At 54.9% G+C, this 58,696-nt stretch overlaps 5 protein-coding genes across 5 annotated transcripts; all 5 read left to right on the forward strand.

Annotated features, from left to right (window-relative positions):
• The first annotated feature begins 548 nt into the window (after positions 1-548).
• On the forward strand, positions 549-3,356 carry CSUI_000727 (egf family domain-containing protein). The gene has a single exon (XM_068060958.1). It carries the CDS (start codon positions 1,256-1,258, stop codon positions 2,285-2,287), a length of 1,032 nt encoding a protein of 343 aa, XP_067927062.1. The 5' UTR covers positions 549-1,255; the 3' UTR covers positions 2,288-3,356.
• Positions 3,357-4,867: 1,511 nt separating this feature from the next.
• CSUI_000728 (swi2 snf2-containing protein) lies at positions 4,868-23,376 on the forward strand. Its single transcript, XM_068060959.1, has 11 exons — positions 4,868-7,307; positions 8,386-10,083; positions 10,403-10,597; positions 11,072-12,371; positions 12,894-14,393; positions 14,722-15,083; positions 15,292-20,019; positions 20,571-20,708; positions 21,394-21,530; positions 21,706-21,770; positions 22,367-23,376. The coding sequence occupies exons 3-11, from the start codon at positions 10,526-10,528 to the stop codon at positions 22,381-22,383; spliced, it is 8,319 nt and encodes a 2,772-aa protein (XP_067927063.1). The 5' UTR covers positions 4,868-7,307; positions 8,386-10,083; positions 10,403-10,525; the 3' UTR covers positions 22,384-23,376.
• A 493-nt stretch (positions 23,377-23,869) lies between these two features.
• On the forward strand, positions 23,870-29,139 carry CSUI_000729 (uncharacterized protein). The gene is made up of 4 exons (XM_068060960.1): positions 23,870-25,438; positions 26,100-26,800; positions 27,007-27,831; positions 28,329-29,139. Exons 1-3 carry the CDS (start codon positions 25,147-25,149, stop codon positions 27,829-27,831), a joined length of 1,818 nt encoding a protein of 605 aa, XP_067927064.1. The 5' UTR covers positions 23,870-25,146; the 3' UTR covers positions 28,329-29,139.
• Positions 29,140-30,913: 1,774 nt separating this feature from the next.
• On the forward strand, positions 30,914-39,687 carry CSUI_000730 (uncharacterized protein). The gene has a single exon (XM_068060961.1). It carries the CDS (start codon positions 32,979-32,981, stop codon positions 38,487-38,489), a length of 5,511 nt encoding a protein of 1,836 aa, XP_067927065.1. The 5' UTR covers positions 30,914-32,978; the 3' UTR covers positions 38,490-39,687.
• A 5,383-nt stretch (positions 39,688-45,070) lies between these two features.
• CSUI_000731 (uncharacterized protein) lies at positions 45,071-55,194 on the forward strand. Its single transcript, XM_068060962.1, has 5 exons — positions 45,071-47,204; positions 48,207-49,760; positions 49,983-50,519; positions 51,050-53,224; positions 53,848-55,194. Exons 1-5 carry the CDS (start codon positions 46,713-46,715, stop codon positions 54,550-54,552), a joined length of 5,463 nt encoding a protein of 1,820 aa, XP_067927066.1. The 5' UTR covers positions 45,071-46,712; the 3' UTR covers positions 54,553-55,194.
• The last annotated feature ends 3,502 nt before the right edge of the window (positions 55,195-58,696 follow it).

Here is a 58,696-nt window from a genome sequence, read left to right on the forward strand (position 1 = left end):
AGCAGCTCACCGGCTGACTATTCGCCGAGTGAGCACTGCAGGCTTTGGCGGGCATGTCATAGGGGTGCTGCAAAATCCGGGGAAGTTCATAACTGGCTCTCTTAGGGATTCACAACAGTACCACAGTTACTGACAAAGACGCATAGTGGCCGGCTCATCGGCAGTCGTTGTCGCCACGGCACTCGATATGCGGCACGGTACTCACTACACCGAGCGGCACACAGGGCGGCGGCACGGAGTCGCATCGCCGGCGGTACACTTACAGTGTAACCTTCTACTTGGGAGCGTACTACCAAGAAAAGCCGGATTTAGCCTGCGGAGAATGTCGGCGTCTCACTGTCAGTGTATCGACTACACGACAGACTCACAACTGACTGCCCCGTTGATTGAAAGGTCATATCCTGTTCGCGGTGCTTGCCGGTTTTTGCTGGCTGCCGGTGTATACTGTATCGACGACAGCACGTCGCATGCGGGGGGGCCGCGTTTTCCGGTGTGAGTGTGACCGGTGCCGGTGTTGACGGGCGAGATGCGTCGATCGAGATTGCTGTCGGCAACAGAGAGCAGACAAAACGTACCTTCGCTTTTGGCCTGCACGAACGCGGCACCGGACTCAGCGCGGTTTTTCCGAATCGCTTGTAGTCCACGTCGTAACTTGTTGCCTTACTGAACATCGCGTGATCCTGCTCGCCATCGGGACCGGCTAGTCAGTGGTTGAAGGTCCCTGCGGCGCCAGCCGTGACCGTGTGGTCAATTCCAGCTGGGGGCTCTAGGTTGCATGTTTCTCTCGTATGTTTTCTTTTTTTTTTGTGACCGCTGTAACCCGGTAGAATTCGGCGTTGTGAGAGCGCCGACGACTGGTCCGCCCGACTACTCTTCTTCTTTCGCTGTCACTCGGCGCCTTCTAGCGAAAACGTGGTGAGCGCTGGTTTTTAGAACGAATCTATTTGAGTGCTGCGGCGTTCGCTACCTTATAGATGTCAGGTTACGCAAACAAGCCAGCGCCGGGCCTCGGATTGGTGTGTATCTGAAGCGAGAGATCCGTGGTGAAACGCTGCGGTGTCTCTCTTTGTTGCGACAGAAGACACTAAGCAATCACGACAAGCAAACCTGGCCGCAGAATTGTCCGCGTCTTTGACTGCCTCGATCTAGTTTGGATACTCGAGTGGGCGTAGGTACCGAAGAGGCAGAACCGGTGCTTTGCGTATGCAGAGAGCAGGTGGATACTTCTGTTGCGGTAGACGAGAACGGCGTTGCTATGGCCTTCGCGAGGTTTCCTCATCCCTTCGAGATGGAGCCGTGCAGCGTCGTCACAGCTCATGCACGTGTGCACGACAGTTTCAAGTGCTCTCCTGGGTTAGAACATGCCACTAGAGCTGCCCAGTCGCCGTCTTCGGCAACCTATTGCCGCTCCAGCTCCTTTCGCAAGTGTCGTGTCTCGCACGTCCGGCTTGTGCGGCTTGTGCTTGGTCTTCCCACACTTCTCGCCGCGACGTGCACTTCGTCGGCTTCCGCAGCAATCACCTTGCCATCCCAGGCGGAGTGGGTCTGTCGCATCTCGGAGGCCGGCCAGCGCTGCGGTGACGTGTATGAGAATGCGGTCACACATCAGAAGGGAGGGATATGCAGAAAGGGTTACTGCTGCGCGAAGTTTGCTGTGGCTAATAACTTGTTCGGAGACATCTGCACCGACGACCAAACCGCGTGCAGGAGTAAAAACGAACCGTACAGCGACGGGAAGTGCAGCTTAGAAGAAAAGTGTAGTGCGTGTGCCCAAGCTGCGAAGTGCAAATACGACAACTCTTCAAATGGGGGAGTTTATTGCCACTGCGAGCCCCCGGGAGAGGGGACTGGAAAAACCTGCAAGGTCGACCCGTGCCGCGGGAGACCTTGCGTCAACGGAACGTGCAAGCCCCGGCAGGATGACCCCTCAGATTTCAAATGCTCCTGTTTGCCGGGATACGTTGCAGTGAAGGACGCCAGCGGGTACGCGAAATCCTGTGTGGACGTCTGCAGCACAGGTGTCTGCGGCGACGGCGCTCTGGCCTGCTACAACGGGGAGACTACTTACACATGCGCGTGCAAGCCCGGGTATGTCAATTTGTCAATAAACGGGAACGATTCTTGCGTGAGGCCGAACTTTTGTGACGTCCAACCATGTGGCGATTCGGAGGCTGTCAAATCGTGTAAGATGATCAGTAACACCGAGTACGAGTGCGAATGCCAGGCAGAGTTCGCCCTGACAACCGTCCTGGGGCGCAAGACTTGTACGCGAAAGCTGTCGAACTGAGGGCGGCGCGAGGGCACCTTTACTACACATATGGCTTGTCCATTACGTGAGAAATCCGGCAGTGGCGGTTGCCTGAGGAGACAGCAGGGTGACGGTCAGGCTCCAGTAGCGTTGGGGAACTCGCCAAACTGACTAAGCAGCGGATCACTCCTGGCTGTCGTTCCAGCTTGAAAGGCTCCCGTTGCCAGAGCCCACGCGTGGAGGCATGCTCTCAGCGGATCATGGGTAGGCAAGCCAGCAGTCGTGGTGTCGTGCTGAGGGAGTCTTTGCAAGGCGCGGGTGCGACAGCAGACTGTTAATGGACATCTCGGGCCAGGACAACCAATGAGAAGGTGCTCTCGTGCTCGTGATGACCCCAGCAGATCACCCCGTCTACTGAGAGCTTCGGGCTGAGCAAGGTGAAGCAGATGGCCCCGGCCAGGTGGGGCCAGGGCCTTGGCTTCGGGCCCGCGGGCGCAGAGCTCTGTTCGTTTCGGCCCTCACGCCGGTGTCTACACGATGCTTTGAGTCACGGAGGAGATGGCCAGAGAAACGAAAGTCCCCGACTTTCAGCAGCCTGTCGTGCGGGGCATCATATATGTGCGTTGCGCTTCGTCTTGCGATTTTGTGACGGGGTACAACGTGCGGAGATCCACGCGACTCGGAGCTTGAGCCCATCAGGAGTCTCGCGGACGGTGATCAGCGATCCGGCGAGCCAGACAAGTCCTATTCCGCTATACCACGCATCAAGGGACGGGTTTTGACGTTCTCCGTGCGGTGTGCATGTATATCAGTAAAACAAGAGGGTTTGATTGCACCGGCTGTTGAAGGCGGTAACGCATGGATCCGTAAACACAGTCAGCGCTCCTCCCCTCCCCTCCCCCGCCTTCGGTGTCTGCACGTCGCCACGGGAACATACATTCCACTACACTGTTTGGGCGTGTGTGACTGTTGGCCTCTCTCTGGCCCAGTGCTCTCGGGCTGACAGCAACCAGAGCAAGGACAGGGGACCGCCATTTTCGGACTCTCTCACATGTTATGACCGGGACCAAGGCTTCTCAATCCATGAGCCCATGTTCGTGTTGTCGACGCGCTATTTCTAGTGGCCGGGGGTACGCTCACACAGTTGAGGTATAGCGAGAAACGAAACGAGTTTTATTTTTGTCAAACGGAACTACAGTGCACGCACGTCTGTCTGACGGCCATGCAGTATCTCCGGCGATACCAGGCGGCCGTCGGTGCGAGCGTGCGAGCCACGCAGTCCGCGAAAGCCAACCTTCGCCGTGCAGGGTGCAAAGATACCTTCGACAGATCGGCAAACCAGCTCTCTTGCAGGGGTCTTCGTGGCGCTCTCCCACTCGCAGTGTCTGCTGGTTTTGAGAAGCTGTAGCGTTCACCCAAAAACGCCGCGGTTGGGCGCTAGCGGCTCATCGCGTGTGACGTCGATCACAGAGATTACAGCGATTTTGAGGTGGGTGCCCGGAAAGGTACCATAAATATTGGTGCAGATTACGTGCACCAATATTTATCGTAATCTGCACCAATATTGCTTGGGGAGTAACGTGTACAGAAACTCAGTCTGGTTCGAAGTCTTCACGATGGAAAGACAAAATCTATTGTTAGATCAATATTCACTGTGCGGTGTCGGACCACGTATCCCTGCAAGAGCGCACCGATCAAAACCTCCGGTGTTCTCTATGAATGCCGTGCTAAGCCCTCGATCACGCTGTAACGAACCCTAGCTGATTTTAAGGAGGCGATGCGTCCGGATAGGAGAGCCGGACACACACGCGTGTGCAGTCGAAGCGATTTTAGACTCACGGCTGAGCCAGGTGCGCAGCCTGGACGAAGAGGGGGAATCTCTAGTGAAACGGGGTAAGTCAGCCAGACAGGGGAGAAGGGTAGCTTGCGAACTGATGTGCGGACACCTGAGTATTTTTGACTCCTAAAGGAAGCGAACACTGGGAAGGACGCAGCGCTTGGGAGAGGGGTATAGTGTGAAGTCCGGGACGTGACTACGAGTGACAGCGCGCATACGCTCTGGTTAGCGCCGTGCTTTGTTGATTTGGCAACGTGCGCACCTTGCCGGGCGTCGTTCTCCGGAGTGCCCGCCATGCTGGGTCACTTGCACGCCGCACGCGGTCGCAGCGGTGGCCAAACAGTTCCACAACCCACAATGTACCTTATCTACTGCCCTGTCACTGTCAACGGCTGAATGAGGTCCGCTGGTCCGGCAAGGTTTTTTGCTCTGGCTGCTGCAGCGGCACCGCGCGCAGCTATGGGCGAGATCGATGCTCTTCCCCGTGGACAGAGTGCGCCCGTGCGACCCCCCGAAAGGAGTCTGCTCTTTACAGGAATGTCCGACGTGCGTGCTTGCCAAAGCTCCGGATGCCATCCGCGCGCAATAGTAGCTTTTTGGAGGCGTATTAGTTGCTTTCGCGGTTGTTCGGCGGCTCAGCTACTTCGCGGCTGGACATTATGCAAATCCACAGTGATAAAAGAAGAAAGTCGCAAGTGGAAGGAATGTCCGAACGGATGCTATGGAGTGCCACTGTCGCCGCCAAAACTTCCGAAGTAAATATGTGGTTCTTACACGCACAACACGTAATGCAGTTACAGCAGCGCAATGTAGCGGGCTCGTCGGCTACTTGCCGACGAGCCCGCGTACACTCGCTACTCAGCGGGGCACACACTACGACGGTGCGGCTTCGCACCGCAGCATCACACAGGCCGGCCACCGGAAAGCAACAGCTTCTTACGCTTTTCAACCGCATTGGAGACACAGCGTCTCCGTTGGTCTTGCCTGCTGGCTCGCATGTGCTCGTATAAACTGAAATTGTTGCCCCTTAATCAGCCGGACACAGCTGATCTTCACTGTAGGTGAGAGTACGTTTGACTTTTTTGTTGTAGCTTCCTCTGGAGTTGCCAAAAGCTGACTTTTTGAGGTGACTGTGCGCTGAACCGAGCTAGCGCCTGGTGCATGGGATGCAGCCCGCCTGTTAGCATCAGGATTACCTCTTCCTTCTCTTTTCTTTCTCTCTCCACAAACACGACCCGGAAAAGGATGAGCTCCGTCCGGCCCGACTGATACGGAGACCACAGCTGTAGCAGCACTTCTGATGCGCTACTCCTCTTGTTTTTTTCTCCCGTGGACTCGCGTGTGCTGCCTCTGGTCTGCGTCACAGGCCGCGTGTCTTGTGTGCCCAGGTTTCGCTCGCAGCAAACTATCCGCGCCGGCTTCGTCTTGTACAGCGCGGCGGGTCCCCGGAGGGGTTTCTGGAGGCAGGGCGCAGGTGACGTTCCGCGTCCCTACACCGTGGCTGCTTGTAAACCGGCCCCGTCCCCAGAGACGGCCCTTGACACTCTCGAGGTAATCCGTGGCGACTTGCAATGCACTGATGAGTCGGGCAACACTGGGACAGAAACTACGTAATGTCGGGCTCGGCGTGGCTCTCCGGACACGACTTACAGGACACAGTACGAGAAAATGATACTCGAAGACGTCACGTGTGTCCTCAGAAACATACGGCTAACAGCTCCCTTGTGGTTGACCGGAAGCCGTCCGGTGGGTGACATGCCGAACAGAAGTTTACTTAGGCAAAGCCCCCTGCAGGGCGTATCTTGTCTTTCCAAGGACGACGAAGGTGGTAGGAGATTCCAGGCTACTCGCAGGAGACAAGCAGAGCGTCACCTGTGTAGCCCAGTGGGCAGGCTCTCTTGGTGGATGAAGGCACCAAGCGGTCAGGGCTAAGGTCACCTTGTTGTTTCGGGTTGTGAAAGATGGCGAAGACAACCAAGAACCAGGCGACCATGGGGAGAGAGGAAAAGATGAGCAAGGAACAGGGACGCGCGAACAAGCGCAAGACGATGGGGGAGAGTACACCATGTCGGTGGCCGGTGAACAGGGACGTGGCTCTCACTGGGGCACGACAGACAAAGAAGATGAAAATCTCGGGTCAGGGGGACTCAAGAACTAGGGACCGAGAGTGTGGGAAGGATACTGCTTGGAAGAAGAGGTATCTGCGGCAGACTAAAGGACTGACAAAAGGCTGGCGCCCTCGGGCTTTGCAGAGCTGGAGAGAACACCTTCTGATATCTCAACAGGTAGATGTACAAAGGAAAGAGACAGGCGACGGACGGACAAAGGAAACAGAAGCGGAAATATCCTCAGAGCATCTAGTACGAGAGCAACCTCGGCAGGATTCCCGCTCGTTTCCTTTGTCCTGTCCAGCTCCAGCTTTTTCGTCGGATTCACCTTCTTTCTCTGCCACTCCTGGCTTCTCAAGTCCTCAGTCTCCGTTTGCCGCTTTCACATACTCAGGGGCCAGTTTTTCACCAAGCCGTACGCGTACTCCCGTAAAGGCCTCTCAGCAGCGGTCCGCTCTCGACGTCAGGGTGCATTATGCTCGTGACCAGCAGCCTGCGGGGTATTGTCCGCAAAGAAACTGGCAGGAATCCTCCTTAGTCTGCCACTCTCCAGGGCTCTCTGCCACAGCTGTAGCTACGATCCGGGCTGCGGCTGCCATCTCAGATCTCCTGAGCCAAGAAAGACTTTCTGGCAGCACAGGTCCGTTTCCGAGTACTCCTCCGGCACCGAAATGTTGGGGACTCCAAGGAGTCAGGACCTCGCGGAATGAGTGCGGATCAGAGGAAGGCAAAGAAGAGGAGAACGGCGGCGGGGACACAAGGGTTGAAAGCGAAGGCGCCCCTGGTGTGCTTGGGGCGGATACCGCATGTCCAGGCACTCCGCGCTCAGTTAGTGAAACAAACTCTCGCATGTCACGTCCAGGAAACTGGACACTGTATACTCATGGAGAAGGCTTTTCATCCGGGGACACGTGCAGGGTGGCGGACGAAGCAGGACAGAGGAGGTTCGGGGGCGAGCACGCCATTCTGGCGGAACGGAAAGACAATCACTCAGTTCTTGCCCTCTGGGAGGAGATTGAGCGACGCAGAGGCCTTCACCCCGACGAGGTGGCCGCTGCCTTCAATTGTCCATGTTGTGGCTCAGTAGGCATGCGGTTCGTCAATGCTCGATACGGTACAGATACAAGAAGTCTCACCTGTCCATCTTTATATAGGCGCTTAACTGTGCAGATATCATGCGTCGCCCCCCACCTTGTCAAGCCCCTTGTGAAGCTGCGTGGATGCGTGTTGTGAAGAAGTTTTGGCAGGCGTCAGTAGATCAGAATTTCACAGAGGACAGGAGAAGGAAGTTGGTCACAGGGGACGAGACACGATGCGGCGAACGCGCTTGATCGGGAGCACGTCATCAGGGTACACGTGGTTGGCCTGCAATGCTGCTCCCCCGCTTGCGCTCCCAGCCTGCGTATGATTGCTTAACCGTCTCTTTGTGTACCTCGCTCAAGCGTCGGAATCCAGCCCAGGCCAGTCACACCGCTAAACCCGTTTGTCACTTTCTTGGCGCGGCCTCCGGCAGGCTTCGCCGCCCGTAGTGTCAGGCCCGTGCTTTTCGAGTTGCGTGTCCCTGTGACTTCCGCAGACCCTCTAGCTACAGGGGCGGCACGCCGGTTCCTCGCTTGTAGCTCGGGTCCACTCGAGAAAGCATCAGGGGGCCGCATGTTCTGGTGTCCCTCGAGCTGTTGCATTGCTCCTGTCTCAGAACATTACTGGGGCGCACGGCCTAGTGCCTTCCCCTGGCGTTTCTGCTATCTATCGCGGTGCGCCGAGGCCAGCTCTCCGTACCCGTAGCTCGGATCACTTCTGTAGATCTGTTCCTCCTCTCACATCGTCTTCGACTTGTTCCGGCGTCAATTCGCGTTTTGGACAGTATCTGTGTTGTGCCCCGGAGTCACTCTCATATGGCTCTAGCCGGAAACAGGCTTGCCTTTCTGTCATGCTTGAGACGTCCGTTTTGTCTTTTCCATGAGATGACGCGGAATTTTTTGGCCGCGGAAGTTTAGCAACGTACATGTGTATATTTCGAGGTCCGAGCAAGTATATCGGTCAAGGCTTGTAAAGCATACACTCTCTACGTTTCTGTCGCCGCAGTAGGTGTCGGGCGTCTTACCCCGGTTCTTTTGCAAGTTTCGTGCTGCCACGGCATGGGGATTTGTGTGGAGAGACGAGCTTTGGCCTTTCGTATATCTGTGCCTCAGGTGCTTTTCTTGGCTGTCGGCTCTTCCCATCTTGTCGGGGCAAACGGTCTGGCCGTGAAGTGGAGCTCTGGCGGGCAGGCGTCGTTCAGACAGGCAAGTCGGGTAGGAGGGGCGAAGCTCGGAAGCTAACACTGATGTGTGAAGTAGAGACACCCAAGTCGTTCCGGGTGCATGCACAGGGCGACCCAGAGGTGGGGGAACTTCTCCGATTGGCACTTCCGAGAGTGATCTTGCGGGCTGCCCGCGCGTGGCGTTACAAGCGACGAGTGATGTCGTCGCGGTCTGATGCCTCTTTTCGCGGTTCGTTCTCGTCTGCTTCGGCTCTTGTAGCGGACATATCTCCCGCGTCGGCGGGACAGAACTCCGTGTCACCGGTGGGCGAGACTACTGCGGCCCCTTTTTCGTCGTCGTCAGATTCGACACCAAGTAGTTCTCGGGAAGGACAGGAAGAAAGTGACACGGAGCCAGTGGGTTTCGCAAGCGCATCTTTCCCGGATGGTGTTTCTTCGTCGCCCACTCTCCACACGGCGAGGGAGATGCTCGGCGGCAAGCCTGATAATGTCACACCAGTCGAGACTGAAGATCAGGAACAGGTTCCAATTATGCTTCGTCCCCTCTCGTGGCTGCCGCGGTTGGATCGACTGAAAACTGGTCGAGATCCGTGGAGGCATTTCATCCCTCATATTGCTTCTTCCTTCGGGGCATGGCACGCCGAGACGAAATTCACTAAGGGGTCTTCCTTCTGCACCCGCTCGCCGGAGGCGTACACCCAAAGTAAATCACCGTCGTCTAGGAAAGACGGAAAAATCGATCCGAGGGAGCTCGGAAACGTCGAATCACTACTGTGCAGCTCTGGTGACGACACCCGGCACGGGGGAGTTCCGGACCCCCATGGTCTCTTGTCCCGTCTCGCAGATCAGGGACCTCCCATCCCGTGGGACTGGACAAGTGGCTGGGTAGAGGCGCCACGCACAGTGGGCAAGCCCGCTTGTAGTGTAGAGGAACCTTCACGTCATCGTGTCGGAGGAAAGGGGTCGTTGCCCGCGCCATTTAGTTTCCTTGGTAGAGGATTTTCCGACCCGGCGCTCTCCGGAGAAGACACACCAGATTCACTGCGTTACGTTGATGGTTGCGTGTTCCGTCTGGAGGTGTATGAACTGGTCATTGAAAGTCTGGTCGAGCAGACGAAAGAGTGGTGCTCTGTCGCGCCTATCCCAGGGCTGACCCTACGGTTTTTTCGCCAGTACTGCAGCGAAGACAAGAATCGTCATGATTCTTTTTTCATAAGCGACCGTCAGGTGGGTGTTGTTGCAGCTAGGTACGCACATGCGTTCGGTCGAGGCCGCCAGTCATCTGCACAGTACTGTCCTCACTTGTGGACTCCCCGTATATGTAGAGGTGTATGTATGTCTATTTTTCGAGGAGGCGACTAGTCGAGGTCGCGTTCTCATCGCCTGTCCGAAGTGGCTCCACCGAGCTGCCACCTCGTAGGCACTCGTTCCCGGTCGCTGGTGGACTTTTGCCTGGGACCCTGCTACCGTATTGTTTCCGTGCCTTCTCGTGTTTTCTTTGTATGCGGCTTGGGTGGTTTTGTCCGTGTCCAGACAGGGTTAGAGGCTGCCAGGCCAGTTCATTCCAAGTTGACTCCTCACGACTAAGAGATCAGTCACCTGACTGCCTCCAGGAGCATTCCGCGGCGTGCGTATGGAATGGTTACAACTCGCAGAGCCCCGTGGACTTCGCCTTGTCTCCTCTGCTGTGTGCACACTCTGCGGTCTTCTCGTGTAGAAACACGACCTGGTGCGCTCCTGTTGCGGTCTTTGCGGGAGTCGCTCCCTCCCTGGGTGGCGTCTCTTCAGGGGCAACCGTTCGTTCGGCTTTCGGTCTCGTTTATTGCTTGGGTCAGCGTCATCCTTTTTTCCGTGTGCAGACTGACACGGCACCGCGTTTGTGTGGTTCGGTGAGCAGATCACTTTTTCTGAGCGTGCCTGTTCCGCTGTCGTGGCTTGGTATTCAGACAGCTCTGGCCGTTGCGAATCACCGGCTGCCGCCACTTCTTCGTCAGTCGCTCTTCCCCTTTCAACTGGAAGGAGTTTTGTACACGTTGCAGCGGGGCGGGCGCGCGCTGATAGGAGACGAGATGGGCTTGGGCAAAACCCTCCAAGCACTTGCCTTGCTGAGCATCTACAGGGCGTTCCCCGTCCTCATTGTCGTAAGGTCACAGAGGACACCTGAAAAGTAGTCGCAGGCCAACTAGTGATGAGAGCGAAGTCCTGTCACCGCTAACCGTCTTTGGGCCGTCATTCGATGTCATCACGCAGAATACATAACGCATTTCTTTTCGATCTTCTTGTCAGCCTTCTGTCAGGCACAGCTGGCTACAGTTAGCTTCGCTGCGAAGGTGGTGCCACTAGGCACCACGCCCGCAGTGGCACCGTTAGGCCAGCTTTCGTGTAGTGCGTACGTACAAGGTGCAGAAGGAGTGAGTGTATGCAGTCTGACAATTCTGGGGTACGGCCTAGAGGCGGAACTGGCTGCGCTGGCTGCAGGTTTGCACGTACGTGCGCATAGGCTGGCAGACTCTATAAACTGCGTTTTGTGTCTAACATATCTGCAGTCGCTTTCCTTGTTTTTCTCTCGAATTTGTTGCGTACGTGTCTAACTGCACTGGCACGCATTTCTTCAGGTTCCGGCGTCGTTGCGTCTTGTATGGGCGGAGGCAATAGAGAGGTGGCTTCCAGAACTAAGCTGCCCTCCTTCGTCTTTGCTTGTCATCTTCGGGAGCGATGATAGACCTGCGTTACCTCTTACAACAGCCTCTGGTGTAGGCGATCTCCGCTCCAACCCTGACCGAGAGCGGTGTAAGGACAGTTCTGTCAACTTACCCGGAGACGAAGGCGCGCATGACGATAGCAGTAAAACCCCGTCGCAAGCTCGAGGAGGTCCGACTTTCGTCCCCTGGCCCACAAAATCCAGCGGTTGCCCCGCATCCCGTCTCCGGAGCTGCCCCAGCGGGACAGGGACTCAAGTGATCGCCTCCGATGCTTTTCAATGCCGCACGGGGAGTGGTTCAAATAGTGGCGTCCAGGTGTTCCCCGGGGATGACTCCTGCCATACATACCGAGGAAGCACTACGGAAGAGCCATCTCTTCTCAGAGCGACCGCCACGACCTTTAGTAATGAGGAACATCGAAAGACTGGCAGCAGGCAGGAAAACCAAAGTGCAACTAGCAGGTGCGAGATTAAGGTGGCTCGTGTCTCCACGGTTGGCGCTCGGGTGGGGGGCCCTGTACATACTGCTGCTGCCACACAACCATCTGCGTCATCGCACTGTTCCTCTCTGTCCTCTGCTGTCACGCCGTCGCCCTCGTGTTCAGCTCCTGCTTGGGCAGCCCCAAAGATTGTCTTGATTTCGTACGAGATGTGTCGGAGACTTCCGGACTTTCTCGCTCAAATGAATTTCCGAATGGTGATTGTAGATGAGAGTCACAAGTTGCGCACTCCCGCTAGTGCGGGCGTCGTATCTGAACTAGAAGCAGACACAACACGAAGAGTGCTTCAGCTGATCAAAGCAGCGACCTACGCAGTCTTACTTTCTGGCACTCCGAGTGTCAAGCACCCGTTTGACTTGTTCAGTCAGATTGATGCGTTGAGACCCCCTATGGAGCCGCACTCTTGGCGGGCGAGACAACAGAGGGTTCGGCAGGAGTGGAGTGCGTTGGTGGGGGCGACGAGGAAACACCACTTTGAAGGCGAGGAACGAACTGAAGGAGAAGAATGCCATGTCGAAGAGAAGGGGGCCGCGAACAGAACGGACACTTGGAGGTCTGTGAAGGCTGAGGAGGGAGAACTCGTGGACGATGCAGTTAGAGTTGCAGAAACCGCTGAAGTGCGGACGGGAGAGCTGCCGGACCTCCCAGATGCAAAATCACGGCTCTACGGACAGGAGGGGAACATTCTCCGTGCTGATAGGATTCAGTTTGGAGGTGAGTGCAGTTAGGCGCCTCCGCATCCGTACGTATGGCAACCGACAAATGCGCGACGGGGGGGAAGAGAATACAAGGAGGGAGAGTGTTCGTCTTTCATTGCCGTCTATGGAGAATCGCGTCTTCCGCGCAATTTTCTCTTTTCTGAAATTCGCGCCAGCAAAGCCGGATCGGCGACCCGCGGGGAACGAAAGGAGCCGGTGCTTCGAGCACGTGTTTCTCTTGTTTCCGAGCAGTTGCCGGGAGCGTTTTCCTCACTAGAGCGATTCTGCCAGTGCAGTTGCTGTAGCGCGCGAAAGAGCGGGGCCAGTTAGATGTCTCCATGTCTGGTCTCGGGCAGGCTTGGAAGCTCTAGGGTTCGGAGAGAACTCGTGACTGAGCGTCATTTTCTTCACTGACGGCCGGGGGAAAAGCGTCATATTATTCTGCGTCTCCAATTGAGCTCGGGCGCGTTTGTTCAGTTGCGGAGTATGAGCTTTGAACGTGACTCTTTCCCTTCTTTTCATGTTCTCGTGTATGCAGAAGAATACTGCACTTGTGTAACTACGTTCGGGAGTCGAAAGCGTTACGGGATTTCGCCGCGCAGCTGGGAACTGCATCTTCTGCTCAAAACTGCTGTTCTTATCCGGCGAACAAAACTGGCTCCGAGGCCATCAGGTAGCCCAAATAGTAAGGAGTGCAGCTCTACTGAAGGGGAGAGCGCTGCAGGAGCTACATCGCAGTTGGCGCCGGTAACCGGTGACGCTGTGAAGCCGCAGAACGCAGTTACACAACAGGTGCCGCGAGAAAGGATCGCCACATTGGCGGTGAAGCCACTGGAGAGGAGGGTAGCTAGCCCTGAGTGCCATGGAGGGACACAAGTGGACGTCAATAGCCAGCGCAAGTCGAGAGTTGGAGACGCCCGATACGGCGCTGAGGGCGGTGACCATGCGAAAGGCGAGCTAGCCGTTGAGCGCGCAGCCGCGCACTTCGACGGGAGGCCGAAAAGGGAAGGGGCTGGCGAGGACGAGCCCTTAGCTGAGAGGGGAGGGGGAGATGGTGCGGAAAAAGAAGGAGCATTTCTTGGGGCAGCAGGTGAGGTCGAGAGTGTAGCTGATTGCCAGGCAGTAGCTCCGCCCTGCGTCCGCATTCTACAGGGGTTGCATCTCTGTCGTGAAAACCGTGCGGTGCGTGCAATCGCTGCCGCAGCTGTACTAATGCGACCTGGTTTCGAGATGCTTCTGGACTTCGTGAAAGAAGAACACGAAAAACAGAAGGAAGAGGAAAAGGTGAGCATGCTGGAGCAGACGCGGCGAGAGCTCAAGATTCCCCTCAGGAAAGGGACCAGAGCGCGCGGAGTGAATGCACCCGGAAAGAAGAGAAAGCTACGAGAAGAAGAGAAGAGAGAAACCGGCAAAAATTCAGCACAGCATGAAAACGGGGAGACTAACGGAAGGGAGCATGAGCCGAAAGTGGAAATCAGTGAAAAGGACAATGTAGAAAATTGCATAGAGGGCCAACCCAACGCAATAGAGGGAAGACGACTCGTTGTCAACGTAGAAGAAGCTGCAGGGGGCACGACAAAAGGATGTGACGGGTCTCCGGAGGGCAAGGGTGGCGCGCCGTCGCGGAGTCGGAGGCGGCAGCGTGACTCGGATCCTGCTGGTAAGCCCTCAGCACAGGATGAAGATTTGAGAAGTTCATCTACCGTCCGGGCGACAGGGAGCGCGAGGAAGGAGACTGAGGGAGAGACACCTGGCACACCTATGTGTGCACAGGGAGAAGGCGGTAGCTGTGACATGCTGGTAGCAGATGACCGGAGTAAAGAAGAACAGGAGGGCACCTGCGGTCGGTCACAAGAGCAGCAAGAGAGATTCTCAAATGCTGTCGCCAGGCTAAGTCAAGAACTTGTTGGAGGTGTCGACCGATGGTTTGTAAAAACTGAAGCAGAGCGAGTTGGCTTATCGAAGGTACAGAGCGCCATGCAGTGGCTGGAAGAGAAATTTCTTAGAGACAGCGTGTTTGAGGGCGACGGAGAAAAAGGTACGGTCTGGCACATCGGCTGCAGATGCATCGTGCAGAGTTGTGCAATCATTTTTCGCACTTCTACTTGGTTCTGTAACCGTCGCTCCGCACCCTTGTCCCGCACCGTATGGATGCTGTCCTTTTCTGTCGGTTCGTTCTTAGTTGTACTGCTACTGAGAAAGGAATTGTTGGCGCCTTCTCCATCACAGAGTGGCTGATGAGTTTCTTCCTTGCGTACGTTATCAGTCGTACACCGAAGACGTAGATGGACTCGTCTTACCTGTCACAGTCAGACACTTATGAAGGGTGCGCGGAGGTTCTCTTGGTGTCGTTATTTCTGTCTCAGAATCTTCCTACACCAAGATTGTCGTTTTTGCTCATCACCGGCGTGTTCTTGATAGCGCGGAAGTGGAGCTTCGTCGAATTCAAAGGAAAATGTCAAGACTCCGCATACACTTTCCGGCAGGACACAGTACGAAAACCCGGTCTGCCAAGGGAGGTAGAAACGAAGAAGCCGACCGTTCTTCAGAAGCTAGACAGGGAGACCAAGGAGATTTAAGTACTCAGCAGGGCGCTCGATTTGCTTTCGAGTTCGTCCGCATTGACGGGAGCTCAGCCGAGGACGAGAAACTACGGCGTCGGGAACGTTTTGCCAGAAACCCGAGCTGCAAAGTCGCTCTTCTCTCTGTTACTGCCTCAAGCCACGGCGTAAGTATTCTTGCACTGTGCGCCGTGTGCTACAGAGTCCGCTTCTAGCAGTCACTCTGCACCCGATGGTGTGTTGTAGGCATGTCTGCGGAGTGCGGTGCACCACCCTCCCTCTTTGTAAGCGGTTGCCGGGGCATTTCACTTTCTTCCCATAGAGGCAAAAGCTGAGGAGGCGCAGCAGTTGCTTGTGAATTTCTTTCTTTACCAGGTCGATTTGTCGAACGCGAATGTGTGCGTCTTCCTCGAACTTCTTCCCGATCAACACGAGCTGCTGCAGGCAGAGGGCCGTCTTCACCGTCGAGGGCAGTGTCGTCAGGTGGTCACGTTCTTTCTTATCAACAAGCTAATCGGACCTCTCGGGGGCCCCCTTGAAGCCCGGTGCGACCCAGCAAGAGGGGAGGACGAGGAAGAACGACAGACCGAAGGACAACAGTGTAAAGAGCGTGACCAAGGAGGGGACGAAGGAAGTCGGGGAGCAAAAGGAAAGGGGAGACAGAACCGGCGGTGCGCAGGTAATCCGGTAGCCTCCCGCGGAGCAAACGGGAAGGCGGATGCGATGAACAAGGTGTGTGATGGGGACGAATGGGTGTCACAGTGTTCTGATAGTTCCGAAGATATTCCGTCTCCTCCCCTTTTGTGTGAGTCCGGCACTCTCCTCCCGGGGACGGGGAAGTCTGGTTCCTCTTCTTCGTGTTGTCCTCTCTCTGTTCTCCGGCGATTTCGCAAAGCAGTACGGCGAGAGACAGCTCGCTTGTTCGCCGAATGTGAGCGTGCAGATCTTTGTGCGTGGCAGCGGTATTCCACTTGTGCTGCCGCCGTTCACCACGTCGTTGACGGGCCGGTGCGGGCCGCCGAAGGAGATGCATTTCCTCTTCGGATTGACTCGCAGGCCGAGTGGACAGGGAAGCCGGGGGACAGGGAACAAGGTAACCAGGGAGACGTATCAACAAGAAGCGGTGCGGTCGCGAGAGAGATGGTGTCAAGTTCAGGAGACGGCGAGCATTCACGAGAAACGGAGAACTTATGTGTGAGTCCGACAGATTTTGGGGAAGAAGCGGCTGCCGCGCTTGCTTCGAGGACAGCAGAAAGTGGTGGTCTGAGAAATGGCGAAGACAGGCCTTTTATGCAGGCGCACGAGTCTCCGGGTGCAACCAGCATGGAGCTCAATGAAAATTCAAGAGTTTCTTCAGGGACCATTGAAGAGGTGCTCGCGATGGAGGACAAGCAAGCAGAAAATCGCCAGGATTTGAGGGGGATTTCGTTTACAGCGGGACACCGGGAGTCGGGAAAGTTCACACCAGAGACACCTTCGGCGGAAACAGGAGTGGTTCCAGGCGACCGCAAGCACGTTGCTAGTGCACGTGTGTGTACAGTGGTCAACGTTAAGTCGTCACGTTGTGGGAGCCCCACAGGTCTCTTCCATCCGGAGGACCTCCGTTTCATTGTCTCTTCTTACACAAAGCGCCTTCACCTGCTGCGAGTAATTAGGTGCCGAAGGGAGTTTCATACAGGTGCTGCTGCTTCCGAGGTTTTCCAGGGAGCTACCGCTTCTAGTTTTCATCCGACTGCTAAACCATTCTGCCCTATGTTTACTTCCGACGGTACACACTTCCTTGGCGACAGCAAGCCACATCTGTCTGATGTTAGGGCAGAAGACAGTAGCACCCCGCTTTCAGCAGAGTCCCTAACCGTGAAGCCCATTGGTGTGTCCTTCCCCGCGGAGGAGCTCATTTCTTTTGCCGCGGAGTCCAGCCTGTTCGATAGCGGGGCAGACCCGTTGTCACCAGGCATCTTTGGCTCGTACGCTTGCCTGGAGCATCAGGAGCAGAACAGTGAGAAGATTCCAAGTATGAATTGTTTAGGCCAAGGGGCGAGAGGTATTCCGACCACGCCAGCAGACGAAGGGGAGGACGGGGAAGCGGTGAGCGTTCCTCAGTGCAGTAGAACCAAGGATTTCATGTTCTCTGTTGAGAGAGCAAACAAAAGCAATAGAAGTGAGGAAACTGCTAGCGAGACGCAGAAGTCAGGAGACAGCCACCATCTGTATTGTGGGTGGGACTTGCAGTCCGTTGCACAACAGAGGACAGCTAAGGAGAACCAAGGCTGCACTCCGTCACTGCGTCAATGGGCAGCCGTGTTCTACCGTGAGTATCTTTCTTTGACGTCTTATCAGCGTCGACGAATCAGGCGGAGTTATGCTCCTCTCGGCCTACGTGCGTGGCTAGCCACTGCTCCGGAGTTTTGCTCTCCACCTGGCCGAGGAAGTGCGCAGACTCTTTCTTCGTCGATCCTGTTATCTTCACCGTCGTTTCTCGAGTGTGGAAGACCAGCCTGCCCTTCCCTCCAATTTTCCCCTTCACCAGCGTTTTGTTCTTTTGGATCTAGCGAGCAGAGAGGTAACAATGACGACGAAGACACTCGGGGACAGGCGTGCGGTGGAAACATAGCGCCTCGCGATCGTATCCAGTGGCCTCGGACAGATTCAGCGCAAGTGCCGTTGAGCGAGCCTCCCAGTTCAGCACCATCGCTGCCTAGTACAACTTTGAAAGCACCTCGATTTCTTCGTGATTTACCGGAAAAAGCTTTAGCGGGGGGCTGGGGAGGCGTCGCGGACTTTCTTTGTGTCGGAGCATCTCAATCCTCCAGACAGGAGACGTCTCCGGAGAGAAAGCCAGTTGTCTCGAAGTACTATGCAGCTAATCTACCAAAACCACCTGGCCGGGGGGGTCGAAAAAGACACGCATCCGAGATTGCAGCTTCGCGGAAGACGGAAGACGAAGGGAAGCCAAGTGAATCTCTCGTGGGAGGGACGAATTTTGCGGCCTGTGTTGGTGGCCGTACAAGTTTCCGTGCCACTCCCGATACTGGTGAAAGGGGCCAGGCGCAGGAGACACAGAAGCAGAACGTTTCTCGGGCGGCTCTCTTGTCAGTTGATGAGCCTGTCGCTGTGGTCCGTGGGGTTGCAGGAGCGAAGAAACGAAGGACACAGCGTGCTACCAGGACTTGCAGCAGAAAGCAGGGCAAGAAAAGAGACGAAGCTCCGGCGGCTGCAGTGACGAGCGGGGAACTTCCGGCACCTCCGCGTCAGCAACCGAAAAAACCGAAGAAACCATACGCGAGAACGCGAAGAGAAGCCTCAGAGGTCACTCTGTGCCTCAGGTGGGATGAAGACGAAGAAGAGCCACACGAACTTGCCGATTTTTGCCGATGCTTGTTGAAGGAAGCTCATTCAGGAGGTTTTCATTCGGGGGAAGTGGTTTGCGCGACTAGTGATCTGCCTTTGGTGGATGCTGGTCCCGACTGTGGTGCATCTCGCAAGGAGTGTCTGCTACAAAAGCGGAATTACAGATGGAGTTCAAACTTCGGAATGGTCGCCTCCCGGTGGTGGAGTAAAATCACTACGGAACAGGAGAGGAGCACGTATTTGTCGGCCGAACAAGTCGGGGCGGTTCAGCACGGTGACCGAAATCTAAGAGAACACAGCCCACGGAGTCGTGCTTCCCCGTTCACTGCTAGCACTGATAAGATGCAAGAGAAGAAACGAACTGGTTGCTTATCCTTTTTTCCAGATAGAGATGAAGTACGACATGTGGAAAGTCGGAATGGTCCCGTTGTGGGGACTGGGTGTCGTGTGAATACGCATGGTTCGGAGACAGGACACAACACCGCCAGTGTGTCGCTCTCTGGATACCACTCGACTGACTTCCACAGCCCCAGCTCTCTGAGTATGTCCGGCGATTCGTTAACACATTCCTTGACGCTTTCCGGAGACGCACAGGGCGTGCGTGTATTATCTCAGTCAACAGCTCCCACATGTGTCGGGGAAACCACAGACACGTCCGTGGGGGAAGCGCTTTCCTGTTCTCTTCCGCCACCGCCTTTGGGTTGTCTAGCGGCTACGACGTTCAATGCTCCTCAGTTCCCTGTTTCTGCTTCCTCTGCTTCCTCATCCCCCTGTCCAATTCCGAGTCTCCCAGTCCTGCAGCAGGCGTCTACTGCACCCACGGTCTCGCCCTGCAGCATCGGGTCGCGGTTCGACGGGGGTGTTACCGCGGTGTTGCAAAAGCATGAGGGAGCGGAGAGAGATAGTCACAAAATCTTCTTTGTTCGGGCTCTCGTTTCGTACAATCGCCTGGGAGCGAGTCCTGTCACCTACTACCAACCTATGTCTTACCGTTCCGACATGCCACACGAGGTTTCTGCACTACCGAAGGATGCCGTTAGTGCCCCACGTTCCTGTCCATTCCAGCCCCTGTGTATGATGTGTTACCGGCCGCTGCTAGCGGTCAGCACGACACGAAGGTGGCTGAACATCTCTACAGAAAGCGCCAGCGGAGGACAGGTGTGTCTTGGAATGTCTGAAGACCCTTCCGTCTGCGGAGGTCGAAAGCGGAGAAATCGATCAAGATCAAGGGCGAGCGACTCCACTCGAAGTGGCGAACCGGTCGCGTCGGCAGACTCGGGCGAGTCTGGCAACGGAAAAGAAAATAAAGGACGACAAAGACAGCGCCGCACACCTGTTGTTTCAAAATGTGTAGCAGGCGAATTCTCCTCGGGTTGCCGTGAAGGTCCGGCTTTCGACCTACCGTCAGCGGTTGAGATATGTCGGCAAAGTGAAAGAGCAGCTTTGAGCGGAGAAGTCGTTGTTCAAAACGAGTCTGTGCGATCAAGAACGCGAGGGCAGCGCCGACATGGTGCGAGTGAAAGTAGAGAAAAACTCGTGGGCGCCGTGCAAAGACAATGTACGGTGATAAAAGCAAGTGGAGAACCGGGGCAAACAAAGCCTGGCCTTGGACCCGGAGAGGGAAGGGAAGCGCGTTCAAACGTGAGAGCTGAAGAATGGGAGGTTCGTTGCACGGATAACGACCTATTCTGCAGCGGCGATTGCCGGGCGTCTTTCTTTGCTCTCAAAAACCACGACAGCCTCCGACGGCAGGTCAGTTGGTCTCATCCGGGACGCCCCCCCTACGAACAGAGCATCGCGAGCCCGTGCTCCTGAACTCAGCACGTGACCTGCAGTTTCTCCTGCTGGGAGATGGAACGTCGTCTTGCGGCGTTTTTTTCCCGTGAGCAGGCAGCTAACACTAAATCTGCAACTCACTGCATCAGGCCAAGCAATTAGCCGAGACGTCTGGCCTACGTTTCGCAACCCTGAAGTAGAAGCGAAAGACTTCTGGGTCTAAATTCACCTGAACTCCAACACAGTGGACGAAGTAATATTTTTAGGTTAGAGATTTACTCGTCTCCCAGTTGGAGCTGAGCAAGGGTCTCCCAAGGATCAGGCGACCCTCAACAGATAACCGATCTGCGCTTCGAACCATGCTCCTAGGAGCGACGTCTCTGCAGGGACTGCGTAGCTGTTTGGGGAATCTCCAGCGCCCCGTGGTTGTCGGGACCGCAGCAGTTTGTATGGGGACAATGCGCTCAAGTTCTTCAGTTTGCCTTCCTCGGAAGTGTATCGTCTCGTGCACCTGTTTTGCTTTCCAGATATTCCGCTCGGATCGGGGGGTCTGCAGCAGCTGTGGGGTCGACTGCATTGCCCTGTTAGAAGGCGTTCGCGCCCGAAAGGAGACAAATCAACGCGTGTCGGCCATCGCGGCTTTCATCTGCTCCTTCGCACCGACAGTAAGTGATGGCGTAGGCGATGCAGCGGTAGGAACCGCGACACGTGGCTTTTAGTGAAGGTCCGCTTCGCCGACCCGAATGCCAGTGTTACCTGGGTCCGGGTCTTTGAAGCCGCCCAGAGAAGGCACCGGCGCTGTTTGCTTTTCTCAAGAGCTACTGCGTAGAGGTTCAAACTTCTGTGTACTGCGTGCGGAGTATAACGGGGCTGTCGTGGATGACGGTGATTTCGGTTTCTCGAGTCAGGATCACACGTGTTTCTGCCTCCTTAGATTTACTGCAGAGAAGGTGGAGTTAGCGAGCTGACCGTGACGCGCTCGCGACAGCTAGTGTTTTTTCACTACGTCAGCAGTGCTGCATGGCGATTTTGTGTTATCTGTGGAGTGCCCCTGCATATACCTGACAAGACGATACTGGAAGGCTGCATTACTTTAAAGCAGGGATTCGACAGCATATGGGCTCTGAGTCTTATCTCCGCTTTGTTTGTCTTGTAATCGCCTGTATGCATCCTAAATTCTCTGGTGCTCTTCTTTCCGAAGGTGCACCGCTGCCTGCTGCCTGTGCCCGTGCTGCTGGATCAGAGGCAGGCATTACTAGGCATGCGCAAGCTGATCGACATCTCTCTGGTAGATGATCGCTGTATGCACACGAAGCTCGCTCTTGTGTACGCTTGTGTCTGTGTGTGAAGTTTACGGCGTTCCCGGCGCTGTGTGCCCTCCTCATTCGAGAGCCTGTTGAAGGGAATGCGTGGCACGCCGATCACATAATCCCTGTTCATCGAGGTGGAGGTCTTTGCGGGCTAACAAATATTCAGACGTTATGCCGGTAAGTCAGCGCTGAGGCTGTTTGTACTGCCATTTCTTTTTTCCTGTAATGTGCAGCACAGCTGATGGTCGAGCTATGTAAAAAAATGGACGAGCTCGGCCCCGGCAGTGGAAGGCAGGGATCTCGTGTTCGACATATACTCATATGCCTCATTCTACGTTACTCATTCATGCAGGGCGTGTCACCAAATGAAGACAAATGAGGAGAGGAAGGCACGTCACATCATGGAAGACTCCAGTCGTAAGACACATCAGCTGTGAGGGGACATTGCTGACTATAACGTTTCGGAGCGACCGGTACGCAGCAGATTCACCGCGGTGAGCAGGAAAAGTACACTTTTTGGATGAAGTCTTCCACCACTGCTATAGTGCATCGGGTGTGCCTCGCGCGTGATCGGTGAGGATTCGAGCGCACAAGGCAGTTGCATACAGTTCTCCGTGGCGAATGTGCCAGGCTGGAGATTCTTAGTTGCCTCGATCTGAGCGAACGCACGTGGTGCAGTTCTCGTAGACTGGAAGCAGTCTGTCGGTACCGCAGCACGGAGAGCGTCTGCCGGCGAAGCAAGGGTACTTAGCGGCCTCACGCGGGCGAGCGTATAGATTCAGCGGCAGAGGTGCCGACCGCATGTCCGTTGTTCTAACGCACCGCGCAGCACCGTATCTCACAAGGTTGGAAAGGCGTGTCTCGGGTGCGTTGCGCTCGTAGTGCAGTCGGCGTGTCTGAAGTTCCCCCCCGAGAATCGATGCGAGTGTATGTCTGTTTTTTAGGACCGGTTTGCGTGGTTTTTGTTTGCTTTTCTTTTCTTAACGCTGGCCGGCTCTCATGATCGCGTTCAGCGTTGACTACTTTCTAACAGCACTCATAGTGGAGTGAAGGTGGGGAAGCCGCGCGACGGGTCTGGCTTACCGTACCTCTGAAAGGAGCTGTTGGCGAGTTGAGTGTGTCGGAGGTACAAGGAAAACCGGGCATTCGACGTTCGGGGGTGGCCCCCTGCTCGCTGAAGGCGACGCATGTATTCACGCTTCCGTTGCGCCCCCTCGTCCCGGTAGCGACCATCGTCCCCGTGAGTCCTCCAAGAGGGAGACCGGCAGCCAGCACAGTCGCAAAGAGAGCACCAGACCGACACGGCGGGCTTCCCCCGAATAAAGAGGGGAGCTTCTCTCTTATGAGGCTTGCTTTTTGTCTTCTGTGAAGCTTTCATTGGTATCTGTACACTGACGTTTCCGTCACTGGAAGTGAGGAGAGGGAGTCGTGGATGAAGATTCATTCTCGGAGTGCAGCGCAATGATAGCCACGCTGCGACCAAGAGGCATGTTCCACGTACAGTACAGGATGGCTCCGGCTGTTTGGGAGGGTAGCTTACAGTACCATAGTCCGCGTCAGTCTGCACATGGCGCGATGAGCGGGACGCAAGATGCAGAAATCTAGCGCTGAGCTAAGCTCTCCGCGGGTTTGCTACTGTAGACGACCCCAATACTGCCCCAGGTAACTGCGGGCCCGAAGTGTGCATCCACGCCCTGACCGCGACGCCAGCGACAAGACTCCAGGGGCGGGTCGGTGCGGGAGCCGTGTTATTTGTAATGCCCACAGGCCTCCTCCGTGTCAGTTTATGATTGGCTACCGCTGGGACGCGTCAGTGAGCGAGTCCCCCAATGCTTCTGCGTGTCCATCGTGTTGAGAGCATCATCAGGCTAGTGGGTGCGTTCGAGAGCCTGGGCTAACCTCCAGGTTGAAAAGAACCACCAGGCGGGGTGGCGGTGGACGGCGTGTTCGCCACGCCTTTCTCTTTGTGCTTGTCGCACTTTGTTGAAAGACCAAGACACTAGATGAAGCGTTACGCGGGCTTACAAGCCGGACGGACAATGCCGAACCTGAGGGAACGTAACACAGATTCAGAGAGGGTACCCTTCTAAGCTCTTCGACGACCACTCGAGAATTCATTTTGCTGCGTTGTCACGAACGCACTTCACAGTGCGTTGCTTGCGGAGAAGCATGGTCAACGAAGCACGTGGAGAGGGATTCACCGACCTGCTGCGAAACTGCTGCCGCCCGAATTCTTGGTGAATGTTGGCTTGCCCAGTGGGCACCGTGTCCCCGAGGGACTGTCTGTATAGCGGCTGAGACACAAACTTCAGAAGTTTTTCTCTCTTCGCTTGGCACCGACGAGTCACACGCCCGACTGCACTAGAGACGCAGCAGAACAGACGACGGAACGCAGAGCAATACACCACTCACGCCACAGCTCCTCAGCGGCACGACACGTCGCGCGGAAGAGCGCCTCCGGCGTTACACTGCCCCGCCGTCTAAGGTGCTGCGCCGTCGCCAGCACCAACTGCAGCAACTTGAGGTCCTCCGGCGTAGCAATGTCAGCAATTTTCCCATGGTTTTTCCACTTCTTCCCAAGTTCCGGATAGAATCTCCGAGGAGCAGTAAACCTGTCATTCCCGGAGCGATGGAGCGGGGCACTGGCTGGCCGCTCCTGCTGTTGACATGTCGTCTCGAGCGCTCCCACGCGTGTCTCGTTGGGTTCCATCTCTCCAGCTAACGAGAAGGCCTCCGGCGCTCTTGAGGCCGGTGTTTGCATGTTTCGGTTCATTTGTTGGCGGTTCAGAGGGGGTCGGGCTCCCATCTTTTCCCTGCCGACCTAGTGCCCGGACTAGGTGATTAGAAGACATGTGAAACGCGTGGTACAACGGGCCGGGACTCAGGTTGCGTGAGGAGCAAACTACAACTTTTTGCCTCGGCCGCTTTTTCTTACAGTGCTCTTGTCTGTCGCCCCCTTGTTGAATGTGGTGTCCGTTCTCAGGTTACGTGGAATCTGTTGTCCGGGGGCGCGTCGTGCCGCTGGTTGCAGTCGTGCGTGTCGCAGTCCCCGTACCTAGCACAACGGCGAGCTCGGCCTGACCGTTGAGCTTCTGACATTATCTTCACTCGTTCTAGCTTTGAATCTGTATCGAAAATGAATGTAGAATGAATGCGTGCATTCAGGTATGTAAGGCGGCTTTTGATGACTTTGATTCCAGGCACTGCCACGCCTTTCCGAGAAGCGCGTGGTTGTGTACTCAACTGCGTGTTCGGGTGTGCAAGAAAGAGGCAGCAAGCAACCTGTCCCGTGTGCGAGTGACTCCGGCGACTCACGCCACTCTTCTCAACCTGCACGGGCAAAGCGGAGAGAAGGGTGTGTGTAAGTCGGGGGCCGCTCCGTGTCTGGCCGTCCCCCGGGAGCTGGAAGGAGGTGGAGCGTCAGAAGGGGGGGTGCTGAGCCTCCTTTCTGATAGCGAGCCCGTGTGTGTGCCTGGTGCTGCCGTGCCTTTTCGTTTTGATGCCGTGCCTCTTGTGCGCGAAGCGTACGGGGCCCGTTGATCTGGAGCGGTGCGAGGAGGAGTGCCAGCGGCCTGGCAAAAAGGTGGTCGAAGTGTCCGCAGGATGGTCGAGGGTCTGTTGGAGAGAGGTGCTGGTTTGTAGTTGGTAGCTGTCTTCTGCCCGCTAACGCTTGCTTCTCTAGGTTTTTGAACGACCCATACCTGCGGCTTTACAGCGACAGAGGAACTGCTTGGGGGGGGGGGCGAACCTCGTCTCTGAACGGCAGGATCGCGCCGTCAAAGAAGATTCCGTGATGCAGTCGAACTGCGTAGAAATTGTTTTGCCGCTGCTGTCGCTGCCTCTGGCGTACGTTAAGTGCAGCTTGCGATGTATTTTGCATACTCTATTGTTTTGCCGTCAAAAAGGTGCTGCTACTTTTCTACCGCATGCCAGGCTCGGAGAATGGACTTCTTCTCACAGTCTCGTGCCGCCAGGTCTCTGTACAGCGGAGCCTGTCATGGCCGAACCCCTGAGTGTCGCCTACTTCCCTTGCACGGAAGAGCAGACCCAGTGCCACGTGGAGACGAAGGTTCTTGCCTTTGCTAGTAAGCGCCGTCCCTTCAGCCGCGGATGTCTATTTTGCCGGCTCGTTGGAAAGCAGTTTTAGATGGAGACCACCGCTGCATTGTTCCGCGGCGGTCAGAGCCTCCGACGCGATCCCTCCTCTGGATTTCGCAAGCGTACTCGCAGCAGAGGCTAGTCGACATACGTGGGAAGCCAGGCCAGAATCGCCTCGTATCTGTCCCAGAGAATAGTCAAGACGCTTGGCGTTCGCAGCATTATTGACGGCAGAAGAGAGATACGAAGCTTCGGCTTTACCATCTTCGTTCAGAAATGGTTTCCAGCGGGCCCTCCATTCAAGCGTATGTTAGGGGAGGCTCGGTGCAGCTATTTTGGAAGCTGCAGCTTGCCACGGCATACTCTCGTTGCGGGGTGCAGTGGCGCGAGTTTGACTTTCCAGTCATGTTAACCAAACGTGTAGCCGTTACCATCGTGGTTGCAGTAGCCGGTTAATGGTTACCTGCCGCGCGTTCAGAGCTCACCTTTATAATGGTCACACCCTACGGATTGCTGGCGGTAGTTTCTCCAGCTTGGTCACAACAAGTCTCAATCTAAGCCATTTTGAGCAAATTGCCCATCTGGTCTACACACTGTCAGTACGTTGGCGGTTGTTCACTTGTCCTCTGTTTTGCTGGCTCGGCTCAGAAATGCTGGAAAGAGGACCTTGCAGCAGCGCTCATCTGTCTCTCTCCTTCTACCACGTCCGCTCTCGGGAGAAGGTTTGGGGTCTCTTCAAGCCGCCGGACGAAAAAGTCTTTTTTGAGCGCTGGGTGATTTCTGTTCAGCTGATACAGCCGTACGGGAGTGGGTGTCCCTCTTCTACCTCAGCTGGCTTTGCCCCGTCGCTACCAGCTGTTAACCGAAGGCAGTTGGAGACGCGCAGGCGTGACTGGTTGTCTCGAGATGTCTCAGCGGAGCAGGGCACTCGCTCGCTCGAGGGAAGACGGCCGGGTGATGCAGCTGTATGCGTGCCGTCTCCAGATCTGCCGTATGGGGATATGCACGTGCAGCGGCTGAAGACGAGAAGTGTCGCGAACGAACAGAAGTTGCAGCCTTTCACGGTCTCCTCGCGTGTCAAGAGCGACGCCGATCTTCTCGCATGTCGTGTACATCAACCGCGGCATCTGGCTCGATCCCGAGCGGAGCCAGTTTCTTCTGGAGAGGGAGGAATGAGAATGCAGCCGGCGCGTCCTCAACTCGAGCTTATCAGAGACATCTCAACTTACAGAGGCCTCCCCCCGACTTCGCGCCTTGTACTGGAAAGCGAAGCTTTGGTTGCGAGCGTACAGTCGGCAGGGGCCGCGGTCACTACCGTTGACTCCAGACACCGTAGCAAGAATTTTCAGGTAAAATCCCGACTTCCTGGTGCAGCCGGACTCTGTGGTGGAAGGTTGTTGTTTAATGCGGGCCTGCAGCTTTGGCGGCTTTTTGAACGTAACAATCAGCGTCATGAAGCTGCAGTCTCGCACCACCATTCATCAAGAACAGCAGGTGATGTGCGACTGCCACGCGGTTCTGGTTGTGTCGTTTTGACGCTGACCGCTGTTCGCAGGCGGCGCGGGAGAAGGCACTCTGTGCCGGAGACTGGGAAAACACAGACGTGTCGAGAGGCAGCAACGCTGGAATGAGCCGTTTCAATGCAGGGGAGTCCGAGCGCTCTCTCTCGCCTGCCCGTGACGTCTGTCGAGGGTCTTCACCAGACCGGGTACTGCAGGGCAAAGCAGCAGGGAGGCACGACAGGAGCTCTTACGCAGGTAGGGTGAGGCAAAGCGACACCCACCAAGAGCGAGGTGACGCAACTGTTTCTTTGTTAGAATACTCACCGCGCGGTTTGCCAGGAACCGCAGTGGATTGGAGATCGCTCAGTTCTGGACCTCCGGTCAGCAGGGGCGGAAGTCGGCAGTCGGTCCTCGTTGCTCGGCAGGGTTCCTCCGGTCAGAGGATGGGCAGCAGGGAGAGGAGATATTCTGACCCCGCTTCGGAAGAGAGTGGGAAAATCGAAGGAGACGTACGCATATGCAGGCGTAAGAAGCTCCACAGAGACCTGAACCTCCATGAACGTGCTGCTCACGCCCAGACTCGCAACCCGGCTAGTGCGAACCGAAGTCATCCTCCTGAGGACCGCGTGGACAGAGAGGGCAGCCCAACACGCAGAGAAGACCGATCCGCGTGTGACAAGCGTGAGGCCAGTGGTGACGACCAAGAACGGCCGTCTGCCTCTTCATGGCTTCTGCAAGAAGAAAGGGCCGCGCAGCGTCGAGTTGAGCATGCCGTGAGGCTTGCCATGCTGAAGGTTATACAGCTAAGCGCCGAAAGACAATGGCACCTACCACCGCCCTCTCCCGGAAACCCAATGGATAGCTGTATGTACAGGTGAGTAGCTCATGCGGGCGCCATGTACGCTGGTATCGGAACCGTTGTTGCGCTGCCCTTTAGCAAAATGCAGCATTGTTTTGAGGTGCATTCCGCTCAGTTGCTGTCATGAGTTTCGTGGTGCCGCTCCGGCGGCTGCCGCGAACTGGAGAAGAGAGAGAATGCGGTATTCCCAACGCCTCCCGGGCGGACTCCTGCTTTTCATTCCAGAGACGCAGATTCCTTCAGTACACCCGACTAATCTCTGTTACTAGTGTCCATTCTTGCGGCGAATTTCGCTCCCCCTGGTTGACACCGCGCACTCAGTTACGCGAGTCTAACTGAAGATCTCGGTCTTCTTCCACCGACTGGAGAAGGTGCGTTCGTAGGACGCTCCTGCTGACAGGCGTAGTTCTACTTCAGTTATATCTCGTACGGTCACAACTTGCGGCGTGTGTACTGGAAGAGGGGCTCACTTCGTACCGAATACACGTTCGGAATATACGCTGTTTGTTTTCTCAGTTTCGAAATCAACTTCAGCGGCCCCTCAACACTCGCTGCCAACCGCGGTTGGCATTTGCCGGCCACTCTGCGCAATGCCTACAGTCGTCACATGCCGTACTTGACCTGACTGCGACTTGCCAGCGGACGCGCATCCTGAGGCCCTCGTTCGGCGCCGTATGATTCTGGAGGAATCAGTGAACATAGTCCGTTTGCCCTTCTCCTACAGATGCTTAGTCCTTGTGTTCGCGGTCTGTCCTGCTGCCCGCAGGATGTACCAGGTTGATTGTTGAAACAGGTTTTCGTGTGCAGTGCTTTTCTTCGCCGTTCCCGTATATTTGACCGGTTGGAGAGGAAGGTGGTACTCCCGCGCCGCCGTGACAGCCACGGCTTCTGCTCACACTGCGCATGTGGTGATGGCCTTCATATTGACTGTGCGTCGTTGTTCACCAAATTGTGAGGCGATAGCTGAAGACACCATAGAGACACCTCTTTCTTTGTAGCATTCTTACCAGCTGGGGGCAAACTCATCTCGTCGTTGCCCGAGAGCTGTACGCCGGAGAGACTGTTTGAGTGTGTCCGGAATTTTTTTCCCGGCAGCTACAAGGTTACTCCGTGTCAGGGAATCGCTTTGTGAAAGCTTGTCAAGCGTCCAGTGCGCATTCCCGTTGCACAGTGTTGAAGTTCGACCCTGCCTAGTACGGCGTAGTGAGACTGCATCGGACCCCGGCGGCCCCGAGCGCGATTACGAAAGTCTCATGATTCACTGGCGACGCTCAAGCCGCATGCAGGGACAGTAGTGCTACCCGGAGCGGCCGACGTATTTTCTGTAAGCCAGCTGCCTCCCTGGTGAGGACGGGAAGCGCTTCCCGAGCCCCGGCACTGGGGCGGATGTACGGGGCACAAATCTGACGGACGCCGCTGCTGAAATGTGGGTTTTGGCGCTCTTCTGAATGAAGGACAACCGGGGTGTGTTGCTTCATCACAGCCGGGGTGACACGGACTAGCCGAAAGAGTTTCTTTTAGAGGAAGAGACCGGGTGTGGGCAGGTTTTGTGCCAGTGGGTGTGCCAGGTGTAGGCACCAGCTGACCACGTTTTGTCGACCAGGTCCTCAGAAAAGCAAGCGTTGTTGCAGAACCCCATCGTAAGGGTCTGCCGTGTGTGAAGGGGGTACGACCCGAAAGGGAACTGTCCGTCTCGTGAGTTGACACATTGCTCCCGTGTACACGGCTCGCCAGTTAGTTCGGGAGCTGTCTTGCATCTAGCTAGACAAGCGTTCAGCCGGAGCTGGAGTGGAGTGTCCTGGGTGCACGCCTGTTGTCGGGCTGGTTAACATGTTGAGTAGGAGCTCCATCCACGTCGACTGACGGATCTCCCAGAGCAGGGGGGAGAACAAAGTGGGCGACAATGTCAAAACTCTTCAAAGAAAACAAGCCGGAGTAGACAGCTCTGACTTAAGGGCAGCGACCGCAGTTATCTTCCCCGACAGCCGTAACAGAAGGCCCTCCTTACACTGGTTGTCATCCGCAACACGGGAGCGCATGCTTGGAAGTTGGAGGATTGACGGGTGAGGTCTGTTTCATGGCTACAGAATACATAAGACCGTCATGCTTTTATTCCAGGGACGGACGCGGCTAATGTGCAGGCATGGAGACCCGAGAGAGGAGGGCGGCTTCCCGGTAATAGTAATATGGAGCGATAGTAACGTGACTTCATCTAGAACCGCGGAGTCGCCCCGCAGTAGCCGCACTCCGCTTAAGGTAACAGCACAGGATATAGCTCCAGTCGAGAGAAGGGACCCCGTAGAATCCGGAGCAAAAAACACGTGCGCAACTCCTGCGGAGAAAAGAAAATTGTAGACTGGGGAAGGCGCACGTGCTTTTCGAATTTCTAACAGAGAGGCAATAACGGTTTTCACACGGAGCACTGCTCTTCACACAAATATAGTCGGTGTTGTGATTCAGACACTGCAAGCGGAAGCGCCCGCAGGACATATCGGACGGTGTTCATCCCTTCAACAGAGACGCGTGCACATTCAATGCTTTTGAGGGAGTTCATTTCAACCATAGGTCATACTGTCTGAGTAGAGCGTCCAGTGAAGATAAAAATGCCTGTTTCGCGTAAGTCGTAAACTCGGAGCTGACTGCCCACTCCCCGACCATTGTCCCAGGTCTTTCCCGGCCGATCCCGATCCTAAGCTCTGTCTGGACTTCTATTACTGCTGGAGGTCCGTGACAGGTGATGCGCCTTAATCCCTAAGAGGTTGTCTGGGGCAACACCTGCATTACTATGTCGCAGAGTTCGTTCGGCACTAGGCTCTCCGAGTATGCCGCACTCAAAGCTCTGAGGCCAAAACGTTCGAAGGTCGTCACACTTCCGATGGATCGCAGCTCCGGGTATATACGCGACGTAAGCTGTGTAGGGGATACGAGCATGGCACTTCAGGCTTTCGACGCTCTCCTGATTCGACCGCCGTGCCCTCCCGGGTACGTCTGATGCCGAAGAGTAAACCGAACTGCAGGGGTTTCAGCCTGACCGTAGTGGTCGATGTTGGACGGTGGAACGGTCGGTCGCATGTGTTGGGCACGCAGTCGAATGTCTTGTGAAGAGATTCAGGCAGTCGGCATGTCTGGGCACAGGGAGGTTGTCTTCCGTCGGCGTGTTTTTGAGTGCTGTGGACACGCCTAGTTTTATATCCGTAATGCGGCGAGTGGACCGCAGCTGGATTTTTTTTTTCTCTGCTGGGGGTTGCGGCCTGTTTGCTTCCGGCTCCGGCGCATTTGAAATTGTCTTGTGCACGAAGGATTCTTCGCTTGTCACGGCAAGAGTCTCTTCGCCCATCGCACCCGCATCTCAGCAAGGGCCCCTGCGTCACTTCTGTCGGGTTGCGTCTTAAGGATCGGAACTTCTTATTTGTCTCCTGTTTGCGAGGGATGTGGCTTCGACAGCTCAGGGTCATTATCGGCGAAGTCCGCGTTGACACCCGGCTGCTGCCGTTTCCCGGCTGAATCAATTCCGACGTATTCCTCGTACTACCGGATCTATAAGCAAGGGGTACGCGGGGATCCATAGTGGCTAACCTGAAACAGGCGGTCTGGATTGCCCACTCGGGGTCTCCGGAACTTGCCTTCCTTCCTTGGTTTTCCGTTTGCCCTTCGTCACTCCTTGTTTTGTGGTCCATGAGGCCATTGTCTCTTCGTTTGTCAATTCCAGTTCTTGTACTCTTCGCCTCCGAGTCAAGAATCGCCGAACGATGACGCAGGAGCAGAAGCACACTTCAGGCGGCGCTGCTTTGTAGAGCGAGAACGCAGCCACCGCTAGAGTTTGACTTTTTCTTGTCATGTTGGGGCAGTCTCCGACTCGTTCTGGACATTCTGGTATTGTAATCCAGTAGTGCGGACCAGTCGATGGTGCAAACTTGAATCAGGCCTCACTCTGAAGGTTTTTAATGCGAAGGCGGATAAGAAAGCGCGAAGCTGGGTGGTCCGGAGGCTTTATCCAGCCTCCTCTAGCGTCAAGTGAGTCTCAGTCATAGCCTTCCTGACGTATGCGCTATACGACACAAAGCACCAAGCGCCGGTTGCCGGCTCCGGTTGAAGCCCCTTGCCGTCCTGTGACCGACGTTGTGACACAGTGCACGCCAGAGAAGAAGAAAGGAAGTCGAAGTAACGAAGAAGGAAGCATGTGGATTTCCCATCAGGTGGCCCGATTGCTTCACAAAGGTGGCTTCCGAAGGCGTCTGTCTTGAAATCCCCGTACAAAACTGAGTTTAGCGTCAAGGCTCTTCGAAGTTTTTTTAGATGCTGATCTGCTCGAAGTGGCCAACCGACGATGAAACAGCCCAGCAATGGGGGGAAGCAAAATAGCTTGAAGACAACGTGTCCGCTGCTGGCAGTACAGTTAGAGCAAGGACAGGATTCGTGCCACGGAAAGCAAACACAGAGCCGGTACGTGAATCACAACATCGCAGCCGTCGTGTGTACAAAGAGAAGCGCCTTTTGTCAACTGCACATGGGAGCAAAGCCCGGGGCCAAGCACCTCCACATTCCTTTCTTGTAGCAACACACGGACAGACAGTCCACCGAAGGTCATCAAATGCTTGAGGCTCTTCCCCCGACTTCGATGAATAACTGGCAAAAACCGAGCGTCAGCGAGCTAAAGGGTGTATAGAGGTTTCTCAAGACGAGTGCAACATCCAGCTTCCGTCTTTCTCTTTTCCGTGTTTTGCTCGCTTCCTGTTGGCTCTTTCTATTTTCTTCTGCAGCTCTTTTTCCTTTTGTATGTGACCTGACTGCACCATCTGAAAATCGGGTAGGCGCGTCGCCGCCGCAGCCATTCCCGTGAGTAATGTTGTTCGCAGTGTGCGCCACTCGGTAGTATGTATATCACACATTTTGTCTCGGTTCCGTTCCGACATTTCCCCTGTCTCTTCCTCGTCTCCATCTCGTGAAAAAGTCCTCGCCCCCTGTGTATTACTAGGTTTTTTCACGCTTTTCCTTTCTGGTCATCCTGCGAGACTGTCTATCCTGGTCTCCATTCTTTCCCATCCAAAATTTCCACTCCCCCAGGAGGCATGAGGTCCAGAGTGGACATCAGCGAAAGCGCGCTGAGCACAGACAACGGAGGTGGTAGGCGAAAGGAGCTCGCGAATCCGTTAGTAGCAGGTGCATATGTCTCATCGGTCCTTCGAAGCTATGGCACAACTGGAAGGACAGCGGAAACTACTTCTGTCAGAACACTGCGGATTTTCTCTTCTCGCTTTGTCCGGATGGGTTCACCAGCCCTCTCCGTGTTGCGCAGCGGCAGCAGTAGCAGGTGTATGGAATGCTTTACATAACTTTCCGGCTCGCAGGTCCGCCCCTGATTCGCAAGGCGAAGGCATCCTTTCGTCTTTCGTTAGCAATGCAGCTGAAGGTGCAGTTCTTAAACCGTTCTGTCCTGTGCCACACTGTCAGAATCACTTCAGCGAGGCTAGCGACGCGGGGCATTTTTGTCGCCGCCCGCGGTCCGGCTCGGGCGTACCTGAAACCCAGGAACCTCCGCTCGAAACTCGACGATCTGATTCCACTTATGACGGGGCACCGGGATATCAAACTACCCGAGACGGCTGCGGGGCAGTTTCCGGCTGGCCGGCATCGTTTGCCCACGTCGATGACGGAGAGTCCAGTCTCTCCCAGAGATCTAGTTGTCAAATGCATCTTCGAGCTGTGAGCACACACCAGGCTTCACATGACAGACGCCAGGTTCACACATACAGTCTGCCCTCTGGCGCCAGCATGGTCCATGAATCGTCGCTCCTTTGCCAGCAGGCCACTCTTCCTTGTGAGTCCCGGGCGCCTGGAGGTCTGCGTCCAGTCGGTGTCCCTCCGGAAGTCCGCGATGTTGGATATCTTTGTCGTGGAGGGCTGGGACCTACGGCGGTTGACTCGCCCGGCCCGAATTCACTTGTTTTCGATCCCTGTGCTTTTCCTCACGCAGTGTCACCTGAGGAAGCTTGCGACGTTGAAGATGGCCTCTTTCATCTGTACGTCAACGCAGTCTCTATGCGGGATGCATCCAGAGAAGCTTTGCTTTTTCTGCTTCTCAGCCCAACAGAGGCTGCGGAGGAGAGTACGAGGACCTCGGCAGCTGAAGAGCTCCTGAGCGTGGAAGAGGAAATAGTGGACAGTTTACTGGAAGCGGAGGGGCAGCTGAAGAGTGATGAAGCGCGAAAACTCCGGGACCCAAGACCCCACGAATGTCAAGGGGAGGCAGGAAGTGAAGGGGCGGTGTTAAAGAAGGAAGGGGCGCAAAGGAGTCGAGAGAGCAGAGAAAGATGCGGCAACCGGAGGAAACGGACGGACGATGGGCTAAGTGGTCTCAAACAGGAGCAGGATTCCGCGGGACAGAAGGGACAGCATAAGAACAAAAGTGAAGAGGACAGGAGGCAACAGTCAAGAGAGGAACCAAGAAACGGCACTGGGAGAACAAAGCACCTTGCAGATGAGACAGCCAGAAAGCAAGACGAATGCGGGGTCCACAAAAAGCGAATAGAGGGCGATGAAAAAGGGCAAGACAAGGGAGAAGGGCTAGACGACGTGAAGACCGGAAGACAGGGAGAGAAGGAAGGGAGGGACTGCGACAGGAATCCAGTTGGGATCTTCGGAAGACTGGCAGAATCAGAACCACGGGGCTGGGCGACCCCGCGAGGAGTTTTTCAGGGCCTCTTGGCCGCAGATGGAGAACGGGGGGGAAGAGACAGAAACGGAGACACGGGAGTTGCGGAGGATGTAGAGACACAAGTTTCTGACCGGGAAGCAAAGGCTAGAGTCCAGTTGTCGGCAGGCGATGCTTGCCCCGACAGCCAAGCATCAGAAGACCTTGTTGCACAACTCACTTGCATTCACTCCTTGGACGCCAAACCAGATTCAGAAACCAGAGGCACTCCCGCGAACGAGGTCTTGGACCAGAAATCGCTCGCAGTGCCACCGCCGCAAAGGATCAACCGAAAACAACAATCCAGTCTTTCACTGCTGAGAGAGATTATTGTGCGGACTCTCGCCCCTTATAAAGCATCACCCGAAGCGGTCTGCTTTCTGCGCTCTCGCGGCATCGGCAGCGGTTGCAGGGACGAGACAGTTGACTTGAAATCAAGAGAGGATCTACCTGCGGCAGCTGGGGTGGCGTCCCCGAACTCTTCTCCGACACACGAAAATCTTCCTTCTAATACAGGGACAGGACCGACTGCGAAAAAGCGAGGACGACTCCTGGCAAACCTTGTGCCTGAGGACGACTACGGGACAAGGGAGGATGGAGACTGTACCATCCGCAGTGATCAGAGCTATCTGGAGGGAACGACTAAAGATATCTATGCACCGAACGGCGGTGCTGAATGTGTCGGCTTAACCTCTGTTCAGAAAGAAAAGACAGCAACTGGAGAAAAGGCAAAATGTGAGTGCGGCAAGTTCACAGGTGGTGTCCTGATAAAAATGACGAACCAAGGTAATGCCGTCTGCATCCGAGCGCGACTAGCATCTCTGATAAAGGTGAAGGGGGAATCTCTGGTAAAGCACACCCCATCGGAATCGCAGCGGGATCACAATGAGGTCATAGACGGTCTACAAAAGTTCAACATTGATGGAGGGTTTGTCGAAAGTCTACACTGCCACGATGGGAGTGACAAGGAAGCCGATTCACTTGGTACCTCACAATATCAAAGTCGAAGAAAGCTGTCCTTTGATGAAGCTGAGAAGGGCGAAGAGGATGGGGGACTCCCACGGGAAAGCGCGCCGCATACCAAGGAGTATATTCCAGCCTGCGCTAGCGTTGTACACCCGTTGTATCTCAAGAGCCAGTCCCCCGCGGAAGCGCCAAACGTGAACGGAGGGGGACAAAAAGCGTCCAGCAACCATCTCCTTGAAAGTGAAGGGGACCCCCCACGAGAGCCAAAGAGCATATCTATCGGGGAGAGCCACTTGAGAACATATAAACGTCTGGAGAAGCACGCAGAATGTCTCGAGGCGCTGCTCCAAAGACGGACGAGAGGGGGGCGCCAAGAGAAGGGTCTTGAGCAGAGACACGAGGAGAGAAGTACGACTGCACCGGAAGGAGAAGCTTCGAACAAGAGTGTGGAAAGACAGTATCACGGCCGTTCGATGAGTCGCCCTGTCTGCCCTTATAGCCGCTACGCGACTGGTGCCAGCGGGGTAGAGACCAATGTCTGTGGTGAAGAAAAAAGCTCTGGTCGAAAAAAGCCTTTGGAAAATAGCGCGAAGAGCAGAAAAAGCCACTGCAAATGGGCATCCGGTAGGTCAGGCGAGAGGAGAAGTTATCTAGAAGGTGCGAGGGAAGAAACTGGAAAGAGGGCACACATTGGTCAAAGATGCGACGCAGGACTGACGAAGGCCTTGGCAATTGAGCAAAGGGGCCCAGATGTACGGCGCGCACGGAGGTCGGCCAAGTCTGTTAGGACACAGGCAAAGACAGGGAGGGAGAAGCATGAAAGCCGGGTGCCCTCTGAACTCCGTTCCGCGCCGTCTCCGGTTTTGTTCTCCATCTCGCCTTCTTTCCTCTTTCCCTTACTGCCTCACTCCTCCACACTCTGTTCCGCCTTTTCGTACTCTTTTCCTCTTCTCCCGACATTCTCTCCTGACAATCGTGCTGCCTCGTGCAGAGCTGGCCGCGTTGCAGTGTCGTTTCAGGGCAACAGTGGTGGCGACTTTATTCCTGGAGAAGCTACATGTCGCTTGGGGGTTTGCAGGCATGGCTTTGCGCAGACCTTCTCGTCTCCAAATTCAGAGACGGAGGCAAGAGAGACAGCGGTCGGACCCGAAGAGCAGCAGGAGGGTGACGCAGCTCAGAGTTCGAAAACGTGTAGCTTTTTTGTTCCGCTGGGGGGGCCGAAGAAGAAGAACAAGAGGATAAAGAAAAGCACCGAGGGAAACGAATCAGTGAGAAGGAGACGACCGAAGGCGGCACGCGAAGCGGAAGAAGAGGCAGGAGGAGCGGATCCACTGTGGTGTTTTGAAGAGCAAGAGGAGACTCCCGGAGGCGAGAAGCAGCTGCGCGACAAACGCATTTCGCTGCGAGTTCACCCGCTGTTCGCTGATGGGAAAGTGGGAAGAGCGCTGGATTCTCTCATGCAGAGAACCCAAGCAGTTCGGCGGCTGGCCTTAGCCAGACCAAGCACGCGACACGTCGGGAACAGGCAACTGATTGAGGCTGTCATAGACCTAGAACGGAGAAGACATCGGTGCTTCTCGAACGGGCCGGTAGGAGGGGCTAAATTGGGAGACGGCACTAGAGAGGCGCAGGGCGATGAAGTGCAGCACGCAGGCGAACATGTCGACAAGAGTGGGACACGGGGGAAGGCAGAAGAGGGCAAGAGCCGACAGGCCACGAGCTCACCAGATGCACATAGAGAAAAAGACCGAGCGGGTGAACACACAGAGACTAGAGAAGGAGCAGGACAACACGAGAAAGACGGAGAAAAAGACAAAAGGAACCGGGGGTTCACGGAAATCCAGTCTTCCAGTTCTGTCAAGTCTGCTGAACCGTGGTCCGTGGAGGCTGCGCTTGAGAGGAATTCGGGAGGATCTTGCGTGGGACAGGAGCGGCACGGGAGAGGAGAGCGGCGTAGGAAAGTGGACAAAGGCGCGGACGGGACAGTGGCACCGGAAGACAAAACAGAGGGGGAATCTTCCGGAGTGGCCAAGTCGCCAGGTCAGCTGGTGCTGCCCAGCAGCCGCCTTAGAGCTTCCTGGGTTTGCAGCGCATGCGGAGGCGGAGTGCAGGGAATCTCTCTGATGGGCGGAAAAGGAACGCGGAGCAGGTGGATCGTGAGAGTGGGAAAGCAAATGAGAAAGGGAGAAACGGCCAGGCAGTGGCTAGCCCTGACCTCGGCTATTGAAGAGGAGCGGAGTGTGCTCGTACTGCATCTTCAAAACCACTACGCCCTCATCTTTGGGTGGAGGGAGCGACCCCTACGACCATGGAGAGGCGAAAAAGATAACACCATGGAGAACCAGGCTGTCGAAGGAGAGCGACAAGGCGTGGACACAGAGACTGACTACAGCAAGAGCAAAGCAGAGGAGGGAAGAGACAAACAGGAAGGGCAAGAAATAAAAGGACCTGAGAGTAACCAAGGCGATACAGTCTCAAGCAAAGAGTGCTCGCACGACCAAAGCAACACCAAGAGCACATGCCTCCAGTATATGGTTCCCTGGACGACGGAGGCTGGCGACTGCAGAAGCCAAGGGAGGGCTGTTGCTGACACTGTAAAGAGGATCAGTCGTGAGCCTTCAACCAGTCTGGCTGGGGAGATGCTGCTTATCCAGGGGAGAAGTGAGCATGAAAGAAAGAATGAGCGAGACGAGAGCACGGCACGGTGCAAAAAGGCCGGGGACCAGTCCAAGGAAAAAACGGAAGAGCGGGAGTTCGGAAACGTAGACTGGAGTAAGGAAAGCATCGCAGACAACATCTGCCCGAGTGATGTGAAACCCACCGGCAGCATGCCTCTGGAATGCGATGTGAGGGAAAACCAATCGAGCAATGAGGGATGCGCACGGGAAGTGTTAACCGCAAGGAAAGGCCAGGCCCCATCTGACTGGATCTCGTTTGAGGAGATAAGACAGCTTCTTGCTAGGTGGAGTGGCTATCGCGTGATACAGTTCAAATCAGTTAGTCAAAGGTTTGAGGGCTAGATACCTGAGTGACTGCAGTCCCAGAAGTCTATGCATCCTGAAGTGGTAGTCCTGTTCCGATTCCGCTTGGCGGCTCCGGTAGATTGGGCGGAAGGCTACGCCTCCGCGCAGTTGCTACAAGAAGTAACTTCTCGGTACAAACTGAGTAGGCGAGGAAGGACGAGTCTGACTTAATCTCCGTATGCGGCTGGGCTGCTTAGGACACACCCGGAGTGTCTTGAAGAAGCAGGCCGTTGCTGTTACCTCCGGAGTGGCAGGGCCGGCCCCGCCGCGTGGGCTTGGTCTCCGAGTACAGGCCAAGCAAGTTTACTAGGGAAGAAATTGGGAGTGCCCAGTGGACTGGAGGAGCAGTGTTTAAACCACTGCGTCTACAGCCCAAGCAAGGCGCTTGCTGAGTGACTACTGAGGCCCTGTTTACTGATGCACAGACGGTTCGGAGCAACGCAATCTTCTACATGTATATGTCAGGGAAACGGGGCGTTGCCCACGTGTCCCATGCCGGTGTTGACGCGGTGGCAACAGGCGCAGTACGTCGCGCGTCAGAAGCAGAGGTGGCCGGCGTTAGAAATGTTGGTTCCTGCAAGTTGAAGGGCAGGAGCTGGCAGATGGGACAGATTACGTGACGTTCACTACCCCACGCACTGCTGTGTGCGTGGGATTTGGGCTGCTGGAGGACATGGGTTCTTCTCGATCATCGAATGCTTTTTCAGCCACACCCCCGAGGAAAGACAGCAAATCTTGAACCTGCGAGCGTACGCAAGCATCCTTACGTATCCGCGTGTCCGCCCCCTTGTTTGTGATCTCACAAGTAGGGACAATATTTTTTTTGCCCGACAATATAAATCTGGTGTACAGTATTAAATCGGGTTGGTATCATACTCACGCATGTCGTACATATCTGCGATGGTTCACTTTCCGACGCTGGTGCTCTACAGTTGTCCCAAGACCACAGAATTTTCTGACTAGCTGAGGATCACGAAGTCGTTGTGCCATCGGGCAAGTGAGCCACAGGGGAGCCCCGCGCTCTTTCTTTAGGTGACAGGCGTGACGCAAACTTCTCCAGTAACCCCCTAGGTTACTGGAGAAAACAGTACGGGACATAGGACGTGTGGTAGTCTTTGTTACAGACTTTTCGGTGTGTGTATGGAAGTTACTCTCATTTCCAGCCCTCCAGGTGCAGTTCCTAACAAAATTGGACAAGGATTTGCCCTGCGGACAAAATGCGAGACACAAACAGCCATGCGATGTGACCGCCCAGTTTATACTTGCGTATGTTGGCACCCAGATGACTGGCAGCTTCAGAGTGCCCGTCACACATGCACGCTCGCTGAAGCCCAACCTCGAGGAGCTGCTTGTTAGTGGTCAAACGGGCGAAGCGGGTTTCTCCGGCTTCGTCATCTTTAAGAGAGGTTCGCCTGCACGCAACAACCAGACAGCAGGCACGGCGGCTCATGCGAAGTTTGTGGAGCTGTCAAGAACAACTGTGAACGACTTCTCGTCGTGCCGCAGCAGGACGCCGGTGTGAGGTGGACCCTGCGAGATGACAGCATTCAGCACCCATTTCCTGGGGAAAGCGCGGTGCCTCAGGAAACTCGGATCTGCACTTAGCGATGTCCCAGCCGCTATCCGTCTCCACGGTCAGGCACCCTCCATTGAAGAAAGTAAGATACCGCCCAGTTTCGGGAATCCAATATTAGGAGCGCACCAGTGATGGGGTTATTACAAAATCCCGAACGCAGCGCCACAAGGTATCCCCGCAAGTCACTCCTGTACTGTAAAAAAACGACAGCGGATACTAGCACGTCAAACCTGATCTCCTGGCGAAGACCGCCTGCTCGGATTGCTGAGACGGCACCTAGCGAGACATTATGGAGCCCGTGCATGATTTCCGCTACACTCGCCCGGCAAATCGTGACAACTGTTTTCCGATGGACCCGCCGATCACTCCGCGTCCCTAGCCTGGCGCGAACGGAAACGGCCCGCTCGTGGACCCTTCTGTTGGGAACAGCAGATCTGTCTGCTGGCGTGCGCTAGGCTGGGTCGGCCGCGCGGCGTGTGCGCGTGCACAACATAAAGTTCCCGAACGGGTAATAACCGCCGGGCGTTTGCTCTGTCTGTGATAGCGGCGCCGGAAAAAGCTTGTATGTCGCGTAGAAGAGCACGGTCCCGTATTCAACTACCACTGGGATTGCGTGGGCCAGCAACCCAGCGACTGGGTAACTACCGCACGTAAGCGATGCCCTAGGTAGTCTGCGCAGAAGGTAACTGTTACAATTTCAGAGAACAGTTATGTTGCCTCATTGGAGAAAAAGGTTGAAGGGCCGCAGTGAGGAGCGGGCAATCCTTTCACGCGACACAGGATCTTACTTGGGAGTATTCGTGGCGGGCTTTGAGATCGCGACCTGCTGCGTCGTCTCGATACTGCAGGCTTACAATGTTGAAAGCCTGTCTGCACAAACGATCAGAGCACTCCGCAATCTCCTCGTGCGTGGGGAAGCTCGGTTTCCGCACGGCTTTCGAGAGCTACATTGAAGCAGTCGGCTATCCTACCCCGTAAAGTTTTTCTTGGTTTTCTCGCGCAGGAACTCAACACGCCGTAGATCTTTCTGGAACAGTCAGAGGAGATCAAAATGCAGTTGTCGTAGCCCGGGTATACGTCTAGCTGCTCTCCGAAGGACTCACCGCTGTGTGCAGTCACGTATCGGCTGGAGAAGCCTCCCTGCAGTCCTGACCGAAAGACGGCCTTTCAGCTCTGATACATTCGCTGTCTCGGCTAGGTCGCAGGCACAAGACATGCGTCCCCATTGTGACACAGACACACATTGAGTACGCAGTGGCCGGAGCAGCAAATCAGGTGCCAGTAACGAAGCAGGAATCAGCGGGCGTCGCCCTTCGCAGGCAATCGTTGCCTGAGGCGCCAGGAATGACAACCCAGGCTCTGGTCATCACCTGCTTCGAGAGGACAAGTGCCTGGAAGGGACGGCTGCTTTGTAGGCGCCCCCCCACTGAGAGGGTTCACACTGAACGCGGTGTCTAATTGTTCTGCAGATCGGACTGCACTGGGTAGTCAGCCGGCCACTGGAGTAACATCTGAAGGCGGTTCTCTCCATGACTCGGTTTCTGTATTTCCAATAGACGAATCTCCACGCTTCCCAGACCGATATTTAATGCGATAGGCAATGCCCATGAATGAAGGTGCTGTGTTTTACGAGTTCAGAGTGAGAGGACCAGCCGTGCTGGCCAAATTATTTTGAAACACTGCTGCGCACGGCCAGGAACTCGGTGCTCCGTGCCCTGTACGAGTTCATGCACTTGGAACAGCTGCTGCTTTTGAAAGTGACGGGACGCCTCCACTTCCGAGCCGGAGAGGGCATCTCGCCTCACAGTTTCTGCCTCATCCTCAATCGACTTGTATCGTGTCTCCCTGAGCTGTATTTGCCGTCTGCGCGGGAAAATCAAGAAGCATCTCCGCCACCTCTCTTGATGCGAAGCACTAGTTTACCAAGAAAGAAAGGGACTGCAGCCACTGACCAGACAGCTATCTTTTGCTTCGACAGATGAACAGAAAATGGTCCAGGAAGGCGAATGGCTTCCCACTAGCGAAGTGCAATTTCTGAATGTTCATGGAGGGGCGGTGTCACTCCAGTCTGTGTTTTTGAGAGAAAGTTGTCTCGGTCCTGAGAGCTCTACACCTCCCAAAAGGCAAGATGTACTGCTTCACTCCTGGGAGCGGACCCGGGCGGCCGACCAACCGCCCGACTGGTTTCGTGCCCGGTATAGCAGCAGAACTTCCGCTACACAGTCGTGTGCTGGCAGGCCCAACCACGCAGACCTCATACACTTGAGGACAAGAAGATCCTCTGGCTGAAGCTCTTCCGCTAGCAAGTGTGAGGTTCCAGAGTAAAGGAGCTGCCTCTTCAGTTGGGACGTTGCATCCCTTTCCACAAAGTAAGGAGAAACACCTACCGACGGGCCTCGTAGAACTTCTGCCTCTGCAACGCCTTCTCCTGTTTATCTTTCTGCGCGAGACTCCGTTCCTCCGGTCTTACGTAACGATCATGATCTGTGGAACGTAAAAGGAAGAGCGCCTGCACTCTGCTGGCTCAGAACTCCGCGTGAGCCGCTGGCTGAAGAGAGATTGGCAGGAGGACGTGGCTGAAGAAGGATGTCACCTGGGCCCAAGCACTAGATGCACGCACTCCGATTTCTGCTAGGTCGTCCGAAACCCTGCGAGTTCTGAGTCGTGTGCAGGTCGCCGAAGCTTTTGTCTACACAGCTAGGTGGGCTGGCGTCGTCCTTGAGGTCACGGTGTGCGCAGCGGACTGCCGCCAAGCAGAAACCCGAAGGTCTACGGGCATGCCTTTTCTATGTACTTACCGCTCTCGAAAGAGGGCACAAGCGGAAGATCCGCAGCAGGTTGAACCGGATCTGTTACCACCTCAATCTTGGTAAACTTTTCCCGTCTCCGCTTCAGTCGGTCTTTCTCCAGAGTCTCCCGGTGAGGGAGATCTGTCCGGGGCTGGTACGGTGGCATATACATGTTTGAATACTGATCAGTTCGCGGGCTTCGGAGCGCTGCTTAGCGGAGCGGCGAAATTGGAGCAAGCCCGGAGAGAAAGAGCTGAATATGCCGACCCCTGGTCGCCTCAGTGATCATTTGAGCACAACGATGCACGCCTACGTCCGTCACACAGCAGATCGTGTGACAGGGCAGACAAACCGATTCGTCTCGGGGCGCGCGGGGAATGGAAGTAAGCGGAAGAATGGCGGAAGCCGTGAAATCAACTGTAAGATGACAGTTCTGAACTCGGTGAGGCAGACCAGGTTTAGCCGACCATCTATGTCACCAGAACAGTGACACTGAGAAACAAAAATGAATTCCAAAGCTACCGCTGCTCGAAGAGGCCGGACTTCCCCGGCATACAGAAAGCGAGATGTGATGTGCCAACCTGCCAGCCCCACGAACCGGCGGGCTACACGAACACCTTCGTTCGCCGGCCATTCGTGCGCACGTTGTCTCGAATAACGCCGCCCGCGCTGGGCAGCCCCTGAACGGAGAGGGGCCGCTAGCGAATTGCTGGCTTGCTACCAGAGAAGAGAAACGGCTCCAGAAGTTGAAGACGGCTGAAGAACCAGCAGTGGGCTTCTGAAGACAGTCCCGTGTGTATCGATGCTGATATGGGACCCCAGCCCATCTGGGAAAGTAAAGGAATCATTGACGTGCTTTCGTGCTTCTAGCCCCACGGGGAGTGCGCGCCTCCTGGCTGCTTTACTGTGCCGTCAGGAAATGTTCCGGTGTTGAGATGCGCGGGGTCTTTCGGTGGGCGGAGAGGGAGTCTGAGGCTCGTCCAGAGGCTAGGACTCGACCTGAGCGCCGCCATGGCGCCTGTAATGGAAAAACGAAGTTGTCCCTGCTGCATGCACACGAAACGCCACACCACACTTACGCTCGTCAGCCGCAACAACCAAGAATCTCCAATTAAGGAGAGGGGGGCCGCCGAAGACAATCGCCACGACCGACCGACATCTACGTGAAAAGAACGAGGGAGAGTTTCCTTATCTCCGTCAGGGAGCCGGTCAAGACTGAGAGCCACACCGCTGTGTGCCAGCTGCTCTACCGTGTCTTTTTAACGGGACAAAAAAAGTCGCTGCCACTATACCTGAAGCAAGAAGTTTGGATCGGCAGCTGCTGCCAAATACTCAGTACCACCGCCACGTCCGGCAGTGTCTTGGAAAAAGCCCAGGTTCAACCGGGCGTGCGTACGGCCCGCACCTCGAAACTCCAGACCTCCTTCTACTGCGTACGTTCTCGCAGGTAGTCGCGTGTTCCGCTTGCCGAGTGTTGGACAGGTCCGTTGTGTCTGGATGCCATGCCCGTTGTCCACCAGGTGGGCATATAGTCATCTTTCACATCAATTACAACTACGCCCTCACAATGACCGGAAGGCCGGGCACTGGCATCGAGACGTAAGACTCTGGCACTCTACGGCCGCACCTGGCTGGCACGCTCGCCACCCGGAAGGGCCCACGTGGAGCTCTTTTGTTGATGCTGGGTGCACAGTCTTTCGGGACTGCCACGCAACTGCCGTCCTTTCTCCAGTCAAGCAGAAGTAGGTGGGTCCGGCCCAGCGGCATTCCAATCGCCGACCTGATCCTGCGTCTATTACATGTGTTGTCTTAGACCCGACGAACGTGTGCTGGCGGGCAGGGGATTTGTGCAGCAGCTGGGAAACCGTTTTTGCAGTGGAGCTGGGAAGCGAGGAAGTGTAGCCCAAGTGGCAAAGCCCGTACGGGCCGAGAGAGAGAGCAACCCCAGGTGGCGCCCACAACTTCAGTGGCCGCTCCTAAGCGCACTCAACACTGTGAATATATGGCTTCGTCTGACCACGAGGCACCACACTTGGACTCAGTACTGCGTGAGGAACGTAGACACCGGAGGCCGCTCGGGGTGCGTGGCTAGCCATGCGGCAACGTCGGGGCAAGCTGTAGTTCGTTGTGCACCAATGCGTCCTTCAACTTTGCTTTACCTGCCTCATCTCGCCCCCGAAGAATGCCAAACACGCTTAGCACTGATGAGTTCAAGACAAAACGTGCATATCTATAAGCTGGGGATCACAGGAAGCGGAAATCGTTGACGTCGCGATTGGGACTCCGCGAGTATCGACACAGGTCGGGGTTAGTGACCCGATTCACTGTCATGCGAGCAGGAAGTTTCCGTTGGGCGCCTATGACGGCTTTATCCGATCGCAGGCATCATCGGCTTCACACGGTTCCTCCTCTATTAGGTTAGTCGTTCGCGCCTCTGAAGAAGCTGGCGTATTGTAGCGTGTCATAGACAAGTCCAGACGTCTGCTCCATCCTTTGTCTGGGCGGGATCCAGTTTCTTACGTCTGATTGGAGTGGAGGGCGGTGAAACTTTGACACAACTCCTCGCTTTTCTTTGAGTCATTCATCTCTTGCTTTGCAGTTCTGCCTACCTAGTTTGTCTGTCACGCCCAGCATTCGCTTGTCTCGGTGCAAGTGTCTTCTCACTGACGCAGTCCTTGACAAACATGCGCCCGCTTTTCTCCTCACTTTTCTCTTTACTCGTCGCATCCCATTCTTCTTGACTTGTGCAAACTGAAGACCATTATGGTCCTGCCGCAGTGTGATTCTTGGCAAGCCTGTCACCTACTTCGCTCACAACGACGTTGTGTCCTTCCCTCTCCTACACGGAAGCTGCGCATTTTGTCAAGCTTGGGCCTTGTATCTTGCGTGTTGGGATGACCCGTACTGTGTCTTGAGGTTTCACCCGCTGCTGTGTCCGCGTTACAAGTACAGCATTACTGACGTGATAGGCTTTTCCTGCTTTTTGAGGTATAACGCTCACCGGACGTCCTTGCAATCTGGGGCGGTATGGCTTGTTACGTCCCAACCTAGTGGCCTGAGTGAAGGCATTTTCTGTCGGTTTTCGAGCGGCCCCCACCGTCGCCGCACATCTCTTTTCCCCCCTGTAGTCCTTCGATCCTGTCACGGTCGCTTTGTGCCGGAGAATTGTCGCAGTGCAGCTCGGATATCGCGTATAACGGACTAACTCCAAAGAGAAAGATGAGTCCGCTGTCGGGTCACACCTTCAGTCTTGCCAGCAAGAAGTTTCTCCAGCCGTCCAGGATAGACGGGAGTGAACGGGACTGCTGGGGAAGCGACTGCGGTGCGTTCCGTGAGCCCGAGCGTATGATGTTAGCGCTAGAGGCTGTCTAACAGGCCGTCCAGACTTCTGGTCTGTGTCATTTCACAGGTTCCTCAGCTCCCCCCCAACAAGTCCTTGACCGTGAGCCTCCTGTTGTTTAAAGTAACTCCTCGATCCTGCTGCCGGAAACCCGGATTGACAGTCATTCAGTTACCTTTTTGAGAAGGGTTTGTTGAGGTCGATGTCTAAGCTCAGGTCGTTCCTCAGAGTCTCTTGGCAGTGTGTCTAAGGGTTTGTTTTGCCAAAAAACAAGGGTTCTGGGGACGTTTTCTCAACTTTCTAGTATAGTGGCTGTTTTCCGCTGACTTGTCTTCCCACGTTCGCCTCGCTAGCGCGCAACATCCTGACAGGATATCGGGCAGCCTTCCGACTGGCTCCCCAACCAGTGTGTTTGTCACAGTCGACGGCAAAAAGAGCTTTCACTGCTGCCGCAGTTTGGATCGTCCTCTCGTCGGGACTGCGGGCCTTAGCGGCCTTTAGCGAATATAGCCGCGATGGCAGCAGTGTCTGCAACCATTTCTCTTGGGAGGTGCGTGCGTCGAGGTGACTGTTTCTGCGGCGGCCCGAAACCCGATTGCCTTGTTTCCCCATCTGTCTCTGGAAGCGGTGAAGGCTCTTTCGGCGAACCCACCGACTATGCCCCAAGTGCTTCAACAAAACGAGAGGAATCTCAACTTGAGGGCTTGACTGAGTCGCGCAGAGATGTTTCTTATTTTGGATCCCGAGATAAACAACCACACCGCCTCTGCGAGATCGGAGAGAAAGGCTGCGGGGAGAGTGACGCCAGTCATGAGGAAACGCATGTCCGGCGCTATCCTGTCGGGTCAAAGCTCTCCGGTGTTTCTCTGCAAGAAGAAAACGAGGCTGGAGGTGGGCTGTGGGGCCTATGGATGTTGGCGAGCTTTGCTCTAGCCGCGGCTGCTTCTTTACGGGAAAGATGCGGAAACGAAAGACGGATGCGTAGGGGAGAAACAAAACGTCTCCAGGCAAGTTTCAGAAATCGTGACTGGGCTGCTAGCCACCGGAGAGCTGCAGCGGTTGCATGTGCTGTTTTCGATCGAATACATTGAATTTTGAAGAAACAATCTCGAGGGATTGTGAGATCCCCTACGCGTATCAAGTCATTTTCCTGTCCATGTGAAGAGCAACTGCGACCTCTAGATCGCCCGTCCGACATCCGTTTTTTTTGCCATATTTCCTCGTCGCTCCTCGGTGCTGCGCAAGGGACCCGACATCCTTCAGCCGCGAAGAGAAGTGCTGAAGGAGAAAGGCCGGGAAACCGGCGTTTCTCATTGTACGCATCTAGGGACATATTGTGTACGCATCATAGCAGTGTATAGTTTGGAAGGGGAACTGGGGGGATGAGGAGGCGAGGAGTCGGGCTGAAAAGGTGGGCACAGGCACTCGATCACGTATGAGAAGGCTTTACCTATAATACTACTGAAACTACTCTAGTCCCGCAGGCAGCTAGAGGGAGAAAGGAATCTGGCACACATCAATGAACTGTTGGTATCTCGTATAAATAGATAAAGGTGAGGAGGTTTGAGTTTTCATTTCTTCGCTCTTTTACGAGTGCGCAGTTTTGAACTGCAAGAAGATTACACCCGGCGTTGTTCCCGGCAGACCAGCACAACTGCTTGGGCTCTATACGATTGCATTTCGGGTGGAGTTTAGTTCTATCAGGGGATACGACAGGAGTATACTTCTCTCTATGTTATACGTCTGTTCATTAGGGGGAGCCGCCCACGAAGATGTGCATTGCCAAAGAATTCTTGGTTAGTATGGATCTGGGGAGATCGAAGCAGGAACGGCTTCCGTTATGGTGCGCCTGGATTACAAACTATTCTTTGTCTGGTAGTGGCGACGCTGTGGCCTAGGGTTGATTGGTGAGCCCTGTGTAGAGCGTTTTCAGTGCAATTAAATTTTTGGAGTAGGTACGGAATTGACGTTTTACGTGCGTTCTACTGCCCATGCCGCTTTTTCTTCAGCTCTTCAAGCTCCTTGGTCTACCCTCGTCCATTACACCTCATCCCCCTTACTGTTCGTCCTGTAGTCCTTCCCCTTGTCACTCGCCATGCCTACGGCTCTCCAGTGGCTTTGCTGGAAATGGAGATACTTTTTCAGTCGAAGACAACTCTCTTCCCTTACCTTGGCCATTGAACTGCTCCGGTTCTCGAACACTTTCCCGGGACCTGCTGCTGCTACCAAGTAGTCGTGGTTGTATTTCTCGTACCGTCCCCCTTCATTCCGAAGACTCCGCGTTTTTGCCGTGCACGCCGCGGTGTCGAGATGTGTCAACAAGTCTGTCCTCTTTGCAGGAGATCTCCAGCAACACTTTCAGTCGTAGGCTTCCAGATGCTGCGCCTTCACCACAGTGCTGCTCCTGTTACCAGTGCGGGGAGACTTCTATTTCCTACTTTCCTTCTCTTTGCTCTGGCAAGGAAGGACGGGGAGAGAAAGCGTGTGGAACACTCGCCGCGGGACAGCTGCACTGTGGAACTCGCGAAGGGAAGGCAACCAGGGAAGATCCAGAACCAACGAATAGGGTTCCGACGCTAATGTACGAGGGCTGGCTGTTAAAAGAAAGCCAGTGGCGTCGAGTGTGGCGTCCGAGGTACATCATGCTCTTCGTTGTCGAACAGGACTCGGGTTGTGGTGCGCCGTGTGATATCAGTGCCCCACAGCGATTCTCGTTCACGTCCGATGCCGACAATCCTGTTCCGACGGCTGCTACCACTGTGCCAGTAGACACAGCCTCGACTACAAGGGGGGAGGACGACCGTGCTGCATTCCCGGGTATCACTTCTGGTAAGACCCCGTCAGCCGCGGAAGGTAGTCTTTATTCGAGTGCGGAGTGCTGGGATTTTCAGGGTCCTTCCCAGCAGCCTCTTCCAGATGAAGGTAGTATTTTCCTACAAGGTCACCCTCGGTGGACAACTTCCGCTATAGTGTCTAGTGATGCTTGGGGCAACCAAAGGAAAACTCCGACATGTACCGCTGAAACTAGTGTTGTCCCTCCTCCTCCTAGAAACAGCTGGAATGTACCCGCGCCGTCTCAGGACCGCCTTCTGCATGCGTCAGGAGACAGCGAATTGGAAGGAAGCGCCACTTCGGATCGTCAAGACATTTTTCGAAACGCGATCACTTCTACGACCACCTCAAATGTTACTTGGGAGCTTCTCAGTGAAACTGAAGAAGGCCAGTCAGAGTATCAAGCTACTGGGGAGGGTTCAGAGAAATGTCAAGAGGACGGAAAGGATACCTGTTCTTCGTCACGCCAGGTGATTCTGGCTGCTTTTGAAAAAAACCCAAGATGCTTCGGAAATCGGAGAAGAGTCGAGCAGTCGTGCTCGACATTGACGTGTGGCTCAGAACCATGCCGTCGTTTGTTTTCACGTCACATCTTCACCTCAGAGCGAGAAGGGTGTACATACATCTCCTGCGAACAGAGGAGGGATGAGCGTAGGAAGACCGCTTTGGCGACCCTTTTGGGGCCGGAGGCGCCTCCACCAACAGAAGTGTTTGTCCTAGATTGTCAACAAGTGAGGTCCAGAGTAGTTGAGCTATGAGTAGCATGACACCAGGGGCAGGTACCTCATCGAGTTCTGATTACTAACCCTTCGCCCAAGGCCAAAGCTTTTAAGGAGTCTCGGGTGACTGTCTATAGTCGTGCTTGCTCACCGGGGAGTACCCCCAAGTGTGAAGTTTCAGCTCCCGGACTGTGCTGATTAGGGTGTCTCCTTTTGTGTTGTTTTTCTTCTCAGCGCGTACAGGTCTTGCCGTCCGTAATCCCAGCGTCGCGCGTGCAGAGTGGTGTGGCCTCCGTCTCCCACTCGGTGATCGGAGAGAGCTTGTCTATGTGTTCTGCTATTCAGCCTGGATGTCCTGGCTTCTTGAGCAGTGCCCCTTCGAACCCACGAGTTTGCGTGTCTCCGTCCTTCGGTCCGCACTCCGAGGCGATGAGTCCACCCGAAAATGGCACCCGGTGTCACGGCGTCGGGAAGGGACAGTTTCCTTTGTTCGAGGACATGGGTTACTCAACTGAAGGAAGAGATGCGCGAACCTCCGCGTCTTTTCCTGACGCAGATCCTCTTATTTACCCCAGGGCTGAGACCGACGGCCGCTGCGCTTTCCATAGTCGGGGGCAAATGCCTAACCACAAACAGGCTCGCACGTTCGCTCCGGGTAGCCCGGAATGCTTTCTCTGTCGCTTAAGTGGACAACAAGGACAAACGTCTGCGCAGAGGAGGGCTACGAATCCATTAACGCAAGGAACAGATGCACTTTTCTCTGAGATCCTGGTAAGTGCCACTCGTTTCAGCAACGCGTGTTGCCTCGTTACTCGTGTCTCGACTTCTGGTCCTGCAGTGCTGCTGTCTGCCACTCTCTCACCGAGTGGAGTCATTCCAGATCCAGTAGGAGGGCGCCTGCCCAAAGGTCAGGAGCCACGGACTGCGGAATCATTTGGCTTGATGACCTACCATCTTACGCCACATCGGAGAGTCCAGCACTGGGCGCCGGCATACTATTCATTCTCTATGCGGACACAATAGTCGAAGTTCCTGCCACCCTGTCTTGTTTCCCCTCCATGACAATTCGTCGCATGTATTTGACGACTCGCCCTCGCGTGGACTTTTGACTCGCTCTATGCGCGAACCTGGGCCCCAGGAAACTCACGAATCTTGTGAGGCTTCGACAATGGGAAAAAGACCTGGTGCTATAAGTTTCCACTGGACGTTTTGGTTCAGTGTCATTCTATCGTGTCCAGGCAACATGGTAATGAGGAGCTTTATGTTGGCAAGCAGTTGGACCATGCGTATTCTGCTTTCAGGTGCTCTCCGGTGCAGACGGCCGCCGTCTGCGATTAGCGCCCTGCTCGCTCCTGCGAAGAAGAGAAACGAGCTGCCCTGCTTCACCTTGCATTCCCAGAGGCGGACAGCGCTCCAGCCACACTGGCTTTCCGTCCGGTTCCGGTTTTCTTCACAGAATGCTGAACTGGTGGAAGACAGCGTCGAGGCCCGAACCAGTATCAGACAAGGCCGAGCCAGGGCAAAACTTCGTATCACTCAAGCAAGAAACGAGGCGCAATCGGAGAACGTGCAGCCCTCTTTCACAGGGGCCTACCTGCGAAAGTGGCCAGTATCGCTCGGTGTCATTTGATGCTACTGGGGGTGTTCAGTGTTTTTCAGTAGAGGGCACGCCTGATGAGGCAGCTGCAGGCTGCTCGCTACACAGTAGATCAGCTCTCTCTCGCTGCCCCTCCGTTGAAGACAATTTTCACACTGGCTCACCTGGGGGGCACGTTGGGGCGTCTGGACCGTGCGAATCTTTCTTGGTACGGTCGCCACCCGTGTCCTTGCAATGTGCTCAGAAACTTTCCAGTTGTACTTCTTCGCATGCCTGCGTCGGATACCCTTTAAATACATCTCCTGCGTCTGGTGCAATTTGTTCTGCTTCGACTTCCACGTCGCCGTCATTGTCATTTGGCTGGCCGTCTCCTCTCTCTGATGATGGCAACAGTGGTGCCGTCTCCAATGTCCAGGTCTGTAGCGATCCTTTTCCTGTCTCGTGCCCCGCCTCTTTCCGTCCTAATTCGTCTGTTTTCTCCTTCAGCTCTCGCACGGATACAACCAACAGCCACTCTCCAACACTGCCCACTTGTCACCTGCCGCTGAGTAAGGCCACACGGCCGGCGGACCCGGTTGATGTCATCGTGTCAGCTCCGAGGAGAAGTAATGCTTGGGGAGAGTGCCATTCAGAATCCAACCACGAAGACGAGAAAGACATTTCTCAGGAGGGGGTCGATCACAAGGAATCCTGCATGGTGCCGCGGTGCAATAGGTTTGCATCTGACAACGGAGGTGGTCATGTATCTCATGGGACATCGGCACTCACGGACACGTTATCCACAGGAGGAGACTTTTTGGAAGGCAAAACTGCACCTTCAGATACTGGCCTTTCATTGGGGAGTGAGCGCAAAGAGAAGTTCACAATAGGAAGGTGTGACATGAACTCAACAAAGGAAAAAGCGTCCCGAGCAGCCTTTCAATGGTCAACAGCCACAGCATCCCGACCTGTGCAGAGAAACGATAGCGGCACTTCTTCAAGGGCCAGAATCACAGAGTCCCAACTACTTCGCGGCTGGTGCAGAAGAGACGACCGAGAGACACTTTGGAAACCAGAAGAAACGGGCCCCGAGGGAGCCCCGGGTCTGTTGGAGACGGGGAAGAGACACTGGGACGGGCCCTGGCGGGAACACTTCTACTGTGCTCATGCATGTGAGGACTTTTTTGATTCGTCGGCGGACAGTGGGACACAGGAAATTCGAATGTGGGGCGCTGTCATCGGCCACCTGGTCTCTCCTCCCTGCTGCGATCTTCCGGATGCTCGTCCTTTTTCTGTTTTTTGTCGCCGGTCTTCTGTTGTTCCGAGGACGGAGTTTGCTCGATACTCGTCATGTCTTTGTAGGGAGCAGGGTAGATGGGATCCAACAGAAAGCACTTTCCCTGAGACTTCAGAGTTCCCAGCTTCTCCTCCTAGTGCCCTGCTTCTGCCGTTCCTTGCGCCGCACCTTGCAGAGAACGCACTGCCACCCCAGAGTCCTCTGCGTCTATTTCTCTCTCCCTGTCGGTTTGCCTCTCTTTCTAGACCGTCTCTCAAGACAATGCATAAGTGCCTTTTCTCATCCCTGCCGAGGCGGAGCCCCACTGCCTGTTGCTCGTACAGTGTATCTTGCCCTCGAAAGACGCTCTCCCAGTGCTGCGGACACAAGGGCTCCTGGACCAGTTTTTTTCAAACGGACACGGGGAAGCCGGGATACACAGGAAGGCCGCATCCGTGGCTTCTTCTCCGTTCAGATTGCTGCGACTGTTTTCGCGACTTCATCCGTCCTGTAAAAGCACTTACCGGCGAGGAAGCGTGGGAGGAGAGCTCGCAAGGGAAACGACATAGCACTCAACATTCCTCTGTCGCCCTCCTTTCGGAATCAGGACTGGCGTTGCCGCTGGTGAGCTCATTGAAGCGAAGAGCTTCACATACGCAGACGTCACTGATGCGTTATCATACAAGTAGTAGTCTCTCTCCTTTGCATAGGTCTGATGCTCTTGGAGTTTCGGTCCCATGCCATGTGGTCGGCCAACTGGTGCGTAGTGAGGGCATTACAGCGATTGTTCCTACCATCAACCGAGCCATAGATTCCAGCCCTCACGCAGTCGGCCTGCAGGCGCAGTAGAGTATGTAGGTGGTTTCATACTTTCCTTCCGGGCCACTAAACGCGCCTGTGTGAAAAGACGGCCCACTTCTGGTGCCGAGCTCAACGGGGTACGGGATCGGATGGTGCGCGAACTCTGATGCTAGCGTCCGGCCACGTCCCATCTGAGGAATACTATTTTTTTCAAAGTGACGGCGTAGAAGGTTTCGGAGGGGCGACAGAGCCTTTCGCGCTGAACCGGTTCGCTCGCAGGGGCATATGCCTCAGTGTATGTTGTCGTAACTGGCGGATTCGTTACCTTCCGGTTGCCCGTAGTCGCAACACTCGGGCGCGTTCACCGATGGTCTCTAAAGATGTTCAATGGTTTTTCCAAAATCTTTTGTCATTCGTTTCTAAATAGGTGTCCGTTGTCTCTGCAGGCGTCTAGGTGGCTACAAGCGGTAAGCCACGAGCGGAAGGGCTTGAGGGACGTCCTTCTTAGCAGGGCGCGAATCTGTGACGGCGGGGGAGGTCTCTCTCCTCGTAACTCTGTCAGCGAGCATGGAGAGGCTCACTTGAAGGCACAAGAGGCGACCTTGGATGATTCCTCTGAAACGCGCGATGCCACGGAAAAGCGAAGGACGGGTTACCCAAGCGCCTTACAGCGACCAGGAAAACTGTCCGCTTCACCATTGTGCGGTCCTGTCTCCAAGCATACTTCTCTGTTACAGAGATCGTCAGATTTGTTACTTGACTGGCAGCGGCGAGAACTGTTTTTGCTTTCTGTATACTTGGGCGCGGGAAAGATGAATCGAGGTGGCGCAGCCGAGGTCATGCCAGACAGTGCACAGCTGGGTTCTCGTCAGGGAAGTTGCCATCAGTCTCGGGGGGAGAGTTGTTTAGCTCGTTTCCCAAGCCCTCCTGGAAGTTTGTCTGCCGTATTCGGTGCGTCGTCGTCACTCCAACGGATAGCGTCCGGGGACCTGTCGACCTCATGCCGCAAGAAAACGGCGCATGAGGTTGAGGAAGAAACGGCCCCTTTTAGGAACTGGGTACATGACTGGTGTACTCACATCGGGTTCCAGGACCTGCAGTTGAGGTTGTTTACATATGCGATTGCGCACAAAGGCATCAGCAACAAGTGAAGACAGCCGTCAGACTGCACAAGTCGGTTGAGGGCACCCGGCTGCCGCTGTCGCCACGGTGCGAATGCAAACCGCGCGTTCGCTCACGGGAAAGTCAGATTCCTCCTAGCATAGGAACTGATGTGTGGGAGATCAACAGAAAAAGCTCCGTCATTTTACAGGGTCACTGCTTCACTCCTTTGACTCTTCTAAGGGGGCAGGTGGCTGTCTTTCCTCGTCAGAGGGCTAGTCTAATGCACTGGCCCACCGGCATAATCCCTTGAGTCGCACTCAAAGCGGAAATGCTTTTGCATGAAGGTCGCTTTGTTGTCCCTTTTGTTGTCAGTGCAGGGGCAGGGCATCAGGGCTTCAGTGGTCTCAGGTGGTCCATGCGAAAGCACGAAGAGACAGCTGTGCTTCCGCCTGAAAAGGAATTCGCTCCTTTTCCTTTTATTCTTGTGCTGCTGTGTGTGGCTTAGCGGTGGTTTCTTTGTATGCATTCAGTATGCACGCCGTGTGCGTTCTCGGGGGTTCGTTTTCTCGAAAAATTTCTTTTTTCTTGAACTCGGCAGGTGTCTACATGGAAGTCATACGGGCGGATTCGACAGGCTGAAGCATGCTGAGCATGCCGACTCGTGGAAACTTTCTATCAACGCAGGGGTGATCGCCTTGCTGACTGCAACAGTCGTCGTCAAAATGTAAGTTTATTTTCTTCTTTCGTACAATATATACAGCCAAAAACGAGACGTGCCGCGACCAAGTCACGGCGGTGCCGCTCAACCCACCCATGCACTGGCAGCTTATTGTGTGCTCGCACGCGGAGGTCGTAACCGATTTGTAGCGACAAACAGCGCTCGCGCAGAGGACCGCCGGAGACGTTACGCTGCCGAGTCGTCTGCGATTCTGCCTCCTTGCAAGCCTTCGCATGCTGTAACAGCCCAATGCGCTCTCGCGTTAAAAACAGTAACCAGCCTGTCGCATTCCGCCGAACTAAGTCCCTTCATAGCACCGGAAACTCCTGCTCGTCCCATCCGCAGTTCTGTGTTGCCGGGGTGGTTTGAGAGTTGCTGCAAAGGGGCACGGATCTGGCCTGTGCTACCGTCGGTCTAAGAGAAGACTCTCTGACCCGACAGCAGAGTGACGATCAAAAAAGAACAACAGCATAAGGCACCTTATTCCCTATTCTTTAGTGCACTATCCTAGGCAGCACACCCGTACTCCCCGTCCCTACCGTTTGCCAGAGTGCGTTTCGCTGGTTCGTCCTTCTACAGCATATCACGAAACTATAGACTCTGGGTTCTTTTTCTTCTTGTTCCCTCGTCGACCTCTGACGTGTTACGGGCCTTGGCCACAGGTTATACCCAAGGAAATTGCAACATATGAGCAGGTGGTCAACCTTCCCGGAACAAGTCGTTTTCCTTTTTTCTTCATTTCTATGGTACACCTTCTTTTTCAAACTGGTTATGTGGTATGAACAACGCAGTTAATCTACCTCGGAGTCACGACACGCAGCCCAGAACACCGGCCCCTCGATGAGCTAGTGTGTTAAGGGCAGTGCGCCACATCCTCGCTGTTGAAGCAGTGAGCTGGCCGTGCGTCGGGCAGTTAACCCGACCCGTTAACGTGACAATTGGCTGTACGGGCTGGGACCCCCTGGATTTTTTTTTTCCAAGCGGAGATAAGGAAGTAGTGTGAAGTGTCAATAAGAGGAAGGATGTAACCAACGCGGAAGTGTCATTATGCGCTCTTCGTATTCATCTGCTCGTTATAGTCGGAAACGGTCTGAAAGGGCATCCACATCACCATTCAAACGGTTCTGCACTCTACCGCGCCGTGTTCTCCCGTTGAATCCAAATGTGACCATGTCTAGGTGAAGGGCAGTTGCTCAACCTATGGCACAGGAATATGAGATGGACAAAACGTACAGTGACATCACGCAGCCAATCGTAGCACCCGGATACCCATATACGATGCCGTACTCCACAGGTCAGGGGAAGACAACACCCGTGGAAGTCGAAGGACCGTACGTCTTGCCGCCCCCGAGGTTTGACGGACGGTGTCAGAGTTTTAGGCTCTGACCCCTGAGCCAGTGGGAGCACCCACCCCTTCACTAGCAGTGACCTCGAAGTGGTGCCTGTAGTCGTGATGGGAGTAGATTGAGAAAGTGTCTGATCTCTGTTCTAAGGGACTACTCTCGTGAAGAGTGTCCAGTCTCCGTGTCTTAGAACTGTCGTGAGTTGATCAGAAGGGGAATTTACGCTGTATGGTGGGAAGAAACAATCGAAAGGCCCGATCTGACCTAGATCAGATATGTTCTTAATGACAAAAGGAGATAAAGGGCTGCAACTTTTACAGGTCGACGAGACTATCCGAAACGTGTCATTAATCTCTTAAGTCAGCCTTCGAATATAAAGTAGTAGCTAGGATTCAAGCCTGTGTGTGTAAGTCCGTAAGGTTCAGAAGACACCGGTTAACCTGCGTGAGCCCGACCGTCCAAGGAGAAAAGCGGCCCGAACCAGGTACTAGCGACGCGGAAGGGGCGAACCCTTTTCTTGGGGAAAGAACGAACAAAGAGGGGGTAGATCTCAAGGTGTGAAGGTGTCTAGGGTTAAGTGCGCAAATGGGAGTGAGTTGGTGACGACGTCCTTTATGCGGGAAGTACCAGTAAGTGTAACTCGTGGAGGGGGAACGTAGATTTGTTGGCAGCTGACGTTGTATACCCGCTGTTGTTGGGACGAGATTTTCTTAGCCGGTCGAAGGTGCTTTGGAACTTCGGACGGGCCACATCAGATTTCAACGAACTAGGGATGACTTAACCAAGAAATAAAAGGTCACTTGGACTCCGCGAAAGAAAATTCGACACCGCGAGAAGGATTCGAAGGAAAAGCAGAAATCTCGTCAAGAATTAGGGAGACCGCGAGCGGAATCGAGGGAGTTGTCTCATCCACATCTGCAGGGCGGAAAACAGAAACAACTAACGCGAACCGCTATTAGTAGCGGGTCTCTCGCGAAGAAACAATCGTCTGTGGTTGCGGACGCAGTAAACTGGCATAAACCCGCAATGTCCTTGATGATGAGAGATAAAACGCCAGCTTCTGATAAAACGCCAACTTCTGTATCGACCAGCGAGATTGAAAAAGGGACCTACGGCCAGTTGAAGAAATGGCTTAAACGTGGGGCATTAGAGTGGATGGGGTTCGTCAAAATTTCCCCAGCTGAACAGGAAGAAAGTGGTGCTTCTGAATGCCTGAAACTATCAGAAAAAGAACCGGACGTGGAACGGATTCCTTCGGAATTGCAGGGCGTATTGGATTCGGTTAGTGACATTTTCAAGAGATCCCAACTGGAGGCGTCAAAACACGGAATATTAAACATCACATTCCCAGTCTGCCAGACCGTCTGCCCTTTGACACGAAGCAGTGCTACAATCTGGATCAGCACCTGCAAGAACTGAAGAAGCAGCTGAACCATCTACTGGAAAAGCAACTCATTAAACCGTACCAGTCACCAGTTGCAGCTCCCGTATTCTTCGTAAGCAAAGAAAGATGGGAGACTGAGAATGGTGATTGACTACCGTGCTTTTTACGGACTAACCATTCGAGAAAGATACCCTATACCAGGTATCCACGACCTTATCACCCGACTTTGTAAAGCAAAGCGGTTTTCGACTCTGGATTTACAATCGGGTTACTACCAGGTTGAAGTATCAAATGCTGACCAACGGAAGATCGCGTCCCGACCACGCTACGGCACGTTTCAGTCTACAGTCAGGCCGTTCGGCCTAGCTGGAGCTCCGTTCACTTTCCAGAAGCTAATGCAGAACGTATTTTTTGACGAACTGGACAATTTTCTCACTGTCTACCTTGACGACGTCCTGGTTTTTTCCGTGACCCGGGATCTGCATCTCCGTCATTCAGTACAAGTTTTTACGAAGATGCGAAGAGAACAGCTGTACGTCAAATTTCCAAATGTCAGTTCTGCAAAAAAAAAGTGCAGTTCTTAAGATTCGTCATCTCGGATGAAGGAATGGCAGCAGATCCCGACAAACTCAACACAATAAAGGAATGGCCCGAAATCGTAACTGACCGCGAACAGCTCCGCGGCTTTCTTGGATTGGTCGGTTACAGCGGCTCGCCCTCACGCCATCACACTACGGAAACACTTC

This window comes from Cystoisospora suis (assembly GCF_002600585.1).
Source record: "Cystoisospora suis strain Wien I chromosome Unknown contig_284, whole genome shotgun sequence".
Lineage (NCBI taxonomy): Eukaryota > Apicomplexa > Conoidasida > Eucoccidiorida > Sarcocystidae > Cystoisospora > Cystoisospora suis.

What these genes read in the sequence shown, in the direction of transcription:
- CSUI_000727 (XM_068060958.1), top strand. Translation starts at nt 1,256, where the DNA reads ATGGCCTTCGCGAGGTTTCCTCATCCCTTCGAGATGGAGCCGTGCAGC.
- CSUI_000728 (XM_068060959.1), top strand. Translation starts at nt 10,526, where the DNA reads ATGGGCTTGGGCAAAACCCTCCAAGCACTTGCCTTGCTGAGCATCTAC. An exon ending in TTACTGCCTCAAGCCACGGC is followed by an intron (nt 15,084 to 15,291) that starts GTAAGTATTCTT and finishes TTTCTTTACCAG; the next exon opens with GTCGATTTGTCGAACGCGAA. An exon ending in ACGACAGCCTCCGACGGCAG is followed by an intron (nt 20,020 to 20,570) that starts GTCAGTTGGTCT and finishes TTTGCTTTCCAG; the next exon opens with ATATTCCGCTCGGATCGGGG.
- CSUI_000729 (XM_068060960.1), top strand. Translation starts at nt 25,147, where the DNA reads ATGCAGTCGAACTGCGTAGAAATTGTTTTGCCGCTGCTGTCGCTGCCT. An exon ending in GAAGGTTCTTGCCTTTGCTA is followed by an intron (nt 25,439 to 26,099) that starts GTAAGCGCCGTC and finishes GGCTCGGCTCAG; the next exon opens with AAATGCTGGAAAGAGGACCT. An exon ending in ACCGTAGCAAGAATTTTCAG is followed by an intron (nt 26,801 to 27,006) that starts GTAAAATCCCGA and finishes CGCTGTTCGCAG; the next exon opens with GCGGCGCGGGAGAAGGCACT.
- CSUI_000730 (XM_068060961.1), top strand. Translation starts at nt 32,979, where the DNA reads ATGTCTCATCGGTCCTTCGAAGCTATGGCACAACTGGAAGGACAGCGG.
- CSUI_000731 (XM_068060962.1), top strand. Translation starts at nt 46,713, where the DNA reads ATGGCAGCAGTGTCTGCAACCATTTCTCTTGGGAGGTGCGTGCGTCGA. An exon ending in GAGAAACAAAACGTCTCCAG is followed by an intron (nt 47,205 to 48,206) that starts GCAAGTTTCAGA and finishes CTTTTTCTTCAG; the next exon opens with CTCTTCAAGCTCCTTGGTCT. An exon ending in CAGGACTGGCGTTGCCGCTG is followed by an intron (nt 53,225 to 53,847) that starts GTGAGCTCATTG and finishes TTGTCTCTGCAG; the next exon opens with GCGTCTAGGTGGCTACAAGC.